Source organism: Podarcis pityusensis (genome assembly GCF_964106645.2).
Source record: "Podarcis pityusensis genome assembly, chromosome: 2".
NCBI classification, from domain to species: domain Eukaryota; kingdom Metazoa; phylum Chordata; class Lepidosauria; order Squamata; family Lacertidae; genus Podarcis; species Podarcis pityusensis.
Window position 1 is genome coordinate 12434207 of NC_138029.1, and position 70755 is coordinate 12504961.

A 70755-nucleotide genomic window follows, 5' to 3' on the forward strand; every position below is an offset into this window, starting at 1 on the left:
TGTCACAGACTTTTGTGCTTTTTCATGAGAGTCACCAGGGCTTCCTCAGTTTTTATATGAAGCAGGCTGTGCTTGTGCCACAATAAGGCGCACTGTCACCTCGAAAAATAATCCCAACAATTTACTCTTGTGGCCGTCCTAAACACGACTTCACATTGCAACATAGCTGTCAACGTTTCCCTTTTTTAAAGGGAAATTCCCAATACAAACATCCTAAATAAAAGTATTGTTGTATTTTATGCTTGTTGTTTGTTATGTTTGTGTCTGTTGGGGGTGGATTTCTGTGTTGGGGGGGTGAGGGGTTTGTGTTATGTAAATAAAATTTCCAATAAAATTTTAAAAAATAAGGGAAATTCCCTTATTCCAAATAGGATTCCTCGCAAGAAAAGGGAAAAGTTGACAGCCATGCATTGCAAAGTGAGGCTACCACTGATCCGAAAGCTGCGACCTTTCCCTGCTTAGGGAAGCTTTTAATGTTTAATAGGTTACTGTATTTTAGTGTTTTGTTGGAAGCCGCCCAGAGTGGCTGGGGAAACCCAGCCAGATGGGCGGGGTATAAGTAATAAATTGTTGTTGTTGTTGTTCCCGGCGCCTCCATTCCCTCGCTAAGGTACCATCCCACCACCCTTGCGAGGCGCGAGGCCTAATCCGGCAGCAGCAGCAGCAGCAGCAAGAGCGAACTACGGTTCCCATGATGCCTTCGGCTCCCGCCATGCATCGCGCCCGCTCCGCTTCTCCTCCCCCCCCCGCGCCAGTGTGAGGTATGGCAACGCGTTGACGACGCGCTGACGTAAGCGGAGGGGGGGGTGAGGGTTCACGGAGGCCGGAGCCGGCGTCTGTCTCTGGTAGCTGGCAGAACTGAGGCGGCGGGGAACCGGACGCGCTTCCACCTCAGGCTGCCCCCTTCATGGCGGCCCGCCGGCTCCGGGAAGTCTGGCGACTGGGAGCGCGGGGAGGGCTGAGGCCGCGAGCGCCCCCGACCGGCTGGTGAGCGGGGCAAAGGAAAGGGAGAGGAGGGAGGAGGAGCCAGGGCTGGGCGCAGATTCAGGGTTGCCACGTTCCCCCTCGACAGGCGCTCCTCTGCCTCACACAGCAGGCAGACTCGAAAGGGGAAGCTGCACACCCCCCCTCAAAAAACAACCCCTCTAGCGCCTCATTCTCCATACTAGGAAAAAGACTCGCCTCTCGGCTTTCCTGCCTCCCCAGCTTGGAAGAGGAGCTAGGAGGAAGGGGGAAAGTTGGCAACCCCAAACACTCCCGTCAGAGTTCAAAGGCAACGCGTCGAAAATGGACAGGCCCCTTTTCAACAAGAGCCCAGCGGGGGGGGGGCGCTTTGGCAGGTGCTGGTGCATATTGGGGGGGGGGGGAGTAATGAAGGGGGCATCCGCCATGCTGTGTATGCTCCCCTGCTTTGGCTCTCAATTCAGTGGGGTAGCACTGAGGAGTTTAGGGGAGAATAAGCCGCACAGCCCTTTGGAAGGTCATCAGAGGGGCGAATGACAAAAGGAGAGGGGTTGGAAGGGGAAATGGAGGTTAAATAGATACCTATATGCTCGCATATTAAGGGAGGAGGTTATATTGTGCTAGCAAGCCCTGAGACCTCCGGGTATAGGGCGGTATATAAAGTCAGTGAATAAAGTTATTGTGAGTTAGAAGGCCAAGGGTAGTGAGAGGGTGGAGGACAAAGAGGTCAGGGAGGGTTGTGTCAGTAGCAAAGACATGCTCAGAGGGAGATGAAGAAGGGTAACAGGTCTGTGCGAACTGATCCACCAAATGGTTAGAGGGGATTTGGTTAATGGCTGCATCCCTGTAGGGAGCATGGGAAAAGTTGCGTACACACTGCGGTCCATTGAGGGGTTTTATTTCAGGGATGAAGCAGCAGGTGATTTGGGGGGGAGGGCTGTTATTAGGAAGCCCATTCTTCCAGCTCATGACCCTAATGCTGTTTGCCAATAAATAACACAGTCTGGTGCTAGTTTGCCTCCCTCTGTTTCTGGTAGCATCCCCCCTCCCCCAAGAAATGTCTTGTTCCTTTAGCAGAATACACCTGAGGGTCACCAGAATTAAACACTGCCACCAGTGGCAATTATGTTTTTGGTCACTTATGGGTAAAGTACCCCCCTACTTATCGTTTTGTACTCACAGTTAAGGTGAGCAAATGAGTTTCTCTGTCCTCCCCCCCCCCCCTTTTCAATCCATGTTTGTTTACGTAGTTGTGACTCAGTGCACAGGGACTGGTGGTTTCCTGGATCCGTTTCTCTGGAATAAGACACTCATCTTGTGTCCATGTATTGGTGGAGAACAGTGTGTTTCATATTGGTAGCTGGTGGCATTTACAACTGTGTAATCTCCAAAGAGGTACATGAAAAGGGCAGCTTAATGGAAACTTTCTCTTTAGCTTATGTAAGCATCACTTATTGGAGATGAGAACAAAGAGAGAACTTGACTTAGGAATAGTTGACTCTCTACAGACCCATGGCTTCTGGTAAGCTATCTATGGTCTTTAGGCTGAAGTTTGCTACTTGTTGGCTTGCTAAAGCTTGCCAGGACTGTGTTGGCTTGAGCAGCAGTGAAGCAAATAAGATCCTAGAACATAGAGTTGGCAGGATAATGCCACATCTTTGCCCTTCAAGCTGGAGAAGGTTGGTAGTGCCTGTTGCTTTAGCAAACAGGTGGCGATCCAGAGTTAAGAGCTGGTGCCACTGCAGTCTTTGGACTCCCTTGGACCAGATTTCAAGATGCACCTGGCTTTTGAACATCCTTCAATAGGACTGCTTTTCTTGGCTTCTGCATTAGCCCTATTTTTGTTCAGAAGCATACAATGTCTAGATTGCAGGTAGATGTACACAGTCATGCTTTTCTATTGCTTTGTTAGCAACCACTGACTGTGGAGAATAATGTCTTGACATAATGTGCAGTGTTTGACTTCACAGAACACAGCAAGAAAGATAGGAAGATGCCTTGGCCATGGCCTGTCTAGCTCAGTATCGCCTACAATCTCCTGGAGATTGAACATAGGACCTTCTGCCCGCAAGGCGGATGGCTCTGCCACTGAGCTATAGCCCTTCCCCCAACATGGGGATGTTGGAGCCTGTGGAACTGGTTGCTACCAGGTTGCTAATGGTAACTCCTTTTGGTGCAAGATTTTGTTTGTGCTTGATGTGAATGAGAATATGGAGGTGAGGCATGGCTTGAGACCAGAGAACATACAAGTTTGTGCACCCGCAAGTGGTGGTGGTATGTGAGTTGCCATTCCTCAGTTTCTTTATGGGGAGTAAGTTGATGGGCTTTGAAGGGCTTTGTGAGGGTTAACCTACTGTGTGCTCTGTCATCCCAGATTAAAAGCACCTGGTTTCACCAGTGGCATGTTGGATTTCCTGTGCTTTAACTTTCTTACGTAACAGTCCTATTCATAAGTACTCGCTTGGCAGCACTCCAAAATAAATGTCCCAGCTAACCTGCTGGGCAGCTATTACTGTAACTGGTCCTTGTTTTTTTCTAGAGTGTCCCTGAGTATGCTGCACTGTTCGATGTCAAATGGGTGATCCTTTTGGGCTGATTTGCCTATGAAGCATAGTCCCTTGATCTTGCAACATGTTGCTGGATCCATTTCCTGCTTCTCAGACCTTTTCCCACCTTCACAACGCGTGCCGCAAGTTCTCTGAAAGCACTTGCCCTTGTGAAGAGTAATTGCTGGTTCAGCAAAGGACTAGCACACCAATTACTTATTTACTTTCTTCTCATTTACAGAAAAGGCTTTAAGGAAACTAAACTCCTGCTGACTTGTGCCATAAAGACACAGAGCATGATGAAATTGGGTCAAGCATAGGGCTGGGCGGTATATTGATATATCGTCCAAAACCTGGTTTGAAGTCCATATCATAATAACAGTTTCATAGTTTTTGACCTGGCAATGTATTGTGAATCATGATGTGTGTGCCCAGCCCTAGTCATAACACTCATCCCCTTAGCCTGTAGTGGGGTGCTCCAGAAACCATACAGGTCCATTTCTTCAGTCCCCTGAGGTCATGACTGTGAGCAGCCTGTAGCTTTGTCCGTTCATGCAAAGTGTACTCATTTCTTTCCCCTCTGGTATGGAAATTCCTCCTTCCCTGAAGATACTTTCCACTTGGCACTCTGAGCATTTATTGGTTGACAAGGCAGTTCAGCTGATCCAGTGGGAGGGCTTAGAGTCAATATTGCATAAGATAAGCCAGCCAGCCAGTACCCATGTGAGAGATGGAAGCTGGCCAGGGCACAAGGTAGCGCAGAGGGCTTGTGTAACCCTGTCTGATGTTTCCTTTCATGTAATTTTGAGCAAGACTTGTGGGAAGTGAAGGAGGAAATCATCCACCGCTATCTGTGGGCGTGTCTGGCAGTCCCAGTCAGGGTTCAAGCATTACACTGTCTCTGGAACAAAGCGTTTGTGACCCAAAAGCAAGATGAGAGATCAGACACATACTGCCTTGTCTATGCATCCAAGTGGTGCCTCCTTCCTTGCTAACTAATGTAAGGCACAATCCAATGGGAGGTGTTGCTGCAGAAGCCCCATTGAAATGAACAGGAGCTGTGCAAGGTTACAGAAGTACTCCTGGCAGCTCCTGTTCATGTCTTTGAGCTTTGCCACATGAGTCTAATCTGTCATTTTCAACTCTGCTGCCCTTAATAGTATCCAAAATACTTCACCTGAGGCAACAACCTCACCTTTCCCCATTGTAGGGCCATCTGTGGGATGAACTGGTGAGAACCTCCCCCCATATCTCTTAACACTGTAGATCAGTGATTTTCAACTAGGGTGCCTTGAATAATGGTCAGGGATGCCGCGGGCAACACTGGCCTCTGTTCCTCTTCCCTTCCCTTCCCTCGCATCTCTGCCTCCCAAAGGCTTGCACAGCTGTTTGTTGCAGCAGCCCTGGCTACAAGCTCCCCAGATGAAAGGTGTCTCTGGGGGCTGGCCAGGGGATGTTTCCCAGGTCCCTGTGGAGCAGTGTGAGGAGGCATCCCTCTTTGGGGCAGGGAGGACAGGTCAGAGACCAGGGGTGGCAGCTGCGGCTGCCCAGAGGAGACCCAAGGAGTGGGGAGAGGAGAGGATGCTGAAGGAACCCTCCACAAGGGAGGGTGTTTGAAAAAGGGGTGAGGGGCTGTTAGCTCTGCAGGCAAGGGGTGACATAACTGGGCTTCTGAGCCCCACAGGGGTGCCTCAGAAAGAATGTAGTTGGTCAAGGGAGCCATGGACCCAAAAAGGTTGAAAATCTCTGCTGTAGATCAAACATAACAGCATCCCAACTGCTGTCATACTCCCAGCTGACTAAGTAAAATGCCTGCTTGAAGCCCATTTGAAAGCAGGAACAGGCAAAAGGAGGTATTTTTGTCTTTATGACATACACAACTATGTGCTGTCCTTCTGTCCAACCTTGGAGGTCTTGGGGAACACAGAAAAGACCCTGTTTATTACTTTGATGTTGGGGAGGAGGCAGGCTTTCCTTGGACCTTACCTCAGTTTGTCAGTGTGGGTGATAAGCCATATAGTAAGTTATATTCCTTTATTTCCTTGCATATTTCTCAAATTCAGCATGGTGCAGGTTTGCAAGTTGCTTCAAATACGATGGTGGGTGGTAGTTTAAGCCTGTACATACTGCTTGGAGATTGGATGTGCATTGTCTTGGCTCTGAAAACTCAGTCTCACAAACGTAGAGAATGCTCAAGGATTTTTTTGGGGGGGGGGTAGCATTAATAATAGGAGCCTCTAGATTAGCAGGGGCCTTTGTCTTTGAAAATTAAATGGTTCTAAAATCAGGCTTGTGTACTGTGCTCGTTATTTCTAGACATGGTGGTATTTTTCAAATGTAATAATAATAATAATAATAATTAATAATAATAATAATAAATTATTTATACCCCACTCTGGGCGGCTTCCAACAAAATATTAAAAATGCAATAAAACATCAAACATTAAAAACTTCCCTAAGTTTTAGGAAATTTAGGAAATTATTCCCTAAGAACACAACTTCAAAAGGCGGTTTTTGGTCATGCTTCCTTGTAACTTACCTATGAGGAAACTCTCAGATTAATGCTCCTGTTTTGCTTTCTGCTGGGCACTGAAGAGTGTCCCTTTGGAATTAATCTTCATGAAGGTGTAGTGAATCTCCTGACTGTTGAGTCCAGCTAATCCTGAGGATTTTTCAGTTCCAGGTACATGCCGTCCTGTGGGATTCTGATGATCCGTGCCCCCCAAGCTGTCAGCAGTGCCGATTGGGATCTTAATGCTCAGCACAGCCGGACGTTTATCAACTTTTCAGGGCCTTTCACCAACAAACGGAAGGAATATTCGGAAAGGAGGATCCTTGGGTGAGCGGACTTGCTTCACAGGAGGATGAATGAGCTGTATTTAGGTTTAGAACAAAACTGCACCTTGCCTTCTAGTCCAGCATCTGCTTCCCACATTGGCCAACCAGATGCTTCTGGGAAGCCCACAGGGCATTGGGAGGCAATAGCCTCTCCTCTAGCTGTTTCCAAGCAACTGGTTATGGTGCCTCTGATCCAGGCAGTAGTGTATATTTATATATATGTAGCCAGCCATCATCACTAGCTGCCATGAATCTCCTAATCTTCTGTGAATTTGTCTAAATGCCTTTTGAAGCCGTCCAAGTTGGGGACCCTCCCTACATTTTGTGAGCGTTGTGAAGTCTTTCCTTTTGTCCGTCCCGATTCTCCCGTCATTCATCTTCATTGGATGGTATCGCGTTCTAACAGTATGAACACCATTCAGAATTCCTCAACACCATTCAGAATTTTATAAACATCTCACGTCCCATGCACTGCTTTTTATAAAAGTAAGAAGCCCCAAATGTTGGACATAAAGATTGTCCAGCAGCGTAGGCAGTGGCATAGGACTGCAAAGGCAAAGGGTCCATTCCTAGTTCTGTGTGTGAATCTGAGGAAGCCACTCAAACTGTGGCCATAGCCACACTTGCCTAGAAGTAGCTCTCAGTCAGTCTGTTTAGAATCAAGGTGTCAATTGTGCTGGGTTTAACCCATAACTTCTGTTTGAGGACTTTTCTTCTTTGCTCTGTATTGGACAAATCAACCCCAAGAATGAAGTATTTGTTCTGATAATAAAGTGTAGGGCATAGAGGTGCCTTGGATAAATAAGAACAAATTAAGTACCAAACTCCCTCACCTTGTGACTGCAGCAGATAAAATGCATCATATGTCCCACCACCTGACATATGATGTCCCCAAAGTCCTGGGCTTGAGGAATAGGGAGGCAATGCGGCCTTGGAAGTTCTCTTACCTTTGACATGCTTTGAGCATGACTGTCAAGCTCTGAACTCGGAGCCAGGTTCCAATATTCTGCATACGTGCAAACCCAGTTGTGATTTCAGCCATCTCCCACTTGCATACCCTCTTCTCAATAAACTCATTGGCCAGTTCAACTAAATAATGGCTTACCTGTTCCCTGTTATGTACATTGTGTACTGTCACCATCAGGTTGTCAGTGTTATAACAGCTCTGAGGGGCTCCTGAATTAACTCTATCCTTTCTTGCAGTTACTCCATGCAGGAGATCTATGAAGTTGTGTCCAATGTGGATGAATATAAGGAATTTGTTCCCTGGTGCAAGAAATCAGTGGTGGTCTCTAAGAGGACAGGCCACGTGAAGGCCCAGCTGGAAGTCGGGTTTCCTCCTGTTGTGGAACGTTACACATCCATTGTAACACTGGTGCGGCCCCATCTAGTAAAGGTGAGCTATCATCATCATCATCATCATCATTTATTATTTATACCCCACCCATCTGGCTGGGTTTCCCCAGCCACTCTGGGTGGCTCCCAACAGAATATTAAAAACACGATAAAACATCAAACATTAAAAACTTCTCTAAACAGGGCTGCCTTCAGATGTCTTCTAAAAGTCAGATAGTTGTTTATTTCCTTGATATCTGATGGGAGGGCATTCCACAGGGCGGGCACCACTACCAAGAAGGCCCTCTGCCTGGTTCCCTGTAACCTCACTTCTCGCAGTGAGGGAACCGCCAGAAGGCCCTCGGTGCTGGACCTCAGTGTCTGGGCTGAATGATGGGGGTGGAGATGCTCCTTCAGGTATACTGGGCCAAGGCCATTTAGGGCTTTAAAGGTCAGCACCAACACTTTGAATTGTGCTCGGAAATGTACTGGGAGCCAATGTAGCTGCACATTTCTGTGCTATCCAGACTGAAATCTCTTCCATTGGCTAAAATCTCTTCCATTATACAGTACATTGTATAATCAGGAGCACTGATTCCAACAACTCGCCATGTAGAAATTTCAAATGATTAGAGTGCTTAGGAAAGAGGTCTTATCCTAATGCTGACTGATGGCACGCCTGATGCAGTCTGATGGGTCGCAGGTGAGCTGCAGCCCCAGAGCTGCAATCAGAACCAGGCATGGACACTCTTGTTCTAGCTTACCTGGATGGGCATGGACGTTGCTAGCAAAATCATTCTCTGATCTCACCTCTGTCCTTTATCCCAGGCGGTCTGCACTGATGGGAAGCTCTTCAACCACCTGGAGACCAGCTGGCGTTTCAGCCCTGGCATTCCTGGCTACCCCCGCACTTGTACAGTGGACTTCTCGGTAAGCACACATGGCTATAAAAGTGTTCTCAGGCAGCTCAGCTCCTGTTCCACAAAGGATTCATCGGTCTGTGCCAGCAAGGGGTGGGCTTATTCCTTTGAAACAGGAAATAAAAGTGCTTGCCTGTGATGAAGCCCAAGCATTAGCCAAGGAAGCAAATGTTCTTCTCATGAGCAGAAACTGTGTGTACAGAAGGGCCAGAGCTCGAGTGTTGTGTCTCTTGGGTTCCCTTTTTGTCTCTTAGAGAGCAGGTGAGAGCCAAAACTCCTGACTTCTTAATGAGTGTGAGGAAGTTTTTGATCCTAAAGTGTGACCTTCTGTGGAGGTGTAAACACTTGCTATGGGATACTTAACCTCCTCTTCTCCTCTCAGTCTTCTTGTGCGTTCCACAAGGCAGAGATGGGTCTGTTCCTCAGCACCACCACCATTGCCGCTGCCTCTAAATCAGGCATCCCCAAACTTGGCCCTCTAGCTGTTTTGGGACTACAATGCCCATCATCCCTGACCACTGGTCCTGTTAGCTAGGGATGATGGGAGTTATAGTCCCAAAACATCTGGAGGACCGAGTTTGGGGATGCCTGCTCTAAATAATCCCAGCTGTGTGACAAGCTCACTCTGCGCCTCTTCATGTGGTCGTCTAATTTTGTGATGCTTAAGGACTAATGAAGTAATATCCTATTTTTGAATGACGATAATGAGGCAGGGCACAGTGCCTTCCTTAAGGGTCAAATGTGGGATTGCACAAATCTCATACTCTTCCTCCAACCTTGCAATGCACCGTTGGCTCCTTGTTTCTTTTCTGTTGCGTCTCTAAAATGGTGCTGTTGTCTTAGAATAGCCGGGATAGATTCTGGAGGACAGCTCCATCTCGGAGAAGCTCCTTAGGTTATCAGAAGATGAGAGAAATGGGGGCAGATGAGGAATTCTCTCTGTCATTCCACACACACCCCATCTGCCTTCCTCCCCTCCCCTCCCCCTGTCTGAGACAGGGTCTACAAGATGGCACTGGCATCTTAGAGAGACTGGCAAGGTTTCTGTGGGGTGATGCTGTCCTTGAACAACCCTACAGGTCCCACTAGGATGTCAGTTGTGTCTTGTAGGATTTTTCCTCATCTATGAGTGGAAAAGGTGGGCTGGGCAGAAGTCCAGGTGTGAACTCCCATCTCTTGCCAGCAATAATAGCCAGATAATGGCTGCACATGTTGGAGGATACTTTCACCATCCTGGGAAGACTGTTTCTTAACAGGCGGCTTAATGTAAACGAGGGATGGGAAGCCTGTGGCTTTCGAGATGCTGCTGCATTGCAGCTCATATGTCATCCTTGACCATTGGCCGTGCTGGCTGGGTCTGCAGAGCTGCAGGTTTCTCGCACCTTGCTCTCGCCATTATCTGCTGATGTGCCCAGGAACAAAATGATCTCTGCCAATCACGCCTGCTGCACTTGGGGAGTTGCAAACCCTTTGGGAATATCAGCTGCAGGGCACTTTACAGAGCAGGGCTTTTCATATCTGTCACAGGAAGATTCCCCCCCTCCGCCCTTCCTCATATATTCACAGTACTAAAAGGTAAAGGTACCCCTGAGAGTTAGGTCCCGTCGCAGACGACTCTGGGGTTGCGCGCTCATTTCACTCTATAGGCCGAGGGAGCCGGCGTTTGTCCGCAGACAGCTTCCGGGTCATGTGGCTAGCATGACTAAGCCGCTTCTGGCGAAGCAGAGCAGTGCACGGAAATGCTGTTTACCTTCCCGCTGCAGTGGTACCTTTTTATCTACTTGCACTGGCGTGCTTTTGAACTGCTAGGTGGGCAGGAGCAGGGACCGAGCAACGGGAGCTCACCCCGTCGCGGGGATTCGAACTGCCGACCTTCTGATCGGCAAGCCCTAGGCTCTGTGGTTTAGACCACAGCGCCACCCACGTCCCTTATTCACAGTACTAGAACGTAACATTTCCTGCTTGTTGAAGAGAGCCCCGGCTGCCCATCCCTGCACCCCACCCCACCCCAGCTTTGAAAGAGCTATGAGATGGCAGACTAATGCTCTTCCTCTCTCCCCAGATTTCCTTCGAGTTCCGCTCCCTGCTGCACTCGCAGCTGGCTACCGTTTTCTTCGACGAGGTGGTCAAGCAGATGGTCGCTGCTTTTGAACGCCGGGCGGCAAAGAACTACGGTCCCGAGACCCGCATTCCCCGAGAGCTCATGTTTCACGAGATCCACCAGACGTGAAGGGCTCCCTGCTGCTTTGGTGGCCACGCGGACACTGCGCTGGGGTGCGCACTCATGGCTTCCTCAGCCCCTCTGTTTTTATCTATTTATTTCGTTTCTCCTGGTATCCTGTCTTAATTTATCCACTGGGCCTGGTGTGATGAAGAGAGACTTTTTCCTAAGGAAAGGGCCAGGTGGTCATGTTACCTCCGGAGCAACCTCTTAACTGTCTGTTTTGCCTAGTCATGCTCTTATGCTGGGTCATACATACATATTTTGTTTTGTAGGACTTTCTTTGAAGCCCTTCTCCTCCCCTCCCCCTTAATCCCCCAGTCTGTGGATTGTCTCCCATCCCATTCTCCACCTATTTTGTATGTGCCAGCATGGCTTGTCTTAGGCTGAGGACAGTGCCGAACCCTGTTTCTCTGGGGAACGGGGCAGTGGAAGCTCATAGCATGTGATCGTGTGCTCTCTTTCTGTGCCTAGTGAAGGGCCCATTGGAAATTGTGCCTCGTGAATCACTTGTTTAAAAAAAAAAGGAAAGGAAGAAAGCCCTGACCTGGACTGCCCCTTGACAATAGAGAATAAGCATGGAGAGGCTGTACTTTTTGTCTGGCAGTCTCCTTAGCTGTTAGTGGTTGGATTTGCAAGACTCTGCTGGTTGAACGTTGGTTTGGAGTGCAGTAGTGGAAAGGCATGGCAGAGGGGAGCAGGCAAGCAGTGCAGAGTGGCTGGTGTCTATTACTGAGGGTGCTGGTAGACAGAGGGTGCTCTGCAGTTGCTGCTTTCTTTGAGGCTGTGCGAAGCTAACATCGTACTTGTGCTGAAGCATCAGGCTGCATTTGTTCTTCCTTGCCCAAACAGTACCATAATCTCTGTTCATCACTAGGCTATCTAAGGGAGATTAGCATCCAGCCAGCTGCCCCGTGTCTTCCTTTTGGTTGATAGAAGAGTGCAGAGTAGCAAAAGATGTGTGCCAAATAAAGGGCCAAGGGGGAGATATGGCCCTCTTGGAGCTGGAATAGTTTTAGAAATGTTAGAAGACACACTCCAAATGGGTGCACATTTGCGGTGGGGGGAAGAGAGAAAGGAAGCAGAATTACTTGCTTGTTGGGAGTTCAACCAGAGCTTTGCAGAATTTCAGATTCCTGTGTCCGCCTGTTTCATTAAAACCCATGTCCAACCATCTTGAAACGTCACCTAAAACCCAGAGGTAGGTGTCTTGGTTGCGGCCTTTTGAAATGCCGTGCCTACGGCATCTTTGGGATTATTGAGATAATGGGTTGCACGAGCCTGCCAGCGCTCACCACAGCACCATAGCTGCTTTCTGCTTTGCATTATGGGAACGGAATAGAGCATTATCAGGCTGGGGGCTGCTGCTTTGAGGACAGGACTTCCACCTGGTCCTTCTTCCACCAAATATTTCCACACAGGGAGAGTGACTATGCCTTGTGCAGCCCACTTGTGATGAAGCGCCACCTGTGGGGAGTGATTAGTATGCCACTGTCTCCAGCTGGCTTGTGGGAAGGTGCTTAGTTGGGATGTGTATTCGGAGTCTTGCAGAGTCTTGGCCCCATTGAAAGCTGCAAGTTGAGACAATGCCTGCCCAGCAGCTGTTCCTGAAATTACCTCCTGTTCCCATGACCACCATTGTGGGTCTCCCAAAACCCCACCCTGCACTTTTCCCCAGTGCAGACATCCATTTGTGTTGCCTATTTTGCTGTAAACTCGGTACCCAGTTTTGAGCTGGAAAAGGAGTTTATCTACGTTTAGACGCACATTTTGCACAAGCGGTGTGGACACAAACACACGACTGCTGGGGTTGAGCCCTGCGATGTGGGCCTGGGGTATTCCAGGCCCTGTTGCTTCCAAGTTTCAGGCACCAGAGTGTTTGTGTGCCTGCTTTTATGAAGATGCCACGTTGCATAACATGGGGTGAGAGTGATCACTATGTTTTTCACAGATTCCTGTGGCTCTCTGTTCAGCGGAAGGAGGAAGATAGGTTAAAACGGCAGGTTGAGGGAAATAAAGTAGGTGGATGAACCTTGGGCCTTGCTTTGTTTGTGCCCCTTGAGCAGCCAGACCACCCCACTTGCTCCAATGTGAGGTGTAGATCTGCTATACCTGCCCTTGGAGGGGTGGGGCTTGAAGTTGGCTTTGTAACAGAGGCTTGGCTTACCTGTGTTACAAGTCCTTGCTCTCTGAGCTTTCCTCTTCAGAATCAGGATCCCTGGACCAGTGATGGGGTCATGGCTAGAAGCTTGCCACGTTTGGGTAGCGGGAGGCATATGGACCATTGGGAACATGACCCCTTCTTTCTTCATAAAGTTGGGGGGGGGGAGCCTGCTGTGGCATAGATACCTGAGCAATCCCCTGTCGAGGCTGCTAGGTGTTGCCCATTGTACAATGGATGGCTTCCTTTTTTCTCTGACCACGGGTTTCATGGCTTCGCTTTTCCTCCAAAGAATGCAAGAATAGTTTGGGCTTCTATCCCAAATTTAGTCCGTTGCTATCATTGTAATGGCTCTGGAAACAACCACCCACTTCCTGTGCTGAGCTAGCAACCCGGTTTTGGAGGCAGCTCCCGCGAGTCAGTCCAAAGGCTTCTTATTCTCCATCGGTTTTGCATACCAATTGGCTCCGTGCAGTTACCCTGCGATCGCCCAAACTGTATAGATTTGACTGTACAGTTGGTGTCCTTTGCCAAGATGTTCCCTCGGCAACTCTCCCCAAATCTTTCATTTGTAAAGGTGGTCTTTCCTTCCCTGCTCCCAATATTGCCAGCTTTTACCGACCGAAGGGGGCTTGTTTCCAAAGAACATCCTCCTTCTGCCTTTCTGAGCCGCTGAAACTATTTACTTGCTCTTTATCCCAGTTTCTGCTGTTATCCTGTAAGAACAAACATGCTTGCTCTATGGAATGCATACACAAGGCAGCGATCTTTTCAGAGTCCTCAGGGAGGAAAGGCTCGCATTTCTAAGACCTGTATTTCCAGAATGCTTCTCTGAGCAAATAGTTCCTTTAGTAATAATAAAAGGCAGTAAGCGCTAGTGAGGAAGCCGCTCCGAGAGGAAGTCATTAACAATAGCACGCTTCTAACCTGCTCTGCTAAGCATGTCCTGTGCTGTATTCATGGAAAACAGTCACTTTAGAGCTCCACCTTCCTACTTGGCTGCCCTTGTTACATCTGAATTTAATGGAGGTACATTTGGGTGGGCTGTGAGGAATGTTTTATATTTCTATCCATGCGTTTGGGAACCTGCCCTTGCATCCAAGTCTGGCAAAGTGACCAGCGTGGCACAAGGGCTAGCGCACAAATTTCTCTGTCTACACACGTTCAGGAAGAACCAGCCTGAACTCTCATGTTTACATGCGGATCAGTTGCATAGAAGAGGGACTGTGATTTCAGCTGGGAGAGCCCTGGCTTCAAATCCTGTTTCAGGCGTGCTGTTTGAAGGTGATTTGGGGTCAAGTTGGCTGTATATACCTATCATAAAATCTGGATTTGCGGATACAGGGATTTTTAAAGCTAACTAAAGCGTATTTCAGAAATACTTCTGTGATATTGGCGCCTGGACTGCCTGGCAGTCTCACGACAGTTGCTGCTGTTTGCAGCCTTCGCCAATAAGATGAGCAATCTTATTCATGCTTACTTGGAAGTAATTACTATTGAACTTGGTGGGACTTACTTCTGTGTAAATATGGTTCAGCCACTGTGCCAGAGGCTGGGGGACGTAAGAGGCTTTGAGTAGCACAAGGGACTTGTAGTTATCGTAAGTAAGCCTACTTTCCACTGCAAGGGGGTGGAAGGCGCATTCACAAGGGGAATGAGAGAATCCCATTGTCTCCATTTGCACAATTTATTCAAATCACAAAATTCTTTTCTGCTGGGAGGAGGGAGAGAGAATGATGACATGGTAGCAGCTTCATAGCCCAAAATGTGTTGCCTCCTTTGCTTCTAATGCAGAGACCAACTGCTGCTCCGCAAAGTTGGTTTCTTCTTGACCGTGTTGCCTGCATACCTCCCTTGAATTTGGACTCTAACCTTCAGAACAATGCTGCCAGGACAGAGGCTAGCTTTAAAGTGGGTTCCTTTGGCGCAGACTTCTGCCCCAAAAGTTTGCTGCATGTTGCGCTTCAAAGCAATTCCGCCATTGCCAAACAAAACAGCAATGCGTCTTGGTTCCTGAGCCTCGTGCTCACTGTAGTTCTCTTCTGCAGCTGTGAATGGAAACTCTGAAAGAAAGGTGCTCAATGTGTGTAGTGATTCTTAAAACATCACTTTAAATGGACAGCCTTGCATTTAGGCATTTGCCAAGCAGGGATGAAGCCCGGTTCACCAAGACATTATAAGGCACCAAGGAGAAGGAACTAGTGGTTCTGTTACTTTGAATCATCGTGACCTTGATCCGTGATTTAATGAATTGTGTTTGCTGCAGTCTCTGTACCACACTCCCTTTAAAATGCAAGAGCTAAGATAGTTCATGGGGCGTATTCTGCTGAAGGTTGTAGTGTTCAAGTCCCATGCAGAGGACAGAAATGTTAAGGCCCTGCTAACTTCATTTGTAGTGGAGAACATAATTCTTTATTGACACCAGACGTACAAGCAGATAATGTATCCTGGGTTGATGCTTGTTTAATGTTCCAGGTTTCTTGTCATTACTTACTCAGCTTTTACATTCTTAACAAGAGCTTTGCCTTCATTGGAGACATTTTGGCCCTTAAAACTATATCTACTGCAGAAAAATCAGCAATGCAGTTTGTTGCTTGTGTAAGGATCTTCCTTTAGAGAGATCAGGTGGTTCTCTATCTACTTTTATTTCACTTCCCCCTGCCTGTCCCCATGAACCTGGACTTTTAAGCCTCTCTGGGCACCTCATGTTTAAACCTTGTACCTGCTGCTCCCCTCCAGTCGGCAAAGCGATTGTGTCCTAAACATTGCAGTGCCTTCTGCTCCTACCTGTATTGTCATCAGGGCTGCAGCTGCCTCATGCTACTTAGCCTGGTATGTGCTACCTCAGCTTGTAAGAAAGGGGGGGGGGTATTTCCAGAAGAAGGAAAGGAGAATAGAAAATGAGATTATGCACAGTAAGAGGAAATCATCATTGTGTTCTACCCTTTAACTGTGAATCTTATTTGATAGCTGCAAAATCTGTCCAAGAATGTTCAAAGACTGAACCAATCCCAAGAGCATTTTTATAGACCAATAAAAAAAATGTTTGCAAAAAGGTACACGTGGGACTTGACTATTTAAGATTTTAGCTACATTGTCGATTTTAACCTTGCATAGTTCTTCAGGTAGAATGCATATACTTTCCGCAGCTGGATTTGCCTGATAAGTATATATTTGGTACCTATTGCATCAATATTCTTTGAAAGCATAGGAAATGTTATGCTTCATCATTAGTGCCTAAGCCAGAGCTTTCCAAACTCTGCTTCGCAACGTGTTAAGTGTGTCGGCTGCAATGTGTAGGTGTGTTGCATGAACGCTCCCCACACTCCTCCCAGGGCTGGAGAGGGGTTATTTAAACCTTGGTTTGCTACTAAAACTGAATGGCTGTGTCGCGAAATGATGCATGTCTAAAAAGTGACACCAACATGGAAAGCTCTGGCTTAAGCCTTCAATTTAGCACAGAATGCATGGCTGCTGAGTGTATGGAGAGAAGGTTGGGTATAAGCCTAGTCTGGCTTATATACATAGGGCTGTGCTTTACAACATGGGTGGTGACAACTGGCAATACCTATAGCACAAGGTCAAAACAAACACTGAACATGGCAAGGCAGACAATGGTGTAATTGCGAAACTATGAAGTACAACATCCCCACCCCTCTCTGAGTCCTCAACTAGGTCGGGACCCAGAACTGTCAGGCATGGCAAGATGCAACGTGAGTTCTACCTTTGAAAATTCTGGTGACTATGCTGCTGCTGCAGCAGATGGCAAATCACAACAGCTATGTTCCCCCTAATAGGTATTTTTTTCCAAAAAGAAAGCTGACTACTGTATTTTTCCGTGTGTAAGACAATATTTTTTCCTTAGAAATAGTAGCCAAAAATTGTGGGTCGTTTTATACATGGATAGCAGAGGGGGGATGGGTGATTGGTGTCAGCAGGTAGTAGCAAGAGATTGGCAGCGGTGATTGGGTGTGTGATTGGTTGTTGTGGCAAGGTCTGCTGACGACTGGTTGCGGCAATTGGATGTTGATTTACGGCAGCGGTGAGGCATGCATGCAGTCAGCTGTGGTTGCGTTGAGTGGGCAGGTGGGCTTTTGGTGGAGAGCGTGCAGACGATTGGTGGCCGTGACGATGTGTGCGATCTGCAGTGTTGGGAAGTCTGTAGAGCAATTGGTGGCGGTGATGCCCCCCGCCACAATAGCTCCATAACTCTGGGCAATCTCTCCCTAAAAGAAGCTCAGCAACTTTTGGCAATTTCCCCCTCAATTTTTTTTTGTTGCAGTTCCAAAAAATAAGGGTCCTCTTATACATGGGGGCGTGTTTATACATGGAAATATATGGTAGTTTCTGCATTACAAGCAGCCAGTGTGCTTTTACAGCAGGTGTAAAGGTAAAGGACCCCTGGACAGTTAAGTCCAGTTGAATTTGACCATGGGGTGTTGCGCTCATCTCCGCTTTCAGGCCAAGGGAACCGGCGTTTGTCCACAGACAGCTTTCCAGATCATGTGGCCAGCATGACTAAACTGCTTCTGGCGCAATGGAATACCGTGACGGAAGCCAGAGCACACAGAAACATCATTTACCTTCCCGCCACAGTGGTACCTATTTATCTCCTTGCACTGGTGTAATTTCAAACTGCTAGCTTGGCAGGAGCTGGCACAGAGCAACAGGAGCTCACCCTGTTACACGGATTCGAACTGCCGACCTTACGATCAGCAAGCCCAAGAGGCTCAGTAGCTTAGACCTCTGTGCCACCTGCATCCCAGCAGTTGTACAAGGCCATCATCCATCAGACCACAAAGCCTCTGACACCTGGACCATAATTTGGATGTACAGTGAAGTTTCCAGTAGGGCTTAGAGCTAAGCTTCACCTTCAGGCGATACAAGTGCTACAATCCTTCTCGGACCTACCACTTCAAACAGCAGCTGAATGGTCACCTTTGAATACTTCCCTCTATGAAAGCAGGAATAGGTGTTGACACGAGGGCACACCAGCTCAAAGGAGGACTGCATCGTGTGACTTTATGAAATGTGCTAATCCTAGGCTAGGACTACAGCACATTCCTTTGCTGAAACAGGGCTGTATTCTCATACCACAGCCTCTATTTCCTGGCACAACCACAAGGGAACCCAGCTATTTATAGATGCCTTCTGGGAACGTCATTCCAGATGGGCTCAGAACCATCGCCCTTCTCTACAGGCAGCAGCTGTTGGCTTCTTACCAACGTGTGCACAGTGTCCTTCAAGGGCAAGGAAAGGCTTGCCCAAGGTCAGCTGGGGGCACGGCTGGGACTTGATCCTCGATTTTAAACATCTGCACTCTAAATGCAGGTCTGCAGCAGGAGAACCTGGAAGCTGCTTTTATTCCTGCGCTCCCAAGTTAAACTATTGGCAGGTGTGGATTTGTGGCCACTCAAAGCTGTTAGGCCCAGTTCAGTGCCAACTACATTTGTGCTTGCGGATTAGCACATGAGCAATATGAGGAGGGGTCAGTGACAGAGCACGTGCTCTGCATGCAAAAGGTCACAGGTTTGATCTCTAGCCTCTCCAGCAAAGCTTAAGGAACTTCTTTGCCTGAGATGCTGGAGGAGGCACTGCCGCAAAACACACCTTTCTTTGCAGCATTCCCCCCCATCTACCAGGGCTTCTACTTTGTCTTTTGAAAGCAAGGACTGAATGGTTGCCCGCTCAGTGTTTTGGTAGAATAAAAAGCTCAACAAAAATAACAGTAATCCTACTGAACACACAGGGGCTTGTGAAGAGGACGAAGGTCCCTAAACAGGCATACAAGCAAGGAACCAAAGTCACTTTCTGCTGCTTGAACCATTAAGTCAAAGGAGAAGTAACTGCTACAGTTTTCCCAGTCTGCCACCTACTTTCCAGTGGAAGGTTTTGGTTACCTAACTAAAAACAGAGCCAGCTGCAGGCAGTCATTTCCACCCTGGAGCTATTGCCTCTGCAATTGCCCAGTACAGGAAGAATGCATACCTGCTGAGTGTTTTGCCTCGCCACTGCCATACAAAAACGGAAAACCGACAATTCAAAATGCCCTATTCCAGATGATGCTCTGAAGTAGTGATTGTACAACAGAGTTTATTGAACGAGCATATACAAAAGGGACAAAAATGAAGAAAAATAGGAGGAACCTTGGGGTTATTCCTTTGGATAAGTAGCTGTACGTCCCACCCCTGCTGCGGAGGAAGCAGCAACTTCAAATTAGGATATGAAACGGTGTAAGTAAAAAGTTAAGTGGGGCAGCTCCATTCCACTGACCACCCCAAACCAACAAACACAAACACACACATAGCTTGTATTTGCTGTCACGGGGACTTTTGGAGTTGCCAATGTGTACCTCAGGGGTCAGCAAACTTTTTCAGCAGGGGGCCGGTCCACTGTCCCTCAGACCTTGTGGGGGGCCCAGACTATATTTTGGAGAGAAAGAAAAAATGAACGAATTCCTATGCCCCACAAATAACCCAGAGATGCATTTTAAATAAAAGGAGACATTCTACTCATGTAAAAACATGCTGATTCCCGGACCGTCCATGGGTCGAATTTAGAAGGCGATTGGGCTGGATCTGGCCCCCGGGCCTTAGTTTGCCTACCTGTAAAGAAGCTCTGGTTGTTCTGTTCCTTTAGGATTATGCGTTTCCAGTATCCTAAGCAAACTATGATGGCTGGTAAGAATTGAGTGTGTGGGGGCGCAAACAGTCACTGGGAGCAATAGTTCAAAGGGCTGCAGGCCTCACTGATACATACATACTCCAATACTGTAACTTGTTAATAAAAACATTTATTTTGCAGTTTGTACAGAACCACCTGAAGTTTGCAACGGAACGCTGATGCTTACACAGCTGTTGACACTGTGCCTTCAACTTAAGATTGGGGTTTTTCTTTCCTTTTTTGTTTGTTTGTGGTTTTAGGACAAAAAGGGTTTCACACAAACACACAGAGAAAAAACAAACATTGGTAGGAGTGTATGAAGTCCTTTCTAGAGAGGAAAGGAGGCCAGGAGACAGGCTCCATTCTTTTCACCTATCGCTGCTCTCAAGGTGTGGCCAGCCAATTTAGCGCCACACGGCAATGCTATTAAAAGCTGCCGTTTTGGAAACGTTACCAATACCTTCTTTGCTATTGAGACACCCTCAACCCACCTTTTCAGTACCACAGCACCAACACTCAAGTCAAAATTAAAAATGGGATGGGGAGGTCACTTGCTTCAAACACGCTGCTCTCATCTCCTCTGGCCGAAGAAGAGGGAGGCAAGGAGCTATTTGTTCCTGGCAGATTAAGTTTCTTGAGAGTCTTAGCTTTGGGAACAAAGCATGTTTTTGGGGGGGGGGCAGTGGGTTGCCCAGGGGGTTGTGTGCATTAATGCAGGTCAGGACAACCTAGTGCTGTGGTAGCTTTGGATTGGGGGAAGGGAAAGGTCTGTGTTGCCCCTCTTTGGTTGGCAAGGAGGTGAGCTGTACTCACCTTTTTCACCGGAGTGTGACTCAAGTCACAGCCTCACCTGTTCTGTCTTTTAAGAGCACAATTCTGCCGTTTTTGACAGCGGCGGGAGAAGGGTATACAAAAGGGGATGGCGCTCAGCTGACGGGAAAGAACTGCTTTCCTCTCCAACCCCCTCCTGCCAAAAAGGGAGGGCGTTGTTTAAAATGCAGAACACCCCATCTGTGAAAGGTGGTAAAAAGCAGCATGTGATATGACATGATTGTTAAAGGGGAAGTATTCTCTGCTCCTGGCCTGCAACCTGGGGCGATAAGAGGGGATGAAAGAGGAGGAGTCTGAGCTGGAAAGAAGCAACATTCTCTCTAGCCGGGGGCATCAGCTCAGGTTGGGAAGAGCTGCCCTGGGCCCTGCGCTTAGGAATCTAAACTAACTTTAAGGTGGTATTTTAAGGTAGCAGGTGTGGAGGAGGGGGGAGGATAAGTATCTATAAGTTTTATCTGAATTTATCCCATAAATAACCTGAAAAAAATATGCGATGGTCAGTGCCTCTAAGGAAGGATCTTTTCAAGGCCCTTTGAACAAAACACAAAAAAGTCATATTGTCTCTACCGTTCCCTCGACAGCTAACCCCCTGCCACGTTATCCCTTGCTTTAACCTGACTTTGCACCCACAAGCACCATCAGCCCATCTGTGCTCATGGATTTAGGTCTCTCCAGAGGGAAGCCAAGCGCCCGGCTCCAGATGAGCTGCGACAGGACGCCAAGAGCTCGAGACACACCAAACAGCACAGTGTAGTAGTTCATCTCCTTCATGCCGTAGTACTGCAGAAAGAAAGAGGTGGTGGTTAGGAGGACGGCCCCGGGGAGGAAAAAGACCACTTACCAGGCATAGAGAACCCTTAAGTAAGTAAATAACTTTATTGTAACCTATATGGCAAATATAGGGAACCCTTTAGCCCTCTAGGTGTCCCTTGGTTCTTGAACGTAATCCGTTCCAAAGTCCGTTCGACTTCTGAAACATTCAAAAACCAAGGCACAGCTTCCGATGGGTGCAAGTGCCCTGAAAACAATAGCCAACAGTCACATCGGATGTTCAGCTTCCAAAAAACATTTGAAAACCGGAACACTTACTTCCGGGTTTTCGGCGTTTGGGAGCCGAAATGTTCAAGTACCAAGGCGTTTGAGAACCAAGGTTCCACTGTATTGGCCACGATGGTTGAGCGTGCTAAAATGGAATCTCCACCTACAGATACAGTATACCTCAAACACTAGGTGTTCAGGAAAACCAGAAGGGCATCACCTTCAAAACCCACCTGTGAGGTTCCTGGGAGGCACTGGAGGACACACACAAACCTGACTGGGCACTGTCATAATCTATACTGTATATTGCTCCGAGGGGCCTCACAGGAAGAGATTAAGAAAACATACAAACTGAATGCTGATATATCTGATCCTTCTTACACACAAGAAATAATTCCTGGAAGTGACATGAATCCTACAGCCCTTGCAAAGTGATTTTTTTGTTGTTGTTCCAAGAAGAGGAAAGTTTTTTCCCAGTCACTTCCTGTAGGTTTTTCCTTTAAAAATTTGCAGAAATTAGAAGGCTGGGGGATAGGGCAAAGCACTCTGATTCTTCGTCTCATACCAGCCGAAACATTTCAGGTTTGCCCACCGCAAATCCCAGTCGTTTAGGAATTCTGCCTCATGCTATTCCTATACTATGGTTGGATATAATAGCATCTGCAAGGCCTCCTAAGCCACCACTAGAGGGAGGCACACCACCACCCTGCCTGGGTTCTGCAAGTGTAGGAGTTCAAATGGTGATTGGCATACAATTTACCAAGGGTTCCACAACCGGCTTATTGGCTATGGCAAAACAAGCGGCCCCAGGCAATTATTGCCCTTCCCCTACTATGCAGAGCTACGTGGGAATGTCGGCCACATTCTAGAACACTGTGCAAATCAACAGCTGAGTCAAAGCTTCCTTTGCACCCACTTAGCACCCACAAATTCACTTAGCACCCACAAATTGAGTGCAAAAAAAGGTGCTTCAGGTTGCACTGCGGATTTACCAATATCCTCCCCAAAAGATAGAAATTGCTATCACACTGCGGTAAATCCTGCAGAGCTGGTTCAGCGCCCTACTGTTGGGAAATAAACTGGGCTTGCGGACAAGGATAGGAGCAGCTCTGTGTACTGGTGGGGCACAAGCAGAAACATTTAATCTAGTGCCTGGAAATAGAGGCTTTGCCCCAGGGAACGGATTCAAGCTTGCTTCTGCGCTACCTAGAGCAGCAAAGTGGCATAAGCATATAAGATGCAGACTGATCCCTCTGACATCAGAGCGAGTGTGGTGCACAAGTCAACTTGGGGCCTGTACCACTCCCCAAAAAACCAGATTCAGCCCTGCCTGGCAATCCCATATCTGAACTGAACACAGGTGCACCTACAGCATCCAGCCAGCTTGAGTTTTTAAAGCAGCTGTTGGGAACCTCTGGCCCCATAAAGTTCACCAGGCTGCCTCCATTTCACCCAAACACAGCCACATCCACCACGATTGGTGAAAACAAGTCACCTGATGTCATTTTGATGAGGTGAGGCAGCTGACCCTCAGATTGCAAGGTGGCCTGAGGTGTAGCAGACAGGCTCTGAGGCTTCAGAGCTTCTAAGATACTGGGTTTTGTGCTCCACATAAACAGAAAACACCAGGCAGAGGTGAGGGAGAAGTAGTCTGTGACTGAGAGCTCTAGTTTCCCATCACAAAATACCTTTTATCAGGACTCTCCTTTTACTTCTCCGTTGCAGTGCTTTTGAGAGTGACACATCCACCTCTGTCCTAATCAGCTTGGCATTTTGTGATTTCGGTACATCATCTAAGCCTCAACTATGTTTTTCAAACCCTGCTTTTATCCTTCCCTTATATTATGGGCTGGATGCAACTAAACAGTTGCACTAGCAGGAGCCAGTGCAACAAATTCTCAAAACCACAACAGCTTCAAAACCATTTTTTAAATAAAAACTCATTCTTTAAAGATACTTATCACAAGATTCCCTGCACCTATTGGTCTGAATATGGCGGGTTCCATCCATTTCTGTCCAAAAGTGTAAGTTTTAGGCAGTGCTAAATCTCCCCCCATGCTTTGGAAAGCAAGGTGAGATGATCCTCTGCCTTAGACCCAAGGCAAAGTGTGATACTAATCTGGGCTGAGAGCGCCCTCTATTTGAGCCTGCAAGGCAAGTTCCCAGGGAAATATATTCCCAGTGCTCAGTCCTAAGAAATGTGCTTGTAGGGCCCAGATTCTAGCAGGCACCTTTAGCTGAGAAAGTCCAGGGCTTTGGTCTCTGCCCTCAAAGACCAAACTACCAAAGGTAGTTAGCTCACCTGCAGGAGGACCCCACTATGTGCGTCCACATTGGGCCAGGGATTCTTGGCCTTGCCCTGTTCCAGCAGCACATTAGGGACAATCTTGTATAGCTGCGCCACCAGCTTGAAGAGGGGATCTTTGGGAAGGTGCTTGAGCGCAAATTCTCTCTGGCAGGTGTAGCGAGGGTCCGTCTTCCTCAGCACTGCGTGGCCATAGCCAGGAACCACCTGCAACATGAGACGTTGACAGAATCTTGTGGGTGGTACCCAATATGATGTGCAAAGGGGTTAACAGGCAAGTACTCAGCCCCCTTCATAGTTGCCAACATCCACACCTTGATCGATAGGTTTTCACACAGTGCCACCACTACCTTTGATTTCTCACCTTCCCCTACCATCCTGCCTGTGGGACTCTTTAGGCAGTTCCCACCAGCTCACAATCATTTTTTACACTGACCTGTTTTAACAAGCCCTAGAGCAGGCTAAGTTTTTAATCAATTTTTATTAAAAGTTTCCAACATAAAATACAATAAGAGCCAAACTAATCTAGAGAGATAAGAAAAAAGCAAGAATAAGAGAAGGAAGAAAATAAAGAAGAAAAGAAGAGAAAGTGAATACCAGGTCCTCCAACACTGTATCTTAACTCTTATTGCATGTACAGAAGAGGAAACCCTCCCAACTCTCACCTGGGAGCTTCCTCCTCTTCCCCCAGCCCTACAGCAGTTTAAAGCTTGTGGAATGAGATCATGATTGGAAATTGTGTGCGTGTGAAATATATATTTGCACACAGACAGCAAGAGAAAATCTAGGCGGCCATATCCGTTTTCTGTACAGCTTCATCCTGGCAACTGTCTCCTGGCTGGTTTCTAGGAGGAGTGCCCTATTGGCCCATAGCATAGACTGACTTGAAGTCCTTGTTTATCTTCTCCCATTGTTGATGACTCCCAGCACCTGACTTCCTGCTTTTGCTCCCCATTTCTATGCCAAGTGAGACTACAAAGGCACTGGGAATCCACTAGCTAGTACATCAATGCCTTTCTTCTGCAGCTAATTAACGGACTTCACTTCCCAGTGGCTGCTAAAGAAGAACTGGGGGATAATTACGCATCCTTAAAATACATTTAGGCCACTCCTTGTGGTCCTGTAATCAACGTGGTGGAGGGGGAAGATATTCCTTTCTAACACAGAACAGGACATGAGTTGCTATTCTAAGAGTCCCCACATTGAATTGATAAAATAGGACAGGGGAAAGGCACCAGGGCTGTGGGAAGTGCAGGAAAAAGAAGAATGAATACTTTAGACAGAATTCCTCTTCCTGAGAAGCTCAGCTTAAAAAGCAAAACAAAAACCTAAATATGGCTGCGCATATATGCTTTTGTGGAGTTTACAAGTTGAAATCCCGTAAGCCTGTGTGGTCTCTCTGTGCCCCCACCACCCCATTTTATAACAGACCTCACTGCAACCTAAATCTCTACAGTTTCCTCCCAACTGCAACCCCTCCCTCTGTTGCCCCATTAAGGCTTTGATGCCGCCAACACTCACCCTGCCAGAGTTCAAAGTATTCCAGATGAAATCCCTCAGTTTCGTGTCGGACACATCCTCACCCAGCTCCTTCTGCAAGTTCGTCAACCATACCAACACTTCCTGCAAAAAGCCCGTGAGATTTGCTGATAATGTGCAAGAACAGGGAGGGCTCCCTAAAGGCTCTCCGCCAAATTCAAGATTTGCCAGCACTGCTCGGCAATGCAGCCCCCTACCTGATTTGCAAGACCGTGGAGTGGGCCAGCCAGACCATTCATGGCTGCAGCAAAAGCCAGGTAAGGGTCGGAGAGGGCACTGCCCACTAGGTGACTGGTATGGGCACTGACATTACCACCCTCGTGGTCACTGCAGAAAACAAAGGGGGAGGGGGGAAATCAGCAGGGAACAAGGAAGCTTAGAGCGCACAGCAAGCAGACTGAAATGAAGTTTTGTATGCATTTGGCCAATGGTTAATAAATTAAGATTCTCACCAACATTTCTTCCTGAACAGAAAAGATGACACACATAATATTCCAGAAGTACAATAGCAGTTACAATGAATTCATTTTGTGGTCATCATATGCAAGCATGAAAGATGTTCACGAAAGCGGCTTTCTCAGCACACTCAGATAGCTCTGTCAATAGCGCATGAGACTCTTAACGTCAGGGTTGTGTGTTAAAGCCCCACATTGGGCAAAAAGATTCCTGCACTGCAGGGGGTTGGACTAGATGACCCAACGGAGTCCCTTCCAACTCTACAATTCTACAGCCCCAGCACACCACAGCTGCAAGAAACAACCTACCGGGGCGAAAGTAACATTACCCTTGTAACATGTAGCTCCCAATTGAGGGTTAAACAAAAGTTAGGGTTCTCTGCCACTAGAGGGAGCCGCTTAAGAGAACATTCAGGGGTCAGCAAACTTTTTCAGCAGGGGGCCTGTCCACTGTCCCTCAGACCTTGTCGGGGGGCCGGACTATATTTTGAAAAAAATAATCATGAACGAATTCCTCTGCCCCACAAATAACCCAGAGATGCATTTTAAATAAAAGGACACATTCTGCTCATGTAAAAACACACAGGATTTTGAAGGCGATTGGGCCACATCCGGCCCCCGGGCCTTAGTTTGCCTACCCATGGAACATATGAAGTCATATTAACCCAACTAGCAACAGGATTTCAGGCAGAGGCCTCTCAGTTGGGCTGATGGATTAGGACCAACTGCTGGGTCACAGCTTGATCCAACAGCAGCAGGAGTAGCAGCATACAAACATATGGTAAAAAGAAAATTTAGAAATGGGACACCAAATTCACGTTTGGGTTAAAGGTGGGTTAAATATTGAAGGCTACTGCTTTAACAGAATATCCCATGGATTGAAGTTAGGACGTTATACATGGAAACTCTAACCCCTGAACTATGCACCCAGCTCCCTGCACATCTCAACTGTCGCAAAAGGCTACAGATTATATCAGATGCTTAAGTGCTATGCCTGTTGGCAATAAAACCACTGTCAACTAGAGAAAAAAGGTGAGTGCCGACAAACTGAAGCTCAATCCAGATAAGACTGGGGCACTGTTAGTGGGTGGTTGGACGAATGGGAAGTTACATTCCCTTTGAAGGAGCTTGGAGGTACTCCTGGATCCTTTGCTGTCGCTTGATGCTCAAGTGGCCTCAGAGGCATGGACAATCTTCCATCAGCTTCGGCTGGCGGCCCAGCTACGCCCTTACCTAGACAGCCTAACTATTGCTGTCTATGCCCTGGTAACCTCTAGGTTAGATTATTGCAATGTGTTGTACATAGGGCTGCCCCTGAAGGCAGTTCAGAAACTTCAGCTGGTGTAGAATTCGGCAGCTGGGTTGCTCACCGGGGAAAGACGGTTTGAGATTACCGTATTTTTCACTCAATAAGACAAACTTTTCCCCTCCTAAAAATAAGGGGAAATGTGTGTGCGACTTATGGAGCGAATGCAGGCTCCATGGCTTCAGCGAAAGCAATGCGAAGCCTCCGGAGCACAGCGTGCGGCTATCCCATAAGCCAGGACAGCCAGTGGGATCGCTGCACTGAGATCCCGCTGGCTGTCCTGGCTTCTGGGATTCAGAATATATTTTTTCTTGTTTCCTCTTCCAAAAACTAGGTGCGTCTTATGGTCTGGTGCGTATTATAGAGCGAAAAATACGGTATATTGCGCCGAGCCTGGCCCAACTTCACTGGTTGCTAATCAGTTTCCGGGCCAATTCAAAATGCTGACTTTGACCTATAAAGCCTTAAAGGACCCCAGGGACCGCCTCTCCTCATATGAATGGACCCTGTGATCGTCATCTGAGGCCCTTTTTTGTGTGCCTCCTCCACAAGAGTGGGCCTTTTCTGCAGTGGCTCCTCGTTTGTGGAACGCTCTCCCCAGGAAGGCTTGCTGAGCACCTTCATTATGCTCAAGCACAGAAGGCATATGGGGGAAATTGCACCAATGCTTAGTGCGCTGGCAGTAACGGATGTGTGGGGGAAGGACACAAGTGCTAAACGCACAAAAGCTCAGGCCTCAGTTCTTTCTGTTGCTCCATCAGCTCACAGCTCTTTCAAGCCTCTCTTGTACACAAGACAGGCAAGACTTACCTGTGAATGGTGAGGTAGAGGCGCATGAGTTCAATGAACTCGGGGTCATTATAGCCCAGCATGTTGGTGAAGTTGTGCGACCAGTCTAAGGCGGGATCGATGGCGCCGATGCTGCTGCCTTCACGGTACAGATTGCGGTAAATCTTTGCAGCTATACATGGCAGCTTGGCAATCAAGTCCATGGAGTCCTCATAGATAAACTGCAAGGTATGGAAGGGGAAGGGGAGGTAGAAGTCAGGAACCACTCGTAGGGGGTCTTCCCCCTCCAATCCCGCCAGAGCAGGGACATATGATCTGTTCGCTGGCTACAGCTACAACAGTTAACATGAAGACTAGAGCGGCTTGCGTACAGTCTGCAACAAGAGTCTTTGTATTCTGCCTTCATGCATGCATCTCATGGGATGAACTCTTAGAGCACAAAAGCAGCTGCGGCTGTAAAATGAAATATACTCATCTGAAAGGTGCCACAAGACTCTGCTACTGTTTGTCCTGAATGTATAAACAGACCTAGGAATGCTGATAAGCACTGCTGCCTATTCTTCCAAGAGTCACACAGGTAGGACTTCCTTCATGTGCTCATAGGCAGAGGACTGGCATCTGAATCACACTCCTGCCACACATTTCTACTCTTTTATAATAACAACTATTATTTCTTATGAGTCACTTTCCACAATAAGTCTCAAAGCAATCTGCTGGCAATTGCCAGGAGAACTCAATAAACAAATTTAAAAGTGGTGTTAATACCAGAACACCCTAGAAACAAATCCCTCCGTCCCCCAATATAGAGATGAGTTTCCCCCCAAAATCATCCAGGTAAAATATATACTCCAGGTAAAACTGCTGGAGGATTTAACACTCAAATGCCTGGGATCAAAATGATACCAATGGCACCCCATGAGTATTCCACGGAAAAGGACCTGTTCTCTTGTCTAACTGCAGTGCATTGGCTGGGCAGGGGGCAAGCAGGTAAAGGTTAATGAACAGCAGAACTACTGCCTCCCCGCATCCCAATACTTTACCCCTTTACTCCAGACAGCAATGCCTCAGGGCAGATACAGGCCAGCAGAATTGGAACGGGCCAGAGACCAAAGTCTCTTTGCTTCAGTGCCGAGGGTGTGCACACACATTTTAGGTCAGGCCAGAGGCACATGTCATCTTGTTCAAGGTCTCATGTTAAAAAGGCAGTGACTGGGATTCCACATGGTGAGGACCAAGGTCTGTCTCTCCACCTCTGTCTTTCTCACACACCTGACTTCTGTCCTTTACCATGCGCTTGAGGATCAGCACGAAACAAAAGCTGAACTGGGCTGGCTCATTTCCAAGTCAAAATATGGCAGCCTTCAGCAGGGCTTGGTCAGGCTTGACACATTAGGTGTCTCTTTTTTCTGGAACAACTTACACCTCTAGGTGCAGAAGCAGGAAGGACCACGCCCACTGCCCCAAACTCCACAATTTTATCAGCACCTGGCATTAGCAAATCAATCCTAGGACAAAGGGTGTTCAGCAATCCTGGCAGCAGCTTTCCAATCAGTAAGCCCAACTCCCCAATATGAAGACCCGAGACAAACCAATGCAGGGATGGGGAAGCTGCAGCCTGCCAGATGTTGTGGACTACAACTCCCATCACCCCTGATCACTGGCCATGCTGGCTGGGGCTGATGGGAATCCAATGGCATCTGGAAGCCCCAAAGTTCCCCACCACTGGAGTTCTTGGTGTTTGCCATAGCGTTTTGGGGGATTAAGCTGCAGGGCATAGATCATCACCACCCTCTGACAATGAAAGCTTCAGATACATTTTCCCCTAGCCTTTTTAACATTCAGCAAGAATCATCCTGACATTCAAGACCTTATTCTTGCAACAATGAGTGCACGATTTTCAGTTTTCAGCTCACGCAAAGAAGGGATGAGGCTCAGACAATGCAAATTTCTTTACACAGCCATAACCCTGTTAAGTGTCTATGCTTTGTGCATACAGGTATAAACAACAAAGCCCATTTTTATGTAGACGATTATAATAAACCACCTGCATTTCTGGTACGTAGCTTCAGGACTTCACCTCCAGATGCCATCGATCAGATGCTACAGAAGAAAATACTTACAGCTTGTCCACCCGCCTCCCCCATTATTTGCTTGCCAAGCCCACAAACGGCTTGCACCTCTTTTGCACACGTGAAATGCTGCCCGCCCCGGTGCTTACTTCCCAGTACTTGGTCCGGCTGATTCCCTCTGAGTAGGCACGGGCAAAAGTGCTCTCGCTGTTGAGGGCGGTGACAGCGGCACTCAGTTGTGACATGGGGTGAAGGTTGGTGGGGAAGTTGTCCAGCATGGTCACCACATGAGAAGGCAGGGCGGCTCTTTTGGCCCACTCCCGGGACAGCCAGCTCACCTGAACGGAGAAAACACAAAGCTCAGCCTCAGTAAAAATGAAGGAATCGGTGCTGAGCTGCGTGCAGCTTCCCTCTGCCCTTTGCTATCTTCTTCTGCCATGTAGACACCTCAGTGCTTTCCCTGCCTGCTCACAGACACTCACAAAACCCCCCCAGGCTGCATAATGGCATTCAAGGAAGGGCTGAAGGTATCAGCTGCAGCCTCCCATTCAGAGACTCTACTTCAGCCATTCCTGTCTCGTTACCTGTTCTTGCGAGGGGATCTCTCCTGTCACCAGCAACCAGAACAGCCCTTCGGGCAGGGGCTCTGCACCTCCAGGGGCTTTGGGCAGCAGCTTCTGGCATTCGGGGATGCTGTAGCCACGGAAACGGATGCCCTGCAGATGTGGCAAAGGCAGATTAAGAGGTATTCATACATCTCCATGGACAGGCTGCACGGCCAGACAGGTATTGTGACTACTACAACCTCAGGCCTCACTTACCTCATCTGGGTCCAGGACTGAGGTCTCGTATATTAGCCCTTTCATGCCTCTCATGCCCCCGTAGATCTAGGGACAAAAGATGCAAGCAGTAAAAAGTTAGGACAGACAAAAGGAAATACTTCTTTGCTAAGTGCATCAGCTATGGAATTTGCTGCTGCAAAGTGTGATAACTTAGGTTCTTCTTTCCCTTAAGCAATTTCACACTTCATATGGGAGGTATCAAGGTTATCAATGCTAAATACTATCCCTCTGTCCCCACTGGTGCTTTGCACACTTTCTTCCTTTGGTGGTGGTAATGGCACCAGTGAAAAATTGAGTTGGGGGGCGCTGATAGGCCACCAGGGAAGGCTTATGGGCTAGCAGTTCACCACCCCTGATTTAAGTTAACCCAAAATTTCAGCACGGCCCAAAGTGTGCAGCCAGAATAAATTGATACGTTGCACAAAGACTGCATAACAGTCTCAGGTGTACCAGGTGAGGATTCTGCTGCAGAATTGTTTCCAATGCCCTGTTTTGCCAAAATGATAGCTTTATTCCCCACTCCTTGTCAACTCTGTAGGCTCTTGAGAGACCAGGAAGCATAGTGGCAAATCTCTTATAACCTTGGCTCTGGCTTAAATACTTCTTCCCCTTTTGTCAATGGCCTCAAAAACCAGACTGAAGAACAGAGTCCTTTTCAACAACCGTCAAGGCTCAGCTTTCCAGCTGGCACCCAGAAAACCTTGCTACTGTGCACCAAAGCTGGAGGAGGCACCACTTCGCAAACAATTAATTAAATGAACTTCAGATTCAGAAACAAAGCAGGAGATACTAATCAGCACTGCTTAGAGACTAGTATAACCAGGAAGCTGATTTGGCATCTAAACACTGGAGAAAGCCTTGGTACCGCAAACAATGAACTAGTAATGTGACCTCATTGCTTTAACGGCAGTTGGGCTCTCTTTGGCATTTTCTCTTAACGAAATGTTACTTTTATGTCAGCTACCTTGCAAGGGGCTAGGAATGAAGCCCTCCAGACTTGCTCACAAGGGCTGCATCATCTAGGACAGAGCTTTCCAAACTGTGTGTTGCAACAAGTTAGTGTGTTGGCTGCAGTGTGTAGGTGTGTCGCACAATAGGTGTCCGTTATCTCTTATAAGACGTTTGTTTAACCTCCAGTTTGCTAGTAAAACTGTCGCGAAATGATGCACGTCTAAAAAGTGTGTCACCAACATGCAAAGTTTGAAAAGCTCTGATCTAGGAGTTACCACAGCTTTGAGGCAGAGTTGCCAACCCTTGTGTCCAGTGATTTTTTTCTAGAATAGGTGCCGCTACTCACCATGAAGTTGTTACAGTAAGTGTCACCCTTTTTTTGCAGTGAGTACGTGTATTCACAATTTGGACCACTGCACTAGGAGGCTCCATGCTCACTGTGCCTCACTTCAAACTCAGAAGGCTAACACAGGAGCTCAACAACAAATATTCAATTGCTTTCATAATAAAAACATGGCTACTTGAGAAATGAAGTAGATCAGTGGTATCCAAACTTTTTGCAAAGAGGGCCAGATTTGATAAAGTGAAGGGCCATGAGGGCCGAACAAAGTTGTTGAGGGTTTTTTTTAGGTTTTTTAGGATTTTATCCTGGGAAATAAACTGCCACAGGGGGCCAGATAGCCATGCCTGAAGTAGACCATTCGTGTATTTAAACCATGTACTATCTACTCAAACTGACAGCAGTTCTTCAAGGTCCCAGGCAGAGGTCATTTCTAGTTCTGTTTCTTGACAGCCTTTAGCCTGAGATGCCAAGAGCTTATTCTGGAGTTGTCACCAGAACATGCATCTTGTCTTTGACCCATATCCCTTTATTCACCGACTGTTCTTCCTCCTCTCCTCTTCCTCCTCCTCCTTTAAAAAGTGCTCTAGTGTCACTAATATCCTCAAACCCTGCTGATGCTTTGCCATGCCCTAAGTCTCATGGGTGGAATTCAATGCAGTCCTAAGTGAGGTACGCGTGCTCACAATGGGGCCCACTCATGCAACTTGACTCTCCCCCCTCTCCTCCCTGTGCACCCCCTTAAAGCTGTACTGAGGGGTTCCCCTAACCATCCAGAGCAGATTTAGAGGGCACAGGGAGAAGATGGGGTTGAAATCCTGTTGCAGAAGCAGACCTCTGCTCTGTGCACACAGCAACCTAGTTGAATCCTACCCCATGTTATTGGCTTGACTAAAGAAGTCATCATCTGTGAAACTTTCCAGGCCACGCTTCACCACCTCTCTCCAGGTTAGGACCGGGCAATATATTGATATATCATCCAACACTGGTTTGAAGTCTGTATTATGATATCAGCTTCATAATTTTTGACCTAGCAATATATCGTGAATCATGGTGTTTGTGCATGCACTATGCAAAAATCATGATGCAGGGAAAACAGTGAAGCCAGCCAATGCCTCTACATAGCTCCATCCTTATTTCAGACATCGTGATATATCAGTATATCACAATGTTTAGCTGGTGATATTGAAAACCAGATATTGCCCAGCCCCTACTCCAGACATTTTACCAGGGGACAAAATGCCTAAAAGTAGCACAGCACAGGGGCTTCTTTGCAACTTACTCCTTTAGACTGGTAGCAGCCTGCAGGTAGAGATGGAATTTCCTGCAGGATACAATGTCTCGGATATTCTACTACAACGATGACACCGGAAGAACTTACCATATCCACAGTGATCTGACCAATGACTGTGCTGCCATATTGTTGCCTGAAGCTTTTAAGTCTTGATTGCTCCTTAGGTATCATGTTTGCAAGAACATCTTTCAGGTTCTGGAAACAAAAAAGTGCAGCCAGATCTTACACACAAAGTTAAGAAAATGCCAGTAACCTAGTACTGCAAGAGACATGGGGTAGAATAAAGAGTGGGTGAGAATTAATAAATCCAGCACGGATTGCATTCTCTCAAGTACAAATGACAAAGTGAGTCACTAGCCAGGCAGTATGCCTTATGGACATTTTCCTGGGGCAAACACTAGAACAGGGGCCGGCAACCTAAGGCCCATGGGCCACAAGCAGCCCATGGGGGTCATTTAACCGGCCCATGGACCCCTGCCGCCCACTCGGTTGGCTCCCATGCGCCATGCTAAACAGGCGCAGAGCAGAGCAGGGACCGCCTTCTGCGACGCTGGCCAGCTTCCCATTGGCTGCAGGAAGCTCCTGCAGCCAATGGGAAGAGGCACCCGCCGCCTCAGCGCCAGAAGGAGTGCCAGAAATAGTGTTTGCGCATGCGTGCACACTCCGGCCCACCGCGGCGTCTGCAGGACAATGAACCGGCCCAACCCACAAAAGCTTTGCCGACCCCTGCACTAGAACATAGGGAAAGTCCTGCTGGATCAGGTCAAAGGTCCAACTAGACCAGAATCCTGTTCTCACAATGTCCAATGAGATAAGGTAAAGGTAAAGGGACCCCTGACCATTAGGTCCAGTCGTGACCAACTCTGGGGTTGCGGTGCTCATCTCACTTTATTGGCCAAGGGAGCCGGCGTACAGCTTCTGGGTCATGTGGCCAGCATGACTAAGCTGCTTCTAGAGAACCAGAGCAGCACACGGAAACGCCATTTACCTTCCCGCCGGAGCGGTACCTATTTATCTACTTGCACTTTGACATGCTTTCGAACTGCTAGGTTGGCAGGAACAGGGACCGAGCAACAGGAGCTCACCCCGTCGCGGGGATTCGAACCGCCGACCTTCTGATCAGCAAGCCCTAGGCTCTGTGGTTTAACCCACAATGCCACCCGCATCCCCGTCCAATGAGATAACAATGGGAAATTTGTAAGCGGGACCTGAGCACAACAGCACTCTCTTCCCAGCAGTACAGGGTGCAGCCAGGGTCCAGAGCACCCAAACTCATCTCCCCCGAACAACCCACAAGTAATGAAAAAGAACTGCTTACCGTAGAAGCACTGGCATGTCTGGCAGCAAAAATGATACATGATGAGTTCTGCAAGGGAGAAAAGAGACAACAACTGAAAACACTTTCTTTACAAGTGGGCAGACCACCAATAACCTCACATGCATCCCAAGCAGATTCCCCACCACCACCCCATGGCCTTTCACTCCCATTTAACACCTGACTTGCAAATACACCTCAGTCCCTTGATTATAAAGAGACTCTCTTGACAACAAAGGCGTCAACTCTAAGGGGCACAGGTCCCTTCTGGTCCCCCGATAAAATATTTGAGAACAATCAGGGGATGGAGGAGGCTGAGAGTGGAGTGGTTTCAGTGGCTGGTAGCTCCGCCTGCTGCTGCTGCCACGGACGGGAAGGATGAGGGGAAGCAGCTCCTGGCTGGTGGTGGCAGGAAGGGGAGGAGGATGCTGAGTGCCAGAGAGGAGGAGCCACCAATCACTGAAGCCATGCTGCCATCACGTTCAGCTCCACCCCCTGGCTCCTCCTGGAGTCCCTGCAACATGCCTATGTTGTGTGTGTGTCATCGGCTCCCTTCCAATTTTCTGCTCAACTTGGCGCCTCTGCTTGACAATGTCACACATGTGAAGTCTGCCATCATTGTGTCGTTGTTTAGTCGTTTAGTCATGTCCGACTCTTCGTGACCCCATGGACCACAGCACGCCAGGCACTCCTGTCTTCCACTGCCTCCCACAGTTTGGTCAAACTCATGCTGGTAGCTTCGAGAACACTGTCCAACTATCTCGTCCTCTCTCGTCCCCTTCTCCTTGTGCCCTCAATCTTTCCCAGCATCAGGGTCTTTTCCAGGGAGTCTTCTCTTCTCATGAGGTGGCCAAAGTATTGGAGCCTCAGCTTCAGGATCTGTCCTTCCAGTGAGCACTCAGGGCTGATTTCCTTCAGAATGGATAGGTTTGATCTTCTTGCAGTCCATGGGACTCTCAAGAGTCTCCTCCAGCACCATAATTCAAAAGCATCAATTCTTCGGCGATCAGCCTTCTTTATGGTCCAGCTCTCACTTCCTACATCACTACTGGGAAAACCATAGCTTTAACTATCCGGACCTTTGTTGGCAAGGTGATGTGTCTGCTTTTTAAGATGCTGTCTAGGTTTGTCATTGCTTTTCTCCCAAGAAGCAGGCGTCTTTTAATTTCGTGGCTGCTGTCACCATCTGCAGTGTCTGCCATCATAGGTCAGTATTTTCACTACAGCACTAGGGAAGAACATTTTGAAATACTTGGGAGTTTCCTTATAGCTCCTACCACCAATACAGAAGTGCATTCTTTGCAGAGAATCAAACAAATGTGTTTTAGATGATTTTGTTGTTGTTGTTGTTGTTGTTGTTAGGTTCAGGAACCGAGTTTTTTATACTTCTGCTGAGTGATAATGCTAAAACCAAGGCAGGAGTCTTATGGTGAAGCAATACTGAAATTTCAAATAGTAGGCTCTACTTTCTTTGTTGTTTTAATTGTATTCTCCCCGCCCCCTTCTCTCCCACACACATTATGTCCCCATGCCTACAGCTTCCAATTTCTACTGTTTTTTGTATCCTGCAAACGTAGGATGCCTGGCATCAGCTGCCTAAGAGTTTTGGTCAAGACTCCATTTAGCAAGTGCTCATCATGAGTCACGTACACCAGGGAGGGTAAGCAGAAGTGCGCTACAGTTTCACAGTCCGGCAATCTTGCTGGTTTAGCAGCATTGGATACCTGCAAGTTGCTGAGTTTCCAACCTGTTAATATGTGCTAAGATGAGAATTACAGAGCCAAAGGGTTGACACAGACAGTGTTAGACACAAGCATTGTCTGCATTTAACAGACCACCACGTGGGTTATAATAATATTGCCCAAAAGGACTTTGGTGAAGTGAAGACTCTAATTTCATCATTCAACAGCAGAACTTTGACTAAAAAAAGTTAAATATTAACGCTTGGAAATGTTCACCAACACCCTTACCCCAAAACTGCTCACAGGTCACATGCCATATCCAAAGTTGTGTTCTGTGGCACTATGCAGGCACAGAAACAAAATTATGCATACAAAAGAGACGGGTGAAAGTTGGTTGAATCTGTATCTGTTATACAGGCAACCAAATTCAGCTTCCCACCCCTTGCATAATTTTGGTCATTATAGTACTGTATTCAGATTTTTTTCCTAGGTTTTTTTTTTTAAAAAAAAGTATGCACAGCCCCAATCATAATCTTTCAATTTTTAAGATTAAGCCTCCCTTGCGAACAACCCCAGTTACAAGCAGTACTGCAGAAGGTTGCATATATGAGCAACATAAACAAGGACACCCCCCCCCCCAACTATAGTCCACGTTTTTGGCCCAACACACTTAAACTTCATAAGCAGTTGGATACATCCCAGGTATGCATTACCCAAAGGGAGCACCTTCCAATCTCAGCTTCTCAAAAGCTACCAAACACAAGCAAGGGTTGATAATTGAAGACAAGGAAACTGCATGCTGGGGGTGGGGGTGAGCAGAGGAATTCAAGAAGCAGTTCCCTGCACAATGAGTACCATACTGTGCCTTCCCACTGGTTGAGATCATCTGAGAAAGCATTGCTCTGCAAACCTTTTCCTTTGGAAAGCATGAAGAGCATGCAGAGTAAGATCTTTTCTCAAAGCAGGTCTGTTTCTGTTGTGGCAACCACCCTGTGGAACTCCCTCCCTTGAGTTGACGCTCTTTACGCCAGCATGCAATGCCTGCTTTTGAAAACGTTCTCCAAGGTGCCTGAGGAACATGTTTGCTTTTCTGTTGTATTGCTGTTGCATTGCTTTTGTCATGTTCACAGTTACTCTCTTTTTTAAGTGCTTTAGAATATTTTGTATGTGACCAACTTGAAAAGAAGTCCCAAATATCCATACTTTTGCTTACCGTTTATGTCTAATCTTAGGATAAAAGCTTTAGATGAGCAAAGGCACCCTCTCCAGTCCCAAGCCATTTCCCCCTTCCCATTCTTAAAGCCCCATCCCCTACAATAACAGAAGATGCAGAGAAACAGGCAATCATATAGGAAGCAATGGCTGCAAGTGGTACTCAGCAGTGGAACAGCAAGAGAAACTAATTGCAAGGTAAGCATATGATATAGCTAACAGCTGACTTAACACATCTCAAGTGACAGAACACACACAGGAGCTGTCTCAGTACAGTTTGCCTTTGCAAGAAGGAATGCTTCTACTTTCTTGCACTCAAATGCACTCAGCTTCCCCCAGGTGGCCTGTAAAACTTGGGATAAAGTGTTCCAATACACAGAACACCAACCTACCTGATGGGGCACCTGATGGGGAAAGGTGCATGCTACTATTGACAAAGCCTGGGAAGGAGATTTCCACATGTGCATGTACAGGCCCCCTTTAAAGTGCTAGGGCTAGGTTTAAAGGTAAAGGTAAAGGGACCCCTGACCATTAGGTCCAGTCGTGACCTACAGCTTCCGGGTCATGTGGCCAGCATGACTAAGCCGCTTCTGGCAAACCAGAGCAGCGCACGGAAACACAGTTTACCTTCCCGCCAGAGTGGTACCTATTTATCTACTTGCACGTTGATGTGCTTTCGAACTGCTAGGTTGGCAGGAGCAGGGACTGAGCAACGGGAGCTCACCCCGTCGCGGGGATTCGAACCGCCAACCTTCTGATCAGCAAGTCCTAGGCTCTGTGGTTTAACCCACAGCGCCACCCGCATCCCAGGGCTAGGTTTACAACAAACCAAAAGCTAGAATTTGGCAAAAACCCTCTTTAGAGGGTGGGGAGCAGAATTAGGTAAATTATGCAAACCTCCTTTCGACCTAATGCAGGCATAACTAACATGGTGCTCTCCAGATGATGCTGGACTACAACTCCCATCAGCCCCAGACAGCATGACCAATGGTCAGGGATGATGGAAGTTATACTCCCAACAACATCTGGAGTGTACCTGCTCAATGGATCAGATCTGACGCTCTAGGTTGGGGATTCTTGTCTTCATTGCAAACCAGTCCCGGTAGCAGAGAGGAAGGAGGGGTGGGGTTCATGGAATATGGCAGACAGGAAGCAGAAGCAAGAGAGCTGGCAAAGAAGGAGACTTCCTTTCCCCCCCCTTCTCACAGAAGCCTTACACTAAAAAAACCTAATCCCGCCATCCTCATATGATTACAGCCAGACAGGAAGCTTTCTACTGTACAGTAGAACAAACAGTCCAGATCACTGATGATTCTTTTGTCCCTCTGTCATGAAGTATTTGGAATAAACAAATTCCAACAAATTTGAGAGGCAGCCAAAAGCCAAGGGACAGGTCCTATCAGACACGGACAGGACACGAGCCAAAGAGATTTCCGAGAGCACTTTCTGTATCGGAACTCGGGCAACCTATGCCTCAGCTGAGCACATTCTGCTGACAGGAAAAGTGTTTTCAGAGAGAAATCAGGAAGACTCAGCAAGACTCTAAGATTACATCAAGATGGAGGTTTCTTAAAACCAATTACGGTAGCTTATCAATCAGGTCCGGTGGCATCAGTTCAATGCACATAAGCATGGAACCAGAGCCACAGCAATACTGAAAGTAGATTTAATAACTGGCAGCACTGCCAATTTGACAGAAAGCCTTTGGCCTGGAGAATATTGCATTAAGTGCCTTTTGCGTGTGTGTGTGTGTATTTCTAGATTTGCTTTTGGGGCAACACAGAACACCAAAAGTCCACACACATATCCTACATCTGTAAAACCGATGGCACCTCCTGACTTCTGAGAAAGGTCAGGACTTTATGGCACTATGGCATAGGACTCTATAGGAAAGGACTATAGCTCAACGGTAGAGCACATGTTCTGCAAGCAGGTCTGTTTCAATCCCTGCCATTTCCAGTTAGGGCTGGGAAAAGACTCTTGCCCAAAACCCTGGAGAGCCAGTGACAGTCAGTGCGGACAATACTGAACTAGACAAACCAATGGTGTGACTCCATATAAGGAAGATTCCTATGTTCGGAGCCCGCTACTGAGTAGGAAAAATAAAGCAATGTAGTCTAGGAATTTAGCCAAGTTGCAAGCTGCCAGTTTCCAATGAACGGTCCCCTGGGCACTACTGACAAGACTTTCCCAACCCCCAGCTGACTTGCTCTTCACTTGTGAAAGTGTCCTCTGAGCATCCTTTGAACTCCTTTTTTGGCTCCCGGCTTACCTCTTTCATGCTTTTAATGCCTTCTGAGCAGCGCATACCTGCCTGCCTATCTTCCAGGACAGGCCACGCAGCAGCAACTGAGTTCCTTGGCTCAACATGCGCTCCTCTGCGACTGAGGACAGGTACTCCACCGCAGAGGCTGCTTGTGGCCAGGCCCATTGAACACAGACCTGGCACATAAAGCCTCATGGAACAGAAGGAGTGCTACCACAGCTCCACCAAGCAGTGTCACCACAGTTCTTCCAAAGTCACCCTACATAATCCAGGGTAAACAAAGGCAGCAGCTTCCGGCAAAACTATGTTCCTTTGGAGCGACATTCAGGATCCAGGCTACTGCCAAAAATCAGTACACTGAAAGCTTTAACTTGCAACAGCTTTACCCTCCAGAGCAAATCAGCAAAAGCTTGGTCACTATTAAAAGTAAACAGCAGGATGCTTTGGGGCGAATGGTGTGGTTCCCAGAGCCGTATCTAAGCAACAAACATCCCTTCTCCACTCTGGACCTAGAGAACTATCTTGGGACAACTCTTGATTAGGAGGAGGCTGAGAAGGAGGGGAAAAAACATTCACATAAGACAAGCTGAAGATGGTAATTTCTTGCAACATTTACAGGGAGGAGGCTGAACCCTGCTATTTAAGGGATTAAGAGGACTGCACACAGTCACAGTTGTTCCTCAACAAGAGAGAAATTCATGTCCTGTGAAGAATGCAAGAGTACTGTAATGGGAGTTCGCAAATGGGAATCTTATAAAACTGTATTTTGCTATACAACTGGTACACTTGGATTCTCTAGTCTGTTGTCTATAATGTTTCAAATTAGTTTGTGAAATTTTTAACCTTAGCTACACCCGCTCCCCTTTAACAGGAGCAGGCTTGCAAATAGCCACTAACCTGGGAAAGTAAAAGCTGTGTCTCATATTTTGAAACACATGTGGTTAACGTAGTTACCTAGGCAAGTGGGCTGGCAAGGAAGTGGGTTATTATAATCTGCAGGCAACATTTTGCTTTTGCAAGATAAAGAAACGCTGCTAAATCTGACAGTGCTGATTTTCTGTGTATGTGTGTGAGAGAGAAGAACAGGACACTTTGAGGATATCACAACCCTTTGGAACTCACTGCGTTCCTGATGGATCAAGAAGCCTGTCTAATAAACTTCTGGGAACAATAAAGCAGCATCTTTTCTTACAACCAACTTCAATCACTGTGGCTTCAGCTGCTTTAAATAAAAACACAAACCTGATATTTAATAGGGATTTTAAATTTTAAAAATCTATTATACCAAAGTCTTCTGAGTGTAATACACATTTGTATGAGTCTAAAACTACAGGCATTTGGGCTTAAAAAACAACAACCCACCAGGTATTTAAATAGCCGACAACATGGCACATAAGAATTGCCACTGCTTTTCTGCCACAACATATACAGTGTCTCCAATGACTGTCAGACTCGGATTTTGCATCTTCTAAAAGAACTATACAGATCCATTGCACAATAAGCTTGAGAGAAAGGTGAAAATATTTTATAGTACATGCCTGCAGTAGATCAGGGATCACTGGCCCTCCAGATGTTGCATTGACCACTGGCCATGCTAGATGGGGCTGATAAGAGCTGGAATCAACATCTGCAGGCAGGGTTTGAAATTAGCAGGGCGCAGAGCACATTTTGTGCCTAAAGATTCTCCATTTGCAAGCACCTCAAAAAGTCTGGGTGCCATTTTTTGCGCCTGGCTGACACTCAAGGATTACTGAAATGTATGTGCTTTGAATACTTGGAAGGATATGTTAAGGATAGACAATATGTTAAGGATTGGGACGTGGGTGAAACTGTGGGTTAAACCACAGAGCCTAGGACTTGCCGATCAGAAGGTCGGCGGTTTGAATCCCTGCGACGGGGTGAGCTCCCGTTGCTCGGTCCCTGCTCCTGCCAACCTAGCAGTTCGAAAGCACGTCAAAGTGCAAGTAGATAAATAGGTACCGCTCCGGCGGGAAGGTAAACGCCGTTTCCGTGCGCTGCTCTGGTTCGCCAGAAGCGGCTTAGTCATGCTGGCCACATGACCCGGAAGCTGTACGCCGGCTTCCTCGGCCAATAAAGCGAGATGAGCACCGCAACCCCAGAGTCGGCCACGACTGGACCTAATGGTCAGGGGTCCCTTTACCTTTACTTAATAATAAAAAGCAAAGCGTTTCGAAAACTGAAGTATGGTACCAATATGTTTATTATCACAACCAAATTAAACATGTATTAACAATTTCTGCTAAAAATGTGATATTAACAACGTGTCACTTATGTGAATTGCATATTATGCTTATCAAAGTAAGAAATAAAAAGTGTTGCTGACCCCCCAGTGGCGACTATACATTCTGTTTTGGTGCCCACAACCCAGGTCTCAGAAGCCATTTGGCTCCTAGCTTTTCCATCCCAGTTTCTAACACTGTCTGAAGGATCATGGTTCTATTCAAATCATGAGTGCAATTGCCTGTCAGCCACCAGTTAACAAAATACAGAATACAAAACTAATATTAATAAATGTGACAGGATCCTGTCAGACTTTAGAGTGAGCCAAGGAGCCTGTCATATTTGTAACCTCTCTCCCAAAGTTAATAATAATAATTTATTATTTGTACCACACCCATCTGATTGGATTGCCCCAGCCACTAACTTAGAGTTATAGTCTGTGTTGAGTTGCACCAGGGGAGGCTAGACATACATTGCTGTACGCACTCAGTCAGAAATGCTCTGGTAAACACTGCTGAATTCTGAGGATAAGCAATCCGAGAATAAGGAATGAGTTTCTTTCACAAGCTATTGTTTGACTAGGAAAGAAACATCTAGTCAAAGTGCAAATGGAGAGCTGGAAAAGTACTCAAGTCTCTGGAGAACTTATAAATCCATGAGAACTCTGGTATTTACACATTTGAAAGGGGTGACGGTGAAAGAGCAGACACTTCAGCTATCAGCAGAATAAGACATTTCTGGGGTTCAGGAAAACCACACAATATAATGACATGCCTATGTTAGTCTCCACCTGACAGCATTGCACAGTCAAGTCTGATATCACTACATGGAAGGACTGCGTATATTACAAGAAGTCCACCAAAAGGAGAACTGTTTGTACCACAAGGTGTCATCTTAACTGCATCATGATATTTCTTTGCTAGCTCTCTGCCTCTTCTGTGGCTCCACTTTCCTTTGTCCAACTTGGGGCTGCAGTCTTTGGCTAGGGATTAATTTTCGTGAATCATCTGAAAGCCATTGTGCAAGCCAACTGTATTATGTCAGTAAGGTACTACAGTTGCCATCTGATTATTTTTATTAATAAGACTGATCTTTGTTTTTGTTTTTTCCATTGTGTGGTTTCCAGCTCTTATGCATGTTCTCTCTCTTTCAGTATACAGTGGTACCTCGGGTTAAGTACTTAATTTGTTCCAGAGGCCCTGTTCTTAACCTGAAGACCACTTTAGCTAATGGGGCCTCCTACTGCCGCCGCACCGCCGGAGCACGATTTCTGTTCTTATCCTGAAGCAAAGTTCTTAACCTGAAGCACTATTTCTGGGTTAGCGGAGTCTGTAACCTGAAGCGTATGTAATCCGAGGTACTACTGTACCAGCAGGAGCTGACATTGCTGAATTCAAGGATAAAGTATGCAAAAAAAAAAAAAAAAACCAACCATATATTATTTTGCTCTCCCAATTTGTTCCCCTTTTCCTTGACTGAAGAACCCTAAAATTTAAGTTGAAAGAGAAGGCATAAAGCAGACTCAGGTCCCAGAGGCACTGTTCTGCTGGGGAAGGGCCTTCTCCCTTCAAAGCATGGGGAAGCTTCCTTGCCCCCAACAGCCAGTACAGTGGTACCTTGAGTTAAGAACTTAATTTGTTCTGGAGGTCCGTTCTTAACCTGAAACTGTTCATAATCTGAGGTTCCACTTCAGCTAATGGGGCCTCCTGCTGCCGCTGCGTGATTTATGTTCTCATGCTGAAGCAAAGTTCTTAACCTGAGGTACTATTTCTGGGTTAGTGGAGTCTATAACCTGAAGCGTCTGTAACCTGAAGTGTCTGTAAGCCGAGGTACCACTGTATATCAGACTTTCTTCCCATTGTTCTCAGTAGAACCAAGTACTCAGGACAGAATGTTGCCTTTTGATTGATGCAGGAGTCCAAGATCCCATTCCCCACCCCGTACATGAAACTCCTCCACAGGCAAGTTCCTTTCTCAATGTGATATACCTCTCAAAAACGAAAACAAATACTATGCATACCGAAAACCACCACACTCAAGAATTGGGAGGGAAGGTGGCAGATAAAAGACTCCATTTTCTGGGAGTCATCCAAGTGGTTAAATGCTCAATGTGTTTATAGTGCAGGATATGATTTATTTATAGTGCTGGATATTACTACTTGGTTTATGGACTGATTACTGTGGAAGTGTGTTGAGCTTCTGAAGTTTGATACCAGTGAATCTTTGCTTAATTTCAGTTGAAATTGAGTAACACCTGCAGGATAGGTACAAAAGGAGTATGCTATTTCTAGTAAAAAGTATTAGCAGAGGATAAATGATCTGCCTTCTACTCGGCAGCCACCTGTGCCTTCTTAAGGATGCCCATAAACAATAAAAAAGAGAACTAAGAAACCAGTGTTATTCACTGTGTCTTGGTAAGTCACTTTAAGAACAAATGACCATAACAGCTTCCAGAGCAGGAAATTATGCCTAGGGAAATCTAGAGTATTCTTAAAAGCAAGACTGCAGCCATTTTTATTTATTTTTTGTTCTACAAATGAAAGAAAACAAGAAAGCCTCAAGCAAGATTGCATTGTATTAAAAATAAATAAATAGACCTATTCTTTCCTAAATATCTAAAGCATCTGGTGCTTTAGAAATGAGAGTCATGAAAGCTCTGACTCAGAAAAAGGGAAGTACGTAAACAGAAAGCAAAGGAAGAGCCTTAGGTCCTAAATAATCTCTGCCTTCATAAGAGACCATTTTCCCCCCCCCCAGAAAATTGAAATCTTTCTTATTCCAATTTTGAATGCCTTCACTGCCTCTTTTCAAGTACTGTACTGTGGAATATTTATTGCAGTTGTGAGGGAATTTTGCAAAGTCATGGACAAAACCTGCTCACCTTGCGCTTCAGAAACTGCAGTCGCTTACCAGATGTAATATATGAAACGCGTTTATTTTACTTTTTAAAACATCCTAAGAAAAGGATGAGCAAGAGGTAGAGAAGTAAAGATAATGAGCCCTGTGTGCTTTCACAGGCTGTCTTCTAGAGCTTCAACAAACAGATCACTGGAAGCATATGGAGTTGCTGGGTCAGAGGATTTACTAATGAACAACTCACGTAGAATCATAGAATTATGGAGTTGGAAGGGACCAAGAGGGTCATCTAGTTCAACCCTATGCAATGCAGGAATCATTTGCCCAACATGGGACTTAAATCCACAACCCAGAGATTAAGATTCTCATGCTCTACCGACTGAGCTACCCCAGTTAGGTTGAACACACTAGGGTTTGATAAGGTTACTACTGACAGGTGGTTATGCTTTACTACTGCCAGGACAGCAGCCTTTTTCCTTGGGACATGTTTTTACACTGAGGAAACAGAAACCCTGCACTCAACTGTGTTATTACATAATAATGACAATACTAAACCTAACCATTTCAGGATTATTAATGGACAAGCAAGACATAAATATTATAAATCAAATAACCTGTTTTATTTTAATGGTCTAGTTCAGATTTCCCCTACCTAGTTCCCTCCAGATGTTTTGGACTACAACTCCCATAATCTCTTGGCCATCTGCCATGTTGGCTGGAGTTGATCAGAATTTGTACTCCATAGGGTACTTGTTGAGGAAGGCTGGTCTAATTTGATCAAAATGTTTGCTATACCTTTAGAGAGACCATCGCTTGCCGTTGACTGGTATGCTAAAGCAATAAAAGGAAGAACACTTAAAAGAACAGAATGGGAATGCAGTAGAAACGTCAAGATAGAACTAGAACTCTGGACAAAAAACTGGGTCCCCCCCATAGACCCTGGAAACTGTCCTTTTCCTGTGTCTTGTTTTAGGCTGAGCTTTCTAAAGTTTTGAAAACTGTCCCTATGAAGCAAGGAGGATGAGGGAGTTTTTGCATACATATTCTTTAAAACCAAGAAAACAAATTACATATAGATTCCACGACCAATGGACATATCACAGCTGAACGGCCTGAAGTGTATTATGTGCTTTTGCTGTGATATAAAAGCAATTTCCCACCTATAACTGAGAAGGAAAGGTTGCCCAGCCACAAGTTTGGCTCCTCAAAAGCATTTTAGCAGTGGTATGTTAAGTGGAGTGGGCATGCACAGACAGAAGACAGCCGCTAAGGCAGAAGGGTCTTCGGAAAGTCTATGTTCTTTGTTCTGGAAGGGAAGGAATTCTCAGAGCTTAGATGCATCCCTACTAGGAAGGTAATGGAAAAGTTCAGAAGTTAAACCCCACCCCACCCTTGCAACGGGAATACAGACAGCAGATCAGAAGATCTCACCCAAGATAATGCTGTCTTTCTGCAGAGGGCAGTTTATATCTGCCAGCAGGAGTCCGAGCCAATTAAGGGATTCCTATATAAATCTGTTCAGGCACAGACTAGTGAACAAGCTGTGACCCAGAGGGAGCTGCATCCAACCTCTGCAACCACGTTTTCTGTGCTTTCTTCTGTAAGCTAGGGAGGACAGCTATACTGCTAGCCTGGATTTAGATTGTTCTCTTGTGTGGATACTGAAGCTACATATAAAGAATATCCTAATAACGTTCCCGATTTCAGACTCGTGTCATTTGGAGGCACTGTCAGATGGCTCAGTGAATGCAGCCTACTTTAAACAGACCTTGATGTTTAGCTTGACTTGTATGCACCCAACAATAAGGGCAATTAAGGTGGCAAGGCCAGCCAAACACCTCCATGTCATTTTAACCTGGTTATCAGGATCTGGGTGATGCAATCCAGCCAACGGCCAGCTTGCCAGCAAAACTCAGTGGGACGATAACTCACCATGGAAGAAACGTGAATCATGCCATCTGACTTGGGAGGTCCAAACCGTGCAAAGGTTTCTCAAAGCAGCACTTGCCTATAGTACTAGAAAACGTTTTTTCCTCTTAGAGGTGTGCCAAATTAAACTGAGATACACATTCTCCTTTGGCCATCACTCAAGTCGATTTGACAAAAGCAGGAATACTGGCCCCTTCAGGGGACCCAAATTGTAACATAAGGGACTTGGGACGAAACTGTGACTATGGAATAGGAGTTATGAGAAGGACCTGCTGCATGTAGCAGACCCACTGCCAATCAGCAGAGAGAGTTTCCTACAAGATATAAAACCCCAACAAGCACCTGTTTGTTTTGGCATCATCTTGTGCTTTTTACACACCTTAACTTGTTTAAAGTTAACACAACATGGCTGTGAATTCATTTACTTACTTACTTACTTACTTACTTACTTATTTACAGTACTAACTATATTTATATACTGTCTTTCTGCCCAAACACTCAAATATATGCAATGGATTTTCATGCACATACTTTCTGAAAGAGATCCTATCAATTACTGATATGGGGTTGTTTGCGTTTATTATTTTTACCCTGTTTTTCCTGTGTTTGGACACACAAAGTAGCTTACAGAATTAAACAGACAAAAACCACCACTAAAACTAATGTGGAAAGCTCTGGAGATCAGGGCTCTATTAGTTCCAGTGACAACAATGCAGGCTTCTTCCTCTTTGAGGGCTCCTTCTTAGGCCCAGTGTGGATATATCCTTAGTCTCCAACTAAGGTTATGTCTGTCATGGTTATCTGTCCTGATGCCCCTGCAGCTAGACTGCAAAAGCAAAGTTGAAGACTTGGAACTGGTTTCATTTTGAGGCTTACTGTCCCTACTGCAGAGTTTGAGCTATCAAAGAGACCACTCTGAAACACTGCTCCTTGTACAGTGGTACCTTGGGTTAAGTACTTAATTCGTTCTGGAGGTCCGTTCTTAATCTGAAACTGTTCTTAACCTGAAGCACCACTTTAGCTAATGGGGCCTCCTTCTGCTGCTGGAGCATAATTTCTGTTCTTATCCTGAAGCAAAGTTCTTAACCTGAAGCACTATTTCTGGGTTAGCGGAGTCTGCAACCTGAAGCGTGTGTAACCTGAAGCATATGTAACCCGAGGTACCACTGTAGTGACTCCCAAACTTATTTGATCACTCACTGTCCATTATCTAGCCTCAAGAACTTTATGCTGCACATTAACCTGTTTGTCCTTCTGAATATCCACATAGAGTTCCAAGGAACACCCAAAAAGAGAAAATGCTGCATAACACCTAGGAACAAAGAAAGGGGGTTCTTTCAAACAGTCAAGGCTGCCAGAGTTGCAGATCCACATTATACTTATTCAGGCATTTGTAATAAGGTCTAACTAAAATGAAAGTGCATGCACAAACACTCTAGCTCTTGCATCCTCCAGGTCTATCATTCTCCATGTGTTCCAATACATCTGCCTGCAGCAGGGAAGGCTCCTGTACTCATGGAAGCTTCCCTTTGTTCTGGAACCCTGCTTTTCCAGTTTTCCAAAATGCATGGGAACTCAACAAGTGCAAGTGGTTTCCCAAGTGCAGGCTGCTGCCCTAGAACACACAAAGGACAACAGGATTCGGAATGCAGAGCTAGTTAGTGTGTTCATGTACACTTTCCCTTCCTAGCATACCGTATTTTTTGCCCCATAGGGCGCACCGCCCCACAGGAGGCACCTAGGTTTTTTTGGGGGGGGGGAAATAAAGGGGAAAAAATCATTTCCCCCCCAGGCGTGGGGCTGGCGCGGGGGAAGCCCGAGCTTCCCCCGACCCCAGCCCCCAGAACAGCCTGCTATCCGCAAGCCTAGGGAGCCCGGCGCGAAGTCGTGCTGGTCTCCCCAGGCTTGCGCAGAGGTACGCGTAGCCCGGGCGTGCTCTTCAGCGCGTCCCAGGCTTCGGAATGCAGGCAGCTCTGCGCGAAGCCTGGGGCTGCAGGCAGCTCCGCGCAGCCCTCGGGAGCCTGGTGCGACTTCGTGCCGGGCTCCCAAGGGCTGCGCAGAGCTTCCTGAATCCTGGAGAGCGAGAGGGGTCGGTGCGCACCGACCCCTCTCGCTCTCCAGGCTTCAGCGAAAGCCTGCATTTGCCCCATAGGATGCACACACATTTCCCCTTCATTTTTGGAGGGGAAAAAGTGCGTCCTATAGGGCAAAAAATACGGTATTTTGGTTAGTCATATACAAACACCTGAACAGACTACTCTCAACTCAAAACCCCATTCTTTAAGAGAAGAGCAGTGGACTGAGTTGTTGATGGGCAGAGTATTTGGTAAAGAGTTTACAGGAACAGTAGCAGAGCTGAGATTATAACCAGCACACCATCTCTTTCCGAAAGAAGAAAGGTGCACTTCTGTATGGCTGATTGAGGCTGGGTGGATCTCTGAATCTTATATACAGTACTTCTAATTGCACAAGAACAGCTCTTGGCTGTGCCCAAGCACACCCAAAGTTTCTCCTACACTCTTAAAATACAAATCAGGACAAGATAAGGAAACCACTCTTAGGTAAACCTTATGCAAACAAGAGCTTACTTCCTCCATTAATGCAAGCTTACACCCTGCTAAAGCTCTTGCTTTCTTCACCTGTAAACCAGAAGAATCCTTGGGGGAAAACAGGTTCTGCCATCCCCATTACAGAATCCCAGCTCAGAGTACCTATTAAAACCTGAATGTGACATTTTATTGGCAAGTACGGTCTAACATGTGTAAGCAAGAGACACATGCTCTTTAAAAACCACACAGTGGGTGGAATTTGCTCAATGTACCACTAAGTGGGGTAGTGTTTGAGGAATTAGGTCCACTCATGCAATGGGACTCCCCCCCCCAATGCACTTTTAAAGCTGTTCTGGGGTTCCCCCAACAAGTTAGTTGTATCCCACCCAATGTTTTTGAGGCCATGGAATACGTATCACTAGAACTAACACTATCAGCATATATGCTGTGACTTGATGTTGAATTAAGTATATCCGGCCAAAGAGCACACTCAAGAACTTGGCACTTCCTTTACACAACTCGGATAAAGCAATACAAGTGTAGAAAATACAGAAGACCAGGCTCCCCTCTTTGCAGCTAGCAACTGATGTCACGTAGCTGCAACAGGCATCGCAGATGGAAAACTAAGATAAGGCAGCCCTTCTCCTGCTACTGGCAATTATTGTTTGAAGAAGCAGCAGAAAAAGAGAACAGCAATTAAAAAGGAAGAGGGGAACACAGCTGGGAGAAGAAATAGTGGATTGGGAGCATAAAGATGAAGAGCTTATATTGCCAATGTAGGCAAGTGCCCACCTCAATCCCACCACACATTTTGTGCATACCTGCTTTCCCAAAGGTATGAATAGGACCAGAGACTTATACTGTAAAGGAAAGTTACCAAGGGAAGGGTGACACCTTTCTACAATGTACTGTGCAGTTGCCCCCAACGCATTTTTTTCCACCACTAAAAAAGCACCTGTTTGAACTTTCAGGGAACGGTGATTGGAGCCAAGCTTTTATTACCTTTACCAGCAGAAGGCACACATTTTGTTTTATTGCAGTGTTTTTTTAGATGAGTATTTTATTATGTTAGGTTATTTGTATGCTTGCTCTGGGCTCCTTTGGGAGGAAATGAATGTAACAAAAAATAAATAAATAAAACATTAATTGCTCCTTTCTACAATGTACTGTCCAGTTGCCCCCCAACACATTTTTTTTCCAACACTAAAAAAAACCACCTGTTTGAACTTTCAGGGAACAGTGATTGGAGCCAAGCTTTTATTACCTTTACCAGCAGAAAGCACAAATTTTGTTTTATTGCAGTGTTTCTTTAGATGAGCATTTTATTATTTTAGGTCATCTGTATGCTTGCTCTCGGTTCCTTTGGGAGGAAATGAATGTAACAAATAATAAATAAATAAAACATTAATTACTCCTTTGTAGTTATCAACACTTGTGAAAAACATTCACATATTGTATATGGTTGAAACTGAAGCCAGACACATCCCTGGAGACCCTTGCATATCCAGGGTGGTTCTCAATCACACCAGATTTGAGCAGATCCAAATACTACATCCCAATAATTACACTCACTGTAAGCAAGACAAATACTCCACAGGTAGGACCCACAATTTGCCTCCCCCCTGCTCAAACATCTACAATTTTAGCCCAGCATTGTAAGTATCACAGAGACAGCTGAAATCTCCAGACACCCACATAATACAATTAAGAGTGCTGGAAATGCAATTACTCCCTGAAGAGAAAGAACAGGCACCACCACAAGAAGCAAAATTAAAAGAGAAATAAAAAGCTAAAAATAAAAAGGAAAAGGGGGAAGGTATTTGGGAGAGGATTAGGAGCAGAGAGATGAAGAGCTTACTCGGGTCACTACAAGTCTGGCTCATCTGGCTTTTGTTTCAGACCCAAGTTAAGTATGTCCTAATTTTAACTTCACTATCTACTTGCCCTGCTGCATATCTGTACTACGCAGAAACAGAAGAGATTTCCTCAGTCATCAAAATTTAGTCAAAGTACAGCAACAGAGCAGGCAGAAGTCAGGAATGGGGAAAAGGTAAATAAGCCCAAATAAATGCTCTGGGATTAGCCATTTGCAATCGATTGGTTAGGGAATATAGTGAGTCTGGAGTTCAAATAAAATTGTCAAATGGCCCTTTATCCTAGGGAAAAAGCCACAGCCAGACTTTTCAGCAAGACAACAGCAAACAGCATATTGAACTTTCAATAAAAGGCAGAAAATTAGACTGTAGCAAAGGAGAACACAGATCACGAAGAAAAAATGGGCACTTGGAAAATAGCCCAATAGAAAGAGACTGCTTTCAAGAAATATCACTTGTTACAGGATGTCTGTGCATGTTGTGTTTGTTGCCTCTAATACATCCCACAACTTTATCACTGCAATCTTGCAGCAAAAGAAAAGAAAATGCTTACTAGGAAGCTGCACTACTTTCCAAATACATTAGACTAGAGGCCTACTTTGCCCTTCCAACATTCCACCATGCTGGGGTGTGAGCCAGTCAGCAAACATTAATTTATAGATTCATGCATTGTTTCCCTTCCATGAAACAACTGCTAGTATTTCTTCCACTTTAAGAAAAACTAGCAACCAGCAGCATGACGTTGATTACTCATGTTAAGGGATACTCCATCCCAACTTCACCCTTTTGACAGCTGACCCTTTTGCCCTCTAAGCATCCTAGGAGAAGCTTAAAGGTGATCAAGTTGTTTAATAAGGGCTGGGGATCTCACAAGAGGTGGGAAAGGAGGCACAGTTTCCTAGCTTAGCTACATTTCCACCAACATGCACCAGTTTAGCTGCTTCAATCCACCTGCTATAAAAAGGAACCAGAATATGCCTGCTGCACCTTTCCCCTAGATACCAAACTGGGGAGGGAGCATACAACCACCCCTGTCAGAGGGAATGAGCAGTTTCCCATCCAAAGGTCACGTGAACAGGAAAAAGCCAAGTCTGCAATTGCCAAGGCCTGATATTCCCAAAACATATGATGATGGAAATCTCAAAATGAAGTCAACCCTCTTAATGGGAAGAGAGGAGAAAGGGATATATTACACAGCAACAGTTTCTTCTTTTACCTCTTACCCACCAACCAACCACAGCAGTTCACCATTTCGTTGTCTTTCTCTCTTTCTCCACCCCCACCAATAAAGATCCCTTTCCCTTTAAGATTTCATACGGGAGGGGAAAACAGCAGCCTAACGGGTAATAAAGTAGAGAACATCTTTCAACAAGCCTAGACCTAACGCAACGTCCTCTGAAAGAGAAACGTGGAAGTGGAGCGGTGGATAAGGCGGTAGATAAGGCAGTCCCATCCCAAGGACACAGATGTACCCAGCAGAGGCCCCACTCCCACTACAATCGCGTTACGAGACCCCGCGCCCTACGAATTCCCATAATATTGGAGCTGGAAGGGGGGTCCCCCCCCAGGGTCATCTAGCCCAACCCCCTGCAATACAGGAATCTTTTTTATTTTTGCCCAGCGTGGGGCTCGAACCCACCGACCCTGAGATTTAAAAGCCCGACGGATCCGATACGGGAACAGCCAAGTTGCACAGAACCAGGGCAAGGCGAACCCCCCCCCCCCGCACTGCAACGGCAGATCCCAAGGGATCCGGAAGATCCCGAGAAGATCCCAGCTGCTGCTCCTTAGCAAGAGTTGGGACGCAACCCCCACCACTCAAACACGCGCTACACAGCCTCCCACCCCTCGCGAGGCCTCCGGGCAAGTCTCGTGGAGGGCGCGGCCCTTTAAGGGCGGCCTGTCAGAGGCCCCGGGAAGGGCGAAATGGCCGGCGGGGGAGGCGAGAAAGGGAATTTCACCTCACCTTGGCACCCAAGAGGCGCGCGGCCGCCCTGCTGCTGGCAGTCAACAAGGTCATGGCGAGCGAGGAGCGGCGAGAACCTGACGCGGCGGCGGCGAAGGGGCGAAAACCAGCGGCCGCCTCGAGGAGAAGAGGAAGTCCGGGGGTGGGCGGGGGGGGAGAGAAGGGAAGCAGGCCAGACCAAGGTTGAAGAGCGGCAGCAGACGCCTGAGGAAAGGAGCGGCAGCGGCTGCGCCCGGCAGGGTCCTCACAACGCGGCGGCGGCGTCAGCAGCGGAGGGGCGGGGCCTGGCCCCGGCGGAGGACCCCCAGGCTATTAACATAAACGTCGCCGAGGCGCCATTGGGCGGCGCGGCGGGAGGGGCGGGGCTTGTCCGCGCGCGGGCGGGCAAGGGCGTGGTGCTGCCTGGGAGTGAGGCGCCCGAGTCAGGCGCCTGATCTGCGTGGCGACAGCGTCTGAAGTAGCCTCGTCTGCACACATATATATATAAATTAGTGCGGGTTCAGCTGAGGGGTTGGGAGTATTTGGTGTTGCTAGTCTTGTGGGCTTTTCGTAGGCGGCTTGGCTGAGCTAGATAGGCATTTGTCTGATCCTGGAAGGCTCTTCTTTTAGGCTAACTTTATTCCTAACTTCTCCCCCCCCCCCACTGCCCCACATCGCTTAGTAAAGGTAAAGGGACCCCTGACCATTGGGTCCAGTCGTGGCCGACTCTGGGGTTGCAGCGCTCATCTCGCTTTATTGGCCGAGGGAGCCGGCGTACAGCTTCTGGGTCATGTGGCCAGCATGACTAAGCCACTTCTGGCGAACCAGAGCAGCGCACGGAAACGTCATTTAACTTCCCGCTGGAGCGGTACCTATTTATCTACTTGCACTTTGACGTGCTTCCAAACTGCTAGGTTGGCAGGAGCAGGGACAGAGCAACAGGAGCTCACCCCGTCGCAGGGATTCAAACCGCCGACCTTCTGATCGGCAAGTCCTAGGCTCTGTGGTTTAACCCACAGCGCCACCTTATCTCCATGTAAAACCTGAGAGCAAAATCCCGTGGAACTCATTGGGACTTGATTCAGAGTAGAAATGAGCTGTAAGGCTCACCCTGCACCAGGCAAGCCATCAATTTTGTATACCGCCTTTCATCCAAAGATCCCAAGGCGGTCTAGGGATTCACAGGAAAACCCTGAGGGGAGCAGCAGCACAAGGCCACTGTGCCAGAGGAAAGCAGGGTGGTTTTATTTCTCCACCCAAGCTTTTCTCTGGTTCCTTGTGGACCCATAAAATCGAGACAAAATGAGAGGCAAGTAGGATTAGAATGAGAATGTTTTACTGGTTGTTGTTTGTTTTTAAAAAGACCTGCTCCTCCAACATCATCCTGGCAGCAGACATTAAACAGGGGAAGGTTGCCTGTTGCATCGAGTCCCTTGGGTAAAAATACACACGATTTCTGCCAAAAGCTCCTGTGAATAACTGTAAACAAATTCGCAAATTTTGGGTTTCCAGTCGTTGTATATTCTTGTCCCTGTTCCTACAGGATAGGAAAGTCATTACGGATGGCAGGATTTATTTGGATGACATACTGTATTTTTCGCCCTATAGGACGCACTTTTCCCCCTCCAAAAATGAAGGGGAAATGTGTTTGCGTCCTATGGGGCGAATGCAGGCTTTCGCTGAAGCCTGGAGAGCGAGAGGGGTCGGTGCGCACCACGCCTGGGGGGGGAAATAATTTCCCCCCCTTTATTCCCCCCCTCCCACGGCTAGCGGAGAGCTTGCCGCACCCAGAAGCTTGGGGCGCGCTGAATTCAGCACGCCCCAACCTTCGGGCTTCGCGCAGCTGTACGCTAGCCGTGGGAGAACTGCGCAACTTCGCGCAGCTCTCCCACGGCTTGCGGATAGCAGCCTGTTCTGGGGGCTGGGGTCGGGGGAAGCTCGGGCTTCCCCCGCCCCAGCCCCGCACCTGGGGGGGGGGGAAATAATTTTTTTTTTCTTTATTTCCCCCCAAAAAACTAGGTGCGTCCTATGGGCCGGTTCGTCCTATGGGGCGAAAAATACGGTAGAAGTCATAGTTGGGAATGTGGGGAAAGAAATTGGGTTGATGTCTTTTTTAATGCATTTTCCAGAATTTAATATACATAACTTCTTTGTTATCTCCTATCTCGAGACTTCCCTGCTCATGCCACCATGGCTTCCTATTTGTTCCTTATTTTGCTGCATATCCTTTTACATCAACCATTTTCAATCTATACAATAACCGAATAGTTGTTGCTGCTGCTCATGTATCTAACCCTACTTGAAGATTTATTTGACTATACCACTCAGTGATGCTCCCCCTGCAACACACACACACACTTCCCCACAGAAACATATATGTTTCCTAGTCAGGCTGAGCCCTCTTAACCTAAACTGGACAAAAGTTGTGAAACTTAAAGCCCAAATTTGCATTATGTGTTTTTGCCTAATTTTCCACGTAATTAAGGGATTTTTATGGTGACTCACTGCAAATGGTTAATATGGTTGATAATTTTAGGCTAAGTTACTTCATTTATTCACCCCAGGTGGTAATGATCATCCCATTTTTGACCCCTGGCCCATAGACTAATAGCATAGGGACATCACTCAAGCATCATGCTAGTTCTGACACAATTTTGGATTCTATCACATAGCAGAACCAGAGCGGGTGGTAAAGAGTGACACTGCATTAGATGTTGCAGAACAAAAGCCTAGCATTAGCCAGGCAAGCAACATCAGACCAGTGAACTCTGTCTAGGCCACTTGCTCTATTTGCTTCAAACACCACACTCCCAGAAGCTGCAAAGCCCAAAGCACACATCCTGCTATTATCATGGCCAGGCTGCCCCCTCATGCAGCAGATGTGTGACCAGAGTGCAGAGTCCTCAATGCTGAACCAGGGCAAAAAGGTCACAGTCGTATTCTCTTTCCAGATTGCAGCAGAGGCTATTTCAATTAGTCCTGCAAGGACTTCCAGTCATTCATGATATGAGTTACGTCCATTTGTCTATGTAGATGACTAATCCCTACAATTCAGTTTTTTAAAATTTCCTAAGGAAGGGAAGGGGTAGAGGAAGACACCCTATTTGAGTTTTAATCTTAAATAAAAAATGTTTTGCTTCTACCAGTTTGTTTTTCTTCTTCACCATGTTATCCATGGATGCAACACACACACACACACACACACACACACAAAAACAGGCTGTATTCATAACATAAGTCAGGAGGCTGTATCTCATAGAAGCATAACAAACAAACAAACAAACAAACAAACAAACTAAACAGCCTATTTAGTTCTCTTGCTGCCATAAAATAATAGGTAATGAAATTTATACTGATCGTTTTGTTTGAAGTACTACTCTGTTGTTTTTGAAGTAAAGCCCTAGTCTGAGGAATAAACAGGGGAGCAGATTTCGGAAGAAAGAGATTTACGTTATTTAAGAATTGGCTTTCGAGAGGAAATTGGAAAACAGGGTCGAGAATAAAAATTTGAAGAAAAAAGGGGTCTTTCTAGGTGAAAACCTGGCTTTTGAATACAGCTTTTGGTATTGGCTGATTTGACTCTACTCTTCTACCTTACACAGTTGTATACTGCTTTTCTTTTTGTACAGTTTCACCACTTGTAATTTTGGGCTACTTTGTGCACCTTTCTACATTGTTGGGAAGGTTGGGCATAAACCTGTTAATGAATCAGTTCTTTTTCAGCTGTGACCTCTGAGCAACTTCCCTGCGTGAATTGGAATTGTACGGAAGCGAAACAAGCATTTTATAGTAATACAGACTTTGCAGCAAAAATTAGCATAAGACTAATAGAATAATATTGAGCTTAATGTATAAAGATGAGGCTTAACTTTCTTACCACTACAGCTTCACTTCACTTCCTTGACTAAATAGCATCTGGTTGGATTTCACTATCCAATGGGTAAAATTATAGGACAGAATGGACTTAGCTAATAAAGTCATATTCACCCAGAGCCTCTAAAGTCAGCTGGCATGGCACACCAAAGTTTCCATCACATTCATCTGCCCATTTCCTAACACTGGAAGTCCTAGGACTCTTGACTAGTTACTACAAACATATACAGTGGTACCTCGGGTTAAGTACTTAATTCATTCTGGAGGTCCGTTCTTAACCTGAAACTGTTCTTAACCTGAAGCACCACTTTAGCTAATGGGGCCTCCTGCTGCCACCGGAGCACAATTTCTGTTCTCATCCTGAAGCAAAGTTCTTAACCTGAGGTACTATTTCTGGGTTAGCGGAGTCTGTAACCTGAAGCGTATGTAACCTGAAGCGTATGTAACCCGAGGTACCACTGTAATCACTCTTCTCAGTGTCCAGGGTCCAAACCAATTCATAACCTCTCGGGGACCGCTGCTCATTACATGGTAATAATAATCTGCATCTGAGCGAATTTGTGGCAGAGGTTAAGATTTAGACCAGGGAATAAGTTCACTCCCAAGCTTGGAGGCAATACTGGCTCAAGTTCTATGATTTCCAAATAGTTGCTAGCAGCTGTCAGAAGAAACAGAAACTTCTCCCTCAATTCTTCCCACAGCCTGATTTTTCTTTATGTCTTGACTGAGCACAGAAGGGGAGTACAGTTCCACTGTTGCCCTTTCAACAATGCAGCATGGCAAACTTGCCTCTCCTTCTTGTGCTGATTGATAGCATTACAATACAGTAGGATAATCTCCTCCCTCTGGGCACCTAAAATCCACTAATTTTCCTTTAGCTTTGATCCTCCAACCCCTATGCCCAGTGGAAAGAGCCAGCTAGTCTAGGTTAATTATCTGCTAAATAAAAATCTTTCAACCAGCATTTTACATTATCAATACAGTGGTACCTCGGGTTAAGTACTTACCGTATTTTTTGCTCTATAAGACTCACTTTTTCCCTCCTAAAAAGTAAGGGGAAATGTGTGTGCATCTTATGGAGCGAATGCAGGCCGCACAGCTATCACAGAAGCCAGAACAGCAAGAGGGATTTCTGCTTTCGCTGCGCAGCGATCCCTCTTGCTGTTCTGGCTTCTGAGATTCAGAATATTTTTTTTCTTGTTTTCCTCCTCCAAAAACTAGGTGCGTCCGGGTTGGCGCCATCGCCGAATGGCGGACTCCCTCCGAGCTCCGGAGGGAGTCTGCTCGGCAGGGGCTGGGTCCTACCGCACCGGCGATGCGGGGACCCTTAAAAACCACGGCCACGAGGGTCGTGGACATGGAGACTCGGCTGGCACCGCTAGCGCCCTCCCGACTCGTGAAGGAGCCTTTTTAAAGGCTAAGGATCGGGTGCCGGGGAGAAGCGTGGTGCTTTGAGTCCTCTGCTATCCCTGCCGAGCGCAGCCGCATGCCATCCGGCGGAGAGCGCTGACTTCTTCTATTGAAAATTCGGACTTTTAGACAACAACCCGTGAGTAATTTGGAAACTGGGTTTAAAAGGAGGAAAAAAAGAATTTCTTTTTGAATTGGATACGAGCGGGGGGGGATCCAAAAAGGAAGTCAGTCCCCCCCCCTATTGTAAACCTTTCAAGACAAGGACGGGGCAACCAAGGTCCAAAAAGATTTGTATTGCTGATAAAAACTAAGAATTCCACGATGGGGACTTATAAGAACTGTGCTGGAGGATGAACTGAGGGAGAAGAAACGTAACCCCCCCCCCCTGGGAACCGGGATGATTGAAGAGAGAGCCTGGTGAAAAGAGTCGGAGATTTTGACAGCTGTCAAAGTAGCTGTCAAAGTCGGAAAGCAGAGAGGATTTTATTATGAGAACTTTGCTGGCTAAATTTGTTACAATTTGCTACAACTTGTTAAAACTTGGATACAAAATGGCGAAAATATGGATAACAATCGGACTTTTGGACTAGAGAAGACAAAGTTATAACAATCCCCCTAGAGGAGTTTCGGGACATTACAAAGATGGTCGTAAGTGAAAAAAACACCATTGGAATTTTACAGGACTGGTTATCTTCTGGGAAAGCTGCGAAACGGAAACAATATTTTGTCTACAGGGTGTTCAGCTAAAGGAGACAATAGAATTTTCTATTGAAGAAAGGAAGGGACTGAACGCAAGTTTTTGTTCCTGAATAATAATAATCCCTGCAGACTTACTAAGCTTCTGAATTAGAACGTTTCAGCAGCGGAACAAGAGGAAACTGGACTACAATTTGGAAAGAACAATGGGGGGAGCTTTATTACAGATCTGAAGTTAAGTGTTCTAAAAATGATTATGAAAGGGGAAAAAAAAGAAAAGAAAAAACCAGCAAGGAGCTGGGGGAAATAGGTGATTTATGGATTGTAAGAATCCCAGGCGGATAACATGGTTTGGTGGTCAGGGGGAAATTAAACCGGGGACAGGGGGGGAGAACTAAAATCCAAAGGCTTGTTAACTTCTTTTTTTTTGAACTAGCTTTGTCTCATCTATTATACTCTTTATTTTTTATTTCTGATACTTTTATTATGTGGGGTGTTTTTATTATTAAAAAAAGGGAAATTGTGGAATGAAAATGGGGTGGGCCCTGGGAAAGAAATTTTTTGTGTTTTATTAAGGGTATTGATGTGGAGTGCAGAAATTTTAAATTCGAATAACGGTTTAAACAAATTAAGTTTTTAATTAGAACTGAGAGCTTGTGGAGCCAACAATATGAAAAAGGAATATGGTAGGGGTGGGGGAAGGGGGGAGTCCCAGAAAGTGGATATATGAAAATAAGGCTATGAACGTATTTAAATTCTTGCTTTCTGTATTTTCTTTTTTTTGAAAATTTTAATAAATATTATTTAAAAAAAAAAACAAAAACTAGGTGCGTCTTGTGGTCTGGTGTGTCTTCTAGAGCGAAAAATACGGTAATTCGTTCCGGAGGTCCGTTCTTAACCTGAAATTGTTCTTAACCTGAAGCACCACTTTAGCTGATGGGGCCTCCTGCCGCCGCACGATTTCTGTTCTCATCCTGAAGCAAAGTTCTTAACCCGAGGTACTATTTCTGGGTTAGCAGAGTCTGTAACCTGAAGCGTATGTAACCTGAAGCATATGTAACCTGAGGTACCACTGTACACACATGCTGCCACGCAAAACTAAAGGAAACAAACTGTAAGGAGTTCCTTGTTGATCATGTCAGTCACAGCATGATTTATTTTCTTGCCATCACTGGCCCATTTGTTTTTAAACAGGTATTAAAAGCCCTTTGAAGAGTACAACAACCCCTCCCCTAATTCCAGGTGCTCAGTATCAGCACCCTTGTGGATTTTACAAGCCAGATACTGGCTTTCACCAGGAGCCAGTCTATACATGTGGAGGCTGGTAAAACTGCTGCAAGGCAAAGACAAGTGCTCCAGAGGCATAATATATAAATCGGCTTGCTCCTCCCTCTTTGTACAGGTTAGAAGGATGTATGTTCATACTCCCCCACTCGTTGCACTCAAAGCACGGATTGCATAGACAAATTAAATGACTTGCCCAGTGTCATGATAAGGTGGTAGCAGAGCCACAATGGAACACAACAAGTTCTTCTATTTAAGTTTGGGTGAACTCTGCCTCTGAGAGCTTGAAACGAACCCAGGAGCTGTGTTGCTGGTCTCCTGACTCCGACCTACAGAGCAATGCACCTGCACATAGCCACTAAGTATTAAAACACACACACACAGAGGAATGGGCTACGCAGTAGAAAAAACAAGACTTGGGTCCACATATGGAAGTGTCTCTTGTTCCCTTTAAAAACAGCAAACAGAAAAGGCCTGATAATGGTGGGCTTCTAAAAAGTCAGGTGAGTGACACTGTATCACTTATTCGCTTTAAAATTTTGATAAAGAAGCTTTGTTTGTGTTTTCTTTTAGAGATACAATGTTGTTTACAGATTGTAAGGTGTGCCCCCCCAAAGGCTGCTGGGACAATAATTATTGGAGCTAGGAAGAGGGAGGTGGTCTACAAGGACTTTGCCAACTCATCCACCAGACCAGGCAGGCCTTTGCGCTTCATAGTTCATCATGTGGGAGATGCAAGGCGTGGTCACACAGATCTACAACAGAAGCACAGACAATTCAGTTCATTACAAGAACTGGAACTTCCAGATAGACAACAGAGCTGATTCAAACTTGCCCAATATTATATCATAGCAGCAGTCCCCACAAGAAGGTGTAATGGTTGTACTTCTTCACTCTACACAAAAAAACCAATAGTTCTCAGTCTGAATTACTCCCCTACAAAATGAGGGTTTATCCAAAAGTATAGTAAATCTAAATGTTGTAATGTAAGAAAAAAAGAATTTTCATAACAAAACCTTTTCTTTTTAAAAATCTCAGCAATTGTTTTCAGTTTTATTTTCTGAAGCTGAACTTGAGATTTGGTGCTGATATTTGACTGATGATGTGTGGACAAAGTGGAACTCGTTTTAACGAGATGTGGTGATCACGGGGCAACATTTTATTGGGCGAGGTCTTCTGTACTCTAGCCTGCTCCTTTTCACTGCTCCAACCCTACCAACTTTCATTTCTGTCATGCATACTAACAGCTCCTGATAAAAAAGTCCATTTTAAAACACTCCCCTTGTAAAAAGTTATTCCACTGTGCAGAGCTTACTGCAGAGTTTGTTCTAACAGAATTGCTAGTGAATGGACAAAAAAGTATGGACTCCTCATCCAAGGGTTAAAAATTTGTTCCTCAATCCCACATCTGCACAGCACATGGGTCATCAATTCAAATGCTGTCTGCCAGCCATATTATCCACCTGTGAACTGTTCCACATACACAAATACATTTCTGAAGTCCCCAGCAGTTCTGCGCTTTTGATAAAAAGGGTTGCATTCACCTTGGTGCATCACGAGTTGCAAATATATTAAAGAGCTATCCTAAATTGTCCTTTGCTGAAATATCTCTGTCAGCCTCTGCTCTTTTTCTCACAGCCAGGTCTTGCCCAAGAAACTTTTCACCACAAATAAAATTCACAGTTCGAATCACCCTTTTCTCTTCTGTAGGGAAGATTAAATCAATAATGACTCAGCAATTGCTTTCGGGCCACAGGATCAAACAGGGTTAGCTTATCTTCCTAATCATCATGAACATCATGAGACTAGCCACGCAATCCCAAGGACTCTGGCGAAGTGATAGTATGAACAGATCAGGTGAATATGCAATTGATTTGGGTGACAGCCAATTATTAAGCCACTTCTACAGGCCTACAGCAACTATGATCCTCACCTTGCTGATCTGTAAAAGTAACAGGTGATCATAAAGAATCAACTTTGGCTAGACTTCCTTGTTCAACTTGGCTTTGAGCCTAAAATCAGGTGGATTTGTGTGTTAATTATTTGGCTGGGTACTACAAATAGCCTGTTACGACCTGGTAGTCAGAAATAGGTGCTGCATTTTGGCTGTGCCAACGTGGCATGCCTCCAACCCTCAAACACTGGAGGGTAAAGGTCAGATTAAAACAACACAGTCAGGTTCGTAGTCCAAAAATAGCTCAGTGCTACAGGATGAGGCAGTTTGCTAAACGGACCCCTGGCAACAGGCTGCTTGTCACTCCTCTGAGAGCCAGTGAAAATCCAGCAGGAAAGTGAAGGCAGGAAGAGACTTTTCATTTGTCTGTTTTATTGGCTCCAAGGCCTTTCCTAAACTGACCAAGAAATTAACAGGAAAAAAGAAACTACAGAGAATGCAACTCTTAGCATACTTTCACACGCCCAGGTAATTTGAGTTTCTAGGACAGCGAAAACATTCTGTAGATATCTAATAAGGTGTTGCTTAGCCCAAACCCAAAAGGCAGGTAAATCAAGGACAAAGACAATTCTGTAAGAGCAATGTATTTTTTTACATATTTTGCATATTGGTACGCCAACCTTCAATCAAACAGCTTCATTTAGCCACAATGTGCCCAAACAAACTCAATTCAAGCCATGGAAGATTACAGTTCAGCGTGAATTGACAAACCATAAAAAGGTAAAGGACCCCTGACAGTCCAGTCGCGAACGACTCTGGGGTTGTGGAGCTCATCTCGTTTTACTGGCCGAGGGAGCTGATGTTTGTCCGCAGACAGTTTTTCCGGGTCATGTGGCCGGCATGACTAAGCCGCTTCCAGTGAAACCGAAGCAGCGCACGGAAATGCCATTTAACTTCCCATGGGAGTGGTACCTATTTATCTACTTGCACTTTGACGTGCTTTTGAACTGCTAGGTTGGCAGGAGCAGGGACCGAGCAACGGGAGCTCACCCCATCGCGGGGATTCGAACCGCCAACCTTCTTATCGGCAAGCCCAAGTCCCAATGGTTTACACCACCGCGCCACCCACATCCACCATAGCCAATAGTCATACCTTTGCATCCAGATAATTAGGAGTGAACTTCTGAGGCCAAATGCAGAAAAAGTGGAAAACAAAAGTGTGCCTCTGTTGGCTTCGTCTCACTTATTTGTATCCTACCCTTCCTCCAAGTTTATCTAGTAAGTTTAAGCAGTGAGCAGAGATTTGAACCAGGGTTTCCCCACTCTAAACTACTATACCACCTGGTACTCACTGTTTTAAATTTGCAAGCTGAAATCATGGTTTGGTGCAGTGTCTGAACACAGAAACAAAGCACATGGAAAAGCTGAAACTTGAAACTGGTCAACAACCTGTGGTTTCCTATCTGCTGGATAACAACGTATTGTTCAATCTTATCCATTCATTTCTTGTGGAAAAGAACCCTATGCAAAACAGTGGTGGCCAAACATGACCCTCCAGCTGTTTTTGACTACAATTCCCATCATCCCTGACCACTGGTCCTGTTAGCTAGGGATGATGGGAGCTGTAGTCCAAAAACAGCTGGAGGGCCAAGTTTGGCCAACACCGACTAAGGTTTTCTCCAGGGCTGTCACTCAGTTAAAAGAATCTGTCTCATCTCCTTGCCCCTGCTGCACTCCTGATCAAATTCACCCTACCCTTCTGGAGTCTTTCCTCCCACTGCAAATAGCAAGCAGCGGGGAGGAAGACCACATTGACTCCAGGTGAATAAAGGCAGAGCAGCCTCCCTTCTCCTATATTGCCTGCTCTGCCTCAAGAGACACTGAGGTGGGAAAGGCAGACCAAGGGAATCACTTGCCACGAGTGACATCCCTGAAGCAAAAAAAGGCAGGGATACGAGGCGAGGCCACAGAGAACCCTTTAATTTTACTATTTATAGCACCTGCACTGTTCTCTTGGCATCTGTGAGCTCCAGTTACTGCAGGACGCCATTCTATGGGTGTTGTGAGGCACTGCAGAATGCTATGGGGAATTGGCAAGCAATGCCAAGGACAGGTCGTGGTGGGAGAGAAGCCACTTTGACTCATTGCCAGGAGGTAAGAAAAGATGTTCCGCTCAACAGCACCAGCCTGTTTCAGTTCAGCTGCCTTTACTGTTTCTAAGCGTGGAGAGAGGAAGCCAAGCACAGGAAGCTGTGCCAGGAGAAGAAGGTCACCTGTCTCTTAGGAACATTCTCCAAGGTCAAAGCGTGGCCAAAATACTACCTGAAGTTTCTCTTCCTAGAAACTCCGTATAGCAACTGTTCAGAAGGGGGCAAAGTCAGAGGTTTGTGAATCAGGCAGTGTTTAGCTGGGAACTGAACTAAAGCTTCTCCCCTCCTGAGACAAACTGAAGCTTGATGGAATGAGATGCCTGTTCTCTGAAGTTTGAGGGAGAGAAGTCCCTTTTATTTTTAGTGATATCAAGGTCCTTCAACCAATTTGAATGGTATTCGTCAACTGGGAAATTAATTCAGTTCTCCAAACCCCTGCTGAGCACCAATTTCATCCAGCTGAAAGAACTTTGGGTGAAAGAACTTAACACCAGTCAACAAGAGCAGAAATCGAAAGCAGGTTCGTAGGAAGGCAAGATGGCCCTGATTATTTTCTACATTGAAATACCGTGGCACCTCGAGTTACATACGCTTCAAGTTACATACGCTTCGGGTTTCAGACTCCGCTAACCCAGAAATAGTACCTTGGGTTAAGAACTTTGCTTCAGGATGAGAACAGAAATCGTGCTCTGGCGGCACGGCAGCAGCAGGAGGCCCCATTAGCTAAAGTGGTGCTTCAGCTTAAGAACAGTTTCAGGTTAAGAACGGACCTCCGGAACGAATTAAGTATGTAACCAGAGGTACCACTGTATTCATAAATGGCACTGTTACAGAAAATAACAGCGTAAAACATAAAAACGCAGGCGCAACAGTAAAAACACCTGTTGCTATTTCAGGTTTTCAATAAATAATAGTGTGTGTTTGTTTTTTAAATCATGTCCCAAAAGCTGTCTGAACAATGCAGCTTTTAAAAGATGCTTGAAAGGAAGCCGGGATGACTCCTGCTTAACAATGTCTGCCATTTTGTACTTGTGACTAATTGTCTACTGCCCAAAATGGAAGCTAGTGGATACACTGGCATTTTCTCCATGTTGGAAAACTGGCTTCACTGCAAGCTAAAAGGAGGGTGCTTCTTGCCTGGAATGCAGAGCTGTGCCTCCTTGTCAGAAGAATGGCCTATGCCATGGGCTGGTTGGACACAGAGGAATAGGCGGAGGAACAAATTGGGGAACCACCAAGGGAAGAAGGCTCAGAGCCCGGGAAGTAGAGGTGGTGGGACAACAATGAGTGCTCAGAGGGAGAAGACTGGGAAGAGAAGGGGTCAGAAGTTGAAGGAGTGACAGGGCTCAGTGAGTTGAGAAGAGTCTGTGGCAGAGAGAAGTCGGGTATCAGAGGCTGAAGCTGAAGTTGAAGCAGGCGAGTTGGAGGAGGGAGGTCAAAAGGGAGTCAGGTTAATAAAGAGTCAATGGTGTCCCGTCTTCCCATGACTCCCAGAATCAGGAGAGGTATGAAAGAGGAGAAGCAAAGGCAGGCTGCCCACAGGTGCAGTCTCTGATTGCTTGCAAGAACCCCAGGGGAGGAAGAGACATAGAAGGGAGATGGGGACTTTTAATCTCAGCAACATACAGTGGTACCTCGGGTTAAGTACTTAATTCGTTCCGGAGGTCTGTTCTTAACCTGAAACTGTTCTTAACCTGAAGCACCACTTTAGCTAATGGGGCCTCCTGCACAACCGGAGCACGATTTCTGTTCTTATCCTGAAGCAAAGTTCTTAACCCGAGGTACTATTTCTGGGTTAGCGGAGTCTGTAACCTGAAGCATATGTAACCCGAGGTACCACTGTATTTTATGGAGTAGGGCCTACAGGGCAAGAGCTACTGTGCTCCTAAGGCATGAAACTCAGCCAAATCTGCAAAGATCACGTTTCGCTAATAAAGAGTTGACTCCAGCTTTCAACGGAGTGAATTACTGACCGGCTTGATCTGCAAACAGCCTAGTCCTTTGCTTACCTGTTCGTTTGCTGCATAGTCGGTCCTTGACATTTTCTGCCTCGTGGGAGAAGAATTCTATGAACTCATCTTCATATTCTTCAGCTATACTCTCACACTGCAAAGGGGAACCAAGGAAGTCAGCCGTGCTATACATCGTGCCTGCAATGTACGTTCTTTGATGTAGGCACCAGCTACCTGTTCCACTTCCCTAATACGTACTGCAAAGCGTGGAGCTGGTCCAGAGTCGTGGCTGCAATTATACCATTGCAACTGCAGCATCGAATGTCTGTCACCATAACCAGCTGCAAGTATTAAGAGAGAATTCAGAAGAAAAAGAGGCTACAGGTTGCAGCCAGGAGGTTCTACTGGAGTCTCCTTTTCTCCAGCAGCCAAGTAGTCCCACACCCAGCTTCACTCTCTGCATCACTCACCGCAAACTTCAGGCTCGATGTCATATCGGTATCAAATTTGGTTTGAGAAAGGTCCATCTTGGTCCCGTCGCGGGACATCACCCTCACATAGCTTTTCCGGTGGGTGGAAGGATCTTCCTTTTCGCCATACTCTTTCATCTTGTCACAGATGCGCTCCAACAATTCTGTCAGGTGAGCTTCAGACCTGGCATAGGGCACCTGTGGAGGAATGGCAGCTTGCTATGAAGGTGGAAAAAGCCTCCCCCATCTTTACCTTCATCAGATCCTATTGTAACGTAATTTTCCTCGGGCACCATGCACGTCTTACAACCTATACTCTGGTTTCTCTTCAGATCGTATAAATCTTTCGCCTTTTTTACAACCTATCGCTGAGGAGTGGTCAATGAATATACTACCTAGACTGTTATTTTTATTTCAAGCAATACCAGTGGTAAAAGGGATAAGACAATTTAAGGATTGGCAAAAAAACTTAGCGAAGTTTGTCTGGCAGGGGAAAAGGCCAAGGATAAAAATGAAGATACTAGTCGATAAGAAAGAGAGAGGAGGTTTTGATTTACCAGACCTGACTTTATATTATGAAGCTTCGTGCTTGGTATGGTTAAAAGACTGGCTGACTTTAGAAAACACTGACCTATTAGATCTAGAGGGCCACGACAATAGATATGGTTGGCATTCGTACCTATGGCACAACAAAGTAAAGGTACATAAAGGTTTTCTAAACCATGTGATTAGGAAATCTTTATATGAAGTATGGGATCGGAATAAAAACCTCCTGGAAAGAAAGACACCGTGGTGGATATCACCAATTGAGGTGCTGACAACAAAAAAAGTGAACATGGAAGGGGAAAGAGTAACATATGAGGATATTACTAGGAAAACAGTCCAAGGGATAAAGCTCAAACCATATGACCAAATTGAAAAGATGTTAACAGGGTGGCTGCAATACCATCAGATCAGTGACTTATTAAAGGAAGACAAAAAGAGAAATGGGTTCGAAGATAAAAAATCGAAATTCCAAATTGAGTTAATAGACTGTAAAGATAAATTTTTATCAAGAATGTATAGTTTATTGCTAGAATGGTATACAAAAGACGAAGAAGTAAAGGAATCAATGATAAAATGGGCAATTGATATTGGGCATAACATTGAATTGGATGCGTGGAAAAGATTATGGAAGGAGGGTTTGAGATTCACAGGATGCATGGCTTTAAAGGAAAACTTGCTAAAAATGATGTATAGATGGCATTTGACGCCAGTAAAATTAGCTAAAATGTATAGGAAAAAAGAAAGAAAGTGTTGGAAATGCAAAAAGGCAGATGGGCACTATTTCCATATGTGGTGGACCTGCAATAAGGTAAAAAAAATTTGGGAATCAATTTATAATGAACTCAAAAAAATATTTAGATATACTTTCCCCAAAAGACCGGAAGCGTGTCTACTAGGCTTAATAGGAACAGAAATTAAAATAGAAGATCAAAATTTGTTCATGTATGCTACAGCTGCCGCGAGGACCCTTCTGGCCCAAAGATGGAAAGTACAAGATATACCAACTATACAGGAGTGGCAGGCGAAGTTGACAGAATATGCAGAACTTGCCAAACTGTCAGGGAGGATCCGGGACCAGGGAGATGAAAGATACCATAATAACTGGAGTAAATTTATTGAATATTTAAAGAAGAATTGTAAAGAGGTCAAGACACTAGCAGGATTGACATAATACCTCCAATGTATAATAGTACTAATATGAGAATGATGTGTGTGATGGAAAGAGGATAAATATACCAGTTGTGGGGAGGGAGGGGGGTCGCGACTCGGCAGAGTCAAAGGGAATGTATGGTGCTATTACATTTTGTTGGAAAAGAATATGTAAGGAAAACAATAAAAATTCACTTGGCAAAAAAAAAAAAAATCATTTTGCCATTTTACCAAAAGGAGGACACTGTAATGATTGCCTTAGTTTTCATCTTTCTGTGACAACCTAAGTCACCAAACAGAAGGACCAACGGCAGCCACCAAGATCTGGAACTAGGGATAAAGAAATTATGTGGAACTATTGTTGAACTCTATATTCCCCCGCTCACGGGCTCCATGTTCCTCACCAGTCCCTTCTTAGCTGCACCTCTAGAATTTGAAATTTCTGTATTAGGTGTGGAGAACCTTTGGCCCTCCATGAACTACAACTCCCATCAGCCCCAGAAAGCATGGCCCATGGCAAGGGATGATGGGAGCTGTAGTTCAGCAACATCTGGAAGTCCAGAAGTTCCCCACACCTAATATAAATAATAATTATTGATTTCTATTTATTGTTGGGTGCTGCTTTGAGAGATGTAAAAGGATAAAAATGCAGGGATGTAGCCAGTGCTCCATGAGCTTAATTCTGTTGGCACAACCAGATTCATGTTTCTTCTCCTTCCCTTGCACATCCCCAAAATTTGCTCCAGAGGATCCGTCAACCCTCCAGAGCAGTTTTTGAGGGTGCACAGTGTGCTGGAGGGGACAGGAGAGGAACAGGAAGTTCCATTTTGCACACAGAAGTCCACTGTGCCAGAAAAGCTGAAGAACTGGGTTGCCGCCCATAAAAAATAAATTCCCTTTCACCAGAAGTTTAAAATCTCAGCACAAGGGTTTTCCCCACACATTTCTTCAGGGTGCTACCCATCTCCCTGATTTTCTGTTTCTCAGATCGCCAATCAAGGGCAAGCATGAAACATGTTACCTCCACGACAGACTGGCTTCCATCTGGGTTGATGCGGAAGGAACCTATCTGGATCATTTTCTTGGGATCTACCTGAGATATTTCCCACTCCAGCTCATCCACCAGTGCCCGGCATGCTAAAACCAAAGAAAGAAAGAAACAAAAACTAGCTCCAAGAAGCAGTACTGATCATAGCACTCAGGAAGACAGCTACATTAACTTCATGATCGACTGCTTGATGCCAGAACATTCTCAAGATTTGGCAGCTGAACAAATGCATTCTTCAGAACTCAGCATACCGCAAATGAAAATATGTCTTGTAACAACAATTTATTTGCAGCACTTGATAGGAGAATTTATCATTTACGTTAGGCAAGTCGTGCATTCAGGGGAGTGAAAGCAAGTACCGGGAAAGAGGTAAAATTGACAGCTCCTGACCTCGGCACAACGTCAGTTGGTTCAGCAGCCTTGAGGGCAACAAAACAACTGCACTCTCTCTTCCCCTATTCTTCTTTCTCCTCTGGCGTAGCATCAGCAAGCAAGACTACTAAAGCAACAGTTGCTGCTTCTGGGACTTGTGCTTGCAACCCAAGAATAAGGGAAAATACAATAGCAGGGGATGGGTAGTTATGCTAACACTCCCATAAGGCTTTTCTGAAGACACAGGTCCAGTGATCTCCTCTCCCAAGCAATGCTTCTGTGTGACAGTGTTCCACATGGTGAGGCGTAATGCTTGTATCAGGGATGTGTGGTGCTGGAGCCGTCGAATCTCACACATTTGGGCTGACTTGCATGGACACGTAACGTCTCAAAGGGTTATGCCATTTCAACGTCACTTTTCAGCAGCTTCTACGTAGGCCAGAAAACTCTGTTATTGGGAGCAGAAGGATGCTGCTTCAGGCATGCAGGGAAGGCAGGAACAGGTCGCCTGTAGCCTTCCAGGTGCTGTTTGGCTTCTATTTGCCCCAGCCTGTGTGGCCGTTCGTCAGGAATGATGGAAATTGTCCCGCAACAACATCTGGAGGGCCACAGGTTCCTCACCTCAGTCAGGAA

General features: G+C 46.1%; 3 protein-coding genes across 6 annotated transcripts in view; 1 reads left to right on the forward strand and 2 right to left on the reverse strand.

The window, feature by feature from the left end:
- The first annotated feature begins 801 nt into the window (after window positions 1-801).
- Window positions 802-16043, forward strand: COQ10A (coenzyme Q10A). 2 transcript variants are annotated; one of them, XM_080995075.1, is made up of 6 exons: window positions 802-987; window positions 6187-6348; window positions 7551-7743; window positions 8511-8612; window positions 10665-10876; window positions 12775-16043. In XM_080995075.1, the coding sequence occupies exons 1-5, from the start codon at window positions 908-910 to the stop codon at window positions 10830-10832; spliced, it is 705 nt and encodes a 234-aa protein (XP_080851201.1). In that variant the 5' UTR covers window positions 802-907; the 3' UTR covers window positions 10833-10876; window positions 12775-16043. The 2 variants fall into 2 exon arrangements, with proteins under 2 accessions (XP_080851201.1, XP_080851200.1); XM_080995074.1 differs by having other exon boundaries at window positions 10665-16043.
- Window positions 16044-19757: 3714 nt separating this feature from the next.
- CS (citrate synthase) lies at window positions 19758-53553 on the reverse strand. The gene is made up of 11 exons (XM_080994734.1): window positions 53297-53553; window positions 34725-34772; window positions 33494-33601; window positions 30801-30866; window positions 30564-30695; window positions 30129-30317; window positions 27932-28131; window positions 25558-25687; window positions 25343-25444; window positions 23819-24028; window positions 19758-21258 (listed from the first exon to the last, which is right to left on the reverse strand). Exons 1-11 carry the CDS (start codon window positions 53348-53350, stop codon window positions 21088-21090), a joined length of 1410 nt encoding a protein of 469 aa, XP_080850860.1. The 5' UTR covers window positions 53351-53553; the 3' UTR covers window positions 19758-21087.
- A 6830-nt stretch (window positions 53554-60383) lies between these two features.
- CNPY2 (canopy FGF signaling regulator 2) overlaps window positions 60384-70755 on the reverse strand; it is a 16673-nt gene continuing 6301 nt past the window's right edge. For 2 of the 3 annotated variants that reach the window (XM_080991516.1, XM_080991515.1), the window contains exons 3-6: window positions 69724-69839; window positions 67008-67205; window positions 66595-66691; window positions 60384-61296 (exon numbers count right to left, since the gene is read on the reverse strand). In XM_080991516.1, the coding sequence (XP_080847642.1) occupies window positions 61253-61296; window positions 66595-66691; window positions 67008-67205; window positions 69724-69839 (455 nt within the window). In that variant the 3' untranslated portion in view covers window positions 60384-61252. The remainder of the gene's footprint in view (window positions 61297-66594; window positions 66692-67007; window positions 67206-69723; window positions 69840-70755) is intronic. The other variant, XM_080991517.1, reaches the window with a different exon arrangement.

Excerpts from the sequence above, each read along its gene's own strand:
- COQ10A (XM_080995074.1), top strand. The coding sequence starts at position 908 with ATGGCGGCCCGCCGGCTCCGGGAAGTCTGGCGACTGGGAGCGCGGGGA. Across the intron at positions 6,349-7,550 it reads TCGGAAAGGAGGATCCTTGG|TTACTCCATGCAGGAGATCT; the intron begins GTGAGCGGACTT and ends CCTTTCTTGCAG. Across the intron at positions 8,613-10,664 it reads CTTGTACAGTGGACTTCTCG|ATTTCCTTCGAGTTCCGCTC; the intron begins GTAAGCACACAT and ends CTCTCTCCCCAG.
- CS (XM_080994734.1), bottom strand. The coding sequence starts at position 53,350 with ATGACCTTGTTGACTGCCAGCAGCAGGGCGGCCGCGCGCCTCTTGGGT. Across the intron at positions 34,773-53,296 it reads CGCGCCTCTTGGGTGCCAAG|AACTCATCATGTATCATTTT; the intron begins GTGAGGTGAAAT and ends TCTCCCTTGCAG. Across the intron at positions 21,259-23,818 it reads ATAGTGGGGTCCTCCTGCAG|TACTACGGCATGAAGGAGAT; the intron begins GTGAGCTAACTA and ends TTCTTTCTGCAG.